Source organism: Dreissena polymorpha, chromosome 4, assembly GCF_020536995.1.
Source record: "Dreissena polymorpha isolate Duluth1 chromosome 4, UMN_Dpol_1.0, whole genome shotgun sequence".
NCBI classification, from domain to species: Eukaryota; Metazoa; Mollusca; class Bivalvia; order Myida; family Dreissenidae; genus Dreissena; species Dreissena polymorpha.
In genome coordinates, this window is record NC_068358.1 from 46,453,339 (window position 1) to 46,513,774 (window position 60,436).

The 60,436-nt window shown below is 34.2% G+C and overlaps 2 protein-coding genes across 5 annotated transcripts; both read left to right on the top strand.

Moving 5' to 3' along the window:
- The first annotated feature begins 3,807 nt into the window (after positions 1-3,807).
- Positions 3,808-34,636, top strand: LOC127879465 (tyrosine-protein kinase JAK1-like). The gene is made up of 20 exons (XM_052426316.1): positions 3,808-4,027; positions 8,619-9,653; positions 10,302-10,406; positions 11,301-11,482; positions 14,264-14,411; positions 15,941-16,085; positions 17,059-17,205; positions 18,603-18,718; positions 20,302-20,526; positions 21,960-22,105; positions 22,505-22,605; positions 22,991-23,064; positions 25,341-25,539; positions 27,125-27,247; positions 28,003-28,178; positions 29,212-29,389; positions 30,956-31,083; positions 31,519-31,700; positions 32,102-32,395; positions 32,926-34,636. The coding sequence occupies exons 3-20, from the start codon at positions 10,362-10,364 to the stop codon at positions 32,945-32,947; spliced, it is 2,631 nt and encodes an 876-aa protein (XP_052282276.1). The 5' UTR covers positions 3,808-4,027; positions 8,619-9,653; positions 10,302-10,361; the 3' UTR covers positions 32,948-34,636.
- A 4,379-nt stretch (positions 34,637-39,015) lies between these two features.
- Positions 39,016-57,736, top strand: LOC127879697 (uncharacterized). Of its 4 annotated transcripts, none has more exons than XM_052426691.1 (6): positions 39,016-44,665; positions 50,303-50,427; positions 51,128-51,286; positions 51,789-51,895; positions 54,397-54,498; positions 54,979-57,736. In XM_052426691.1, exon 1 carries the CDS (start codon positions 42,431-42,433, stop codon positions 44,198-44,200), a length of 1,770 nt encoding a protein of 589 aa, XP_052282651.1. In that variant the 5' UTR covers positions 39,016-42,430; the 3' UTR covers positions 44,201-44,665; positions 50,303-50,427; positions 51,128-51,286; positions 51,789-51,895; positions 54,397-54,498; positions 54,979-57,736. The 4 variants fall into 4 exon arrangements, 3 of the variants coding, with proteins under 3 accessions (XP_052282651.1, XP_052282653.1, XP_052282652.1); XM_052426693.1 differs by having other exon boundaries at positions 54,397-54,441; XM_052426692.1 differs by having other exon boundaries at positions 51,846-51,895.
- Positions 57,737-60,436: the final 2,700 nt, after the last annotated feature.

The window sequence follows — 60,436 nt, forward strand, 5'->3', positions numbered from 1 at the left end:
TGTGTCATCAACGTCATATCCTTGTTTGGTCCACTCGTCAAAATGGCCGTCAACAGGCATGTACATGTAAGCCAAAGCAACATTTGTAAAGACATCAAGAAAAGTTTGATTGATCACTGTCGGCTCGGGTACTACTTAAATGTACCCCGGTTACTTTTAAGTATACTTACATTTACAACGCTTACGAAAAATATACTAAAACGTACCCGGCCAACTAGACTGTACCCGAGTTTTATTACCGCCCAAAATCCGATGTCGTAAAACCCGCTACGGAATACGAAACGAAATTCTGAAAAACCTGCCTCAACATTCTTTTTGTCTATGAGTTTCGATTATATGGATGCCATTTAACAAATATAAACATAGATATTAAAATAATTAATTTGAAAACAAAGGATACAACGATGAATTATTGTTGCCGGGTACGTTTTCCTAACTTGGGGTATATTAAAGTATACTTAAGAGTACCCGGGATACATTTAAGTAGTATCCGAGCCGACAATGACCAATCGAGCTCAAGTATTCAGGGTTAAAATTAACATCTTGCTTTCTTAATCTACTTTTTAAAGATACATAAACAGTGTTTTTTTCTTTCAAATTTTGGCCCAAATTCAGAGCCTATCCCAATTAAACAAGCGAGTTCGTTTAATTAATATCCATCGTCAAATAAATTGTGTTAATGGATCTAATCAGAACTAAAAGAGACAAAGCGCACACATTTTTATTTAAGAAAGTCAATGGTAATGGTTCCTGTGCATAGTACTTCTCCTTAGGAATATTTATTCATCCACTAAGTCTCATCTTCAAATCTTGTATAGGATCTAAGATATAGCCCTAAAAAGTACACTTGGAGACGATTATAACGCAACACTTTCCAACATGAATATCTCAGGTATGAGAAAAAAACTTGATTAAAATGTTTACTTGTGATCATTTGGCTTAATTCTGAAAAAGCTCACGATAAGCTAATTCATATGTAGGTAGCCTGCACTTTGCCAATACGCGCGGTTGCGCTTCTAAATATTCATATGAGCCATACACTTTTTTATTAATTTTATCGTGTGTTCCTGGTGTAAAAATCCACATAAAATGATGAAATTAAAATAAAATTATACTAATATTGCGTTTCATCATTTCCACTTTCAAAAAGATGAACCTATACATACCCAACGTGCTAAAGCGCCCGATCGTCACGATGAATGATTGTATCGTTAGCTTGCGCCGAATGTAGTCAAATGATCACATCTACAATTTCAATGAAAAGCTTTACTTATAAGTGAGATAATTAAAGTTTTAAGAGTGTTTCGTTAGGAAAGTCTCCACTTGGAGGTAGTCTGCACTATGCAAAAATGCGCGGTTGCGCTCCTAAATATTAATATGAGCCATCCCCAATTAGTTTTCTGTTTTCCTGGTGTTAGAACCCACCTGAAGGAATGGAATTGCGCAAGGTATCTTAGGGAAATGTCTGTCTTATTATTTTCCCTGACGGTCTCGAGGAAACAATTCAAAATCTTGCACCCAATACGTCCGAAAATCAAGTTGACTGTTCACTAATGCCAAAGAAATACGTGTATCTGTATATTGTTATTTGAAGTCAAAACAGACTAACGAGAAACCTGAACATTGAAAATGTTAATATACATTAAGTGTCTGAGGACCAACTTCGATCCAATGTTTTTACAGATACAAAATCAGTAAGAAGCAGGTTAGTTCCTTTGCATTTGTAAAACTATAAGCCTACTGCAATACATGTTTTCATCTTAAACGAACTAAGCTTACCAGAAACTTTATTGATTTCCGCAATCGCCTTGACTGGTAAGAACATGATAAATAGAGCCTTCCAGACCAGTAATAAACACCGCTGATTAAAATGGATTTAAAAGCAACTAATTGTACTCATATCCATAACGGTTAACGGGACAGCATCAGCTACCGCGCAACAACAGCTCGCCCCTTGTCAGAAATAGATCGATCTCACATAGTCTGCAAACCACATCCAAGCAAGCCCCGGCACATTAGAGTCAACTTAACGTCGTAAACAGCCAGAAACTGAAAGACACTGGCTAAAAGAACACGTTCGACAATGAGGACCTAGCTTCCAAGAGAAGCTCCCTGTTAGTGCGAGGGCCCGTGTGAAATTCGGTCGCCTACTTGGTGCATTGTCATCCGACTGTAACATTCTAGTCGAGGACTCGAAAATCAAAATTCATTTAGTCAACCATATTGACGACTTAGTCAAACAGACTTTCCTGAATTCGTATAAAAACAAAATAAGAAGGTATCGACGATCTTATATTAGTTAATAAGTGAAGCGCGAGGCCGACTTCCCGAGGCCGCCACCCAGCGCTATGTGCGCGACCTCACAAACAGGAAGTGCCTTCCTAAGTCCTCGAATGATCAATAACACATAAAATACAATACAATAAATGATTTTTATCATGCTGCCTACCGTTTGAATAGAAAACTAAAAAAAATAATCGCGTCGCCACAAAGATGTGCAATGCGATAAACAGGGGACCGTTGCCTCCACGAAGCTTCTTCTTTCAATTACTTCCATCTTCTATTAAGCTGAACCCCTTCACCAATCCTGAAGCTTCCGTCACTCCTTTGTACGAATTCTGTAAACTCAAACCCTGTTCACATGCAACAGGAATGCTGCAGCCCGGGCCGCACCGTTTGAAGTTAACGTAGTTACTCAAAATGCTTTAGAGAACTGTTATTTACAGTACCTTAATATTACATTTTTTTTCAGATGTTTACCCGCTTTAAAACGCACAGGAGAAATAGCCAAATTTACCAATTTGCAATCCTTTATTTACTGGCAATCCGAGCACAATTTAGCCATCAAAGAGGCACAATCCGAAAACAACCCTTCGCGTTTGAGGTAGTTAACCGATTGCCTCCGTATTGTACGGAGTTTATCGCTCATGTAATTCTCCTGCAACGCATCAGAAACGAGCCGAATATGAATGCATGATTTTACTGGACACATTCCTAATATTAAATACTCTAAAAATGCTAACGAAAACATTTTTAACACGAACAATAACTTAATGTATTAATTTATTTACATCTCAATATATATATATATATATATATATATATATATATATATATATATATATATATATATATATATATATATATATATATTGTTGAATTGTAAAACAAGTAAACGAAACTGTAAAACTAAGGGAGGTAATTATAATGTAACTATGAAGAAACGTGAAGCAACTAATTCGAACCCGAAACCTTTTCGTCACAAAATACTATACGTTTTTATTTTAACGGGAATCATGGTCTCTTTGAGTATGATACAGTTTTATATACTATCACAGCAAGTCCTGAATATGTTTATTGGTGTTATTATACTTCTAAACTTCTTCCAAAAGTTTTCTTTTTATTAAAAAGTTCAACTGATGTCATGATAAAATCATGAACAAGTCTGAAGAGGCTGCTTTATATCTTAATTAAATAAGCGATTGAAGTAAACTGGTGCATCGACCCGACGTAATCTTCTCGAAGAATTACTTCACAATTTGTCACTTTAAAATAAACAGGTGCTAAAAGCGTTAAACCCCTGTCAGTTTTTGATTATTTTATCATAATGGATTCTTTAGTATCTACTTTCCAGTAGATTAGTGGCGGGTATGTTTGTAGTTCTTCTTGAAAGCTTGACTCTTGACAATTCGCACACATTTCAGAATTCATACCTTGTGGCTTAACACTGAAATATACCTTCGAAACATATAGAGCCGTTTCGTTCTATTTCTCGCATGCTTCTTTTGATTTATTGTTAAACGATCAGATATGTTCACTTTTATTTTATTTTAAGTGGTTTTATCTAAGTGCTCTTTATTCATTAGCCATACGTTATTTTCAGGGTATTCGTATTCAATACATGTAGTTGCATAATGTACATAAATATACATTTTCGATTTATAATTAACAGTTCACCCATCAATTTACATCATTAATAAAACCGAAACAGGATATCGAAATCGAAACTAGAAAACACAAGTAAGAGGTACGTAGCATTCTGTATTTTTTAATTCAGGGTAATACTTATTAGATATTATAAACGTGGTATAATATGTATATATAAAGCAGATACATAAGTGTTTGATTGTATTTATGTGTATAACAGTGTTTTTTTTACAAGTAAGAGATTGTGTTTATATCGAATTGATTGATTGCTTTATTGGTTAATGTGTAAACAAACGATCTGACACACTTCTCGTTCCGAATAATTATTAACTTGTTAATACACAAATCGTTCAACCGTAATAATCAATGCATGTATTTATACATGTATCAATTCATTGTTTTGGTATTTTCTACAGTGTTATACTTATATTGATTAATGCTCATAGAAATGCGAAATCTTGCTAGTTAATAAGAGCAGTTCTTGATTTTTTCATTTGTCAGATTCTTCATTCTTAAATTGTGAGGTGTCGGCACAATGATTTAAAGGATAATCAATCACTAATTGGTTTTGTTGAGTCACTTTTGAATCCAAAATGCAAGGTTCTAGATACAATCTAATTAAACTTCTATTTTGCTTATGTACAGCAGGAGTGTTCTTGAATACAGTCAATTTACCATTACCGGATCAGTACCCATAGCGGATCACTTGATGTTCAAGACTGCGTATCGCGATAAATAGTTGACATGTTTAGATGATATTTTGCACACAGCATCTTCAAGGCATGTTCTTTAAAACGCAAAGGTTAAGTCGTAATCGGAGCTACTCTTTGTCAAACATTTCGGTATGTTTTGCTGACATGTATATATGACTTTGTTGACTTCCGTCTCGTTTCAAAATCGAGATTGAACATTTTTTCGCGGCCACATGCTGTAACTCTGTTGGGAAGTAAGACGTTTACGCACTTATTTAAAGTCCATTTAGTAGTACAATGTATTTCTTTTTTTTAAAGTCAATTTCAGTTTTGATTCGTATTCAAGATTTTGCAACACCTTAAATGAAATAAAGAATTAGGGCAATAGCGAATCAAGCATGATAATATGCGCATTGATAATATATTATATTTAAATATATGCAAATCTTGTTGATTTTTACAATAAATGCTCTCTATCATAATGTTTTATTTATTTTCCATGCTCAATTTCGATGATTAGATATGATTCAAACACATTACATGGTTTATAATATGCCCATATCTTTGCGATCTATTTTGGATTTTCAACAGATAATTCACACAAGAACACCATGCGTAAAGTGTAGATACAAGATAACATATAGAAAACAAATAATAATAAAAAAATGAATATAATTTATTACTGGCAATGTAACTTGGTCATTGCAAACAGCACAGTTCATGTTTCGACAGTTCAAATAGCTCGTTATATAGATGCCCCCTGAGTGGTTTCGATCACGTGATCCGTTATGGCTACAACTGATCCGTTAATTCACGAATTCTTCGGCGAAAAAAAGGTATCACAAATACATTTTACCTGCGTTTAAAAATAAGACGATGAGCTGAATCAGTAAGCAAAGGTTATATTTAATCAAACTGGTTTAAAAGAAGTCTCAAAACAGTTATTGCTTTTCACCAGAACAACGTTATTATGCTACTGATCCGGTAATGGTAACTTGACTGTATTTGGGGAAAACGGAGTCTGGTCAAATCAGAAATATTCGACCGAATGACCAAATTACCCCATTTCTTTTTTAAACACCAAACATTGTAAACTTCTTTTTTTTAATTTACAAAACATTTGTTTGAAAGTGTATGAAACAATGAACACCAATCAAATTAGTTTATACAATCCAATATGATATGTTTGTTTGTCCTTGAAATCTGAAAAATCAAAGGCTTGATATTACTGACAAGAAATTGCCATCACTTTACTGGATACCTAAATTACATAAGACGCCATATAAAAGTCGTTTTATCGCTAATTCAGTGTCTTGTACCACCAAACAATTATCAGTGTATCTTACATCTGCATTGAGTGCTATTAGATATCATATAGCTAAATTTTGTAATAAAGTTTATGAAAATAGTAATATTAACCTATTTTGGTCAATAAAAAACACCTTAGAAGTTATTGATAAAATTGAAAATAAAAAATATAAGGTGTCACAGGTAAGTACTTATGATTTTTCGACACTATATACAACGCTTCCTCACGCTTTAATAAAATCCAAACTTGTTTCTTTGATTGAAAAAACTTTTGCTAGAGAGAAATGTTTGTATCTAGCTTTAAACACTAAAACAGCTTTTTTTACTAATCAGATATTAGATAATTACATCATATGGACTGGTCTTGACTTTTGTGCAGCACTTACTTTTCTTTTGGATAACTTGTTTGTTGAATTTAATGGTAAAATATTTAAACAAATTATTGGCGTTCCTATGGGTACTAATTGTGCGCCACTTATAGCTGACCTTTTTTTATATTGTTATGAAAGCGAATTTATGTTAGAATTATCTAAAACTAAGCAAGTAGATTTGATTAATTGTTTTAACCTTACTAGTAGGTACATTGATGACATACTTAATTCAGATAATCCATTATTTGAACAATATATTCACAAAATCTACCCAAAAGAACTAGTCTTAAATAGATCGTGTATATCCAATACAGACGCTGCGTATTTAGACTTACATTTAACTATTAATAATAATTTGATCAAAACTAGTTTATACGACAAACGGGACGATTTTAACTTTGAAATTGTGAATTTTCCGTTTCTAGATGGCAACATCCCTAAAGGACCTTCCTATGGTATTTACATTTCGCAGTTGGTACGTTATGCTAGAGCATGTTCGTTTATTAAAGATTTTAATGATCGTAATCTAATATTAACTAAAAAATTGCTAAAACAAGGCTTTTTGTATCATAACCTAAGAAATAAATTTGCTAGATTTTACTCTAAGTATGGTGATTTAATTTCAAAATATAATGTTTCTTTAAAATGGCATTTAAATAATGGAATCTCCCATCCATCATTTTATGGAGATGTTTTGAAGCGTGGCCGCAAATTAAAATATGTTAAACCAAATGTTCATATTAAACTTTTCAATTTAATTAACTTGTTTTTATCAAAAGGATACGATGCTTATGTACTTAAAAACACGTGTTTGATGGTTTTCGATTCACTTTATCTTTATTCCCTTAAAATTTGGAATCATTAGTGATATTATAGGCATTTTTCACTGTTGAATAAAATTTTGTCATTGTGTCGTATGAACAAATCTGCATGAATACTACATTATAGGCATTTTTCACTGTTGAATAAAATTGTGTCATTGTGTCGTATGAACAAATCTGCATGTAAACTACATTTGGACTCAAATCGTACATCAAATCATTTATGTCTTCAGTTGTCAAAACACCTATATACTGTTTGATTCCAATAATGTCGCTTTAATGGAATTACCATTTGTATTCATTTGCTTCTTAATATTTAATCACGTAAACTTGTTTTATTAGTAGCACAGCCCCATTAATATTTTTATTTAGTACTGCCCTTGGAATTTGTTCACGTCATTATGTCATTATGGATTTTTGTGACGTCATACGACCGACTTTCCCAGTTGTAATCTACATGCATAGGTCATTGGGTTTATAATGTTCCATTTTATTTATATTTTCTCTCTGATAGGCGTTTCTTGTTTGATTTAAATATTTTTAATTTGTTTAGCAGTCACATAAACAACCAAGCTATGTAATATGGAATTTTTACACCCATTATTGCTGCTTCTTCCTGTATTTGCGCGATGATTATCTGAGATATTAACTCTATGATTCTACATTCTCAAATCTTTTCTATAAAGAAGGAATGTAGTTGACAATTGTAAATAGTTTTATTTGATCGTTCGTCAAAAAGTTGTAATTCTGTTACTCTTGTATCTTCAATGCAATTGAGTAATTAAATAGTAATTAAATTGAATGCGTTTTAATTCCCTTTTATTATTGTTTAATTTGAGTTACAATGCTATGACGTTAAATTTTATTTACACTTAAATGTATTATGAATATTGCTGGGCCAAGTGTGAGGTTGAGCGCTCTATAACCAGGTTTAAACCCCCAATGCTTTGCATTGACCGTTCCAAGGCGGTGACCCCAGCTTTATTCATATTTTGTGTTTATGTTGGTTTGTATTGTGCTGTATTGTGCTGTTTTGTACTGTTTGGGCAATCGGTCACTTGCCTTAAATAAAGGACCAACTAATTGTTTTTAATGAAAATTCAATACTGCTCCAGCAGCTGGAGTTTCACTTCTTTATATTGATATGAACATAAATACACTTCCAGAGAAGTGTGTGTCGTATAATTGTCGATTTGGAAAAAAATCACGTATGGGACTGGGTCCATTTGCTTTGGGATAGCATGACTGCATGAATGTCCGTGTTGTGGCTTTTAATGAAGAGCTGGAAAGCCTCTGCATAGTTTATGAAAAGATTGTATCATGTTGTAACCGACAGACCCAATATTTTTGCACATTTAAAACCAAGAAAGTTAGTGTGAACTGCTAAAGCATTATCTTTGTTGATGGTTTGTAATTTATTTGCAAAATATGTTGATAGCTTTATTCTTTTAATAAATTTGATTATTCAGTAATACAGCGTATATTGTTGTCTATTTCAGGCCAAAGGAACCAAATTATGTTACAGTTAATTTTAGAAATTTATCGATTTTAACTAACTGCATACACAAGTTAAACTGTTAAGAATCGTGGTTCTAGAGAGTATGGCAGCTTATAAATTGATCAATTATGTTGCGAAGAAGAACAGATAACAAGACCTATGATCCCATGGATAGCGGCTCACAGTCAGGTTCCTCATTTACCAGCATGAGTATTCAAGTGAGTGTGTATGGGCCTGATAGGGAATGCAAGAAGTTTGATGTAAATCCTTCTTACACATATGAAGAAGTATGTGAAGCAGTTGCGGAAATGTTAGAAATCCCACCTGTCATGTTTCTCTGCTGTGGACTGTGTGTCATGGATGTGGTACATAAACGATTCCTTTGGTTGCCTGCAACACAAAATGACATTCATTCACGCAAGGAAGTGTATTTTCGAATAAGATTCCTTCCACATGAAGACTATATTGATGTTTTGGAAAGAAAATATTCACCATGCTTTCAGTATTTGTTCTATCAGCTAAAGTGGGATTTTTTGCATGAATGTTTAAGTTACTACACAGATCCTGACAAAGCTAGTGAAGCCAGAGGGGCAGGTACTTTTTTGTTGACGAACAGTCTGCGAATCTGGGCAAAGGAAAACAATCAAGATGAAAACTTCAAAGAGTTCTACAAAAAATATGATCTAAATATGTTTTTACCTAAATGTCTTCTTAAAAATGTTTTTGATAGATTTCTGGTAAAGTCTCCCATCAAAGATAAGGCTCATCATTTGCTAAAAGACAAACAGTTACAACCTGAAGAAACCTTTAAGAAGTATTTTGTTAAAATATTATATCAAAAAGTAACAAGTACTACGGCATAGAAGAATACAGATGCTGGAAATTGAATTTTGCATACAAGGGAGTGAAAGAAAGTGACTCATCTGGAGAAACCAAAACACTCATTCTTCCCCAGCTTAAAAACTCAGAAAAAGAAGAGGTTATAGTGAAAACAGAGTTAAAAGGATTGTATCCACAGATTACTTGTGGGACTAAGGTAATTTTTTTAAGTTCATTATTGTTTGTCCAATTCATAGGCACTGGTTTTTACAAAACTTATATATTTCAAATTTTACAGTTCATAACAATACATTTTTTTACTCTATTAATTTTTGTTACACTTGCAAATTTTGTCTATACAGAGAAATCTTAGTTTGAAAACTTTCGCAAAACATACATGTAGTCCATGCATTTATAATATGATCTGCATGCACAAACACTATTATTATGGAAGTCAACTATACTTGCATGATAACTTGTGAAAAATCTGTCTGATGACATTTTACATGTAAGTGCAATCATGATTTTCATCATAATATTCACTTAAGTATTGAAGATGATGTTTGGGATGGCTGGAGACATACTTCCTGACACATAACTGTAAATGTAACTTCCCTGTTTGGGATGCTTTTAAATGTTCAGCAATAGCTTTATAGATAAGATTTATTCACAGTAAAACTTGTGTTAAGGCTATTGGAAATGGATATTTGTTAAAACAAACTTAGTTCATAATTTATCTCCTGTTTTAAAGTAACAGAAAACATTGAAACTTAGATGAATTCTAAATTGGTGAAAACATATGCAAATTGCGTAGAATTTGAAATCGTGAAATAAATAAGGTGTATGTATATGTTCTGTATTTCAGATTCCATGCAGGATAGAGTCAGTACACAAAGTAGTGTATGACATATTGGACTTGGAGGGTATGGCATGGCACAAAGTCACAATTTTAGCACAGGGTGATCAAGAGGTAATTTATTTTGTATCTACTATATCATGAATATTGAAGCTGCACAAACTTGACAATTAAAAATAGGATATTGGAGACAGTTTTAATTGTACAACTACACGTGTACTGTGTGTTGCAAACTTGTCAATCGGTCTCATGTCTGGAAACATGAAGCTTTTTACTTATATGTATGTTGTTCATACTTCGTAGAAGTGTAAGATGTTATTTTTGTTTATGTTGTGGTTTTCTTTGAAGAGTTATATGCCCTGGAACCAAGACAATTTTGGATGCTCACGTCATTGTACTTGTGCTGTGTGTGTCACAAACAGTTTTCTGTTTATTATAACAGACCTTTTTAGGATGCTGTGACTACTATGTGTAAGTGCAAAAGTGTATGTTTGTGTTTGTCACACTTTTTTTTACAGAGGTATATGTACTTCAACTAAGGAAATTGATTCCATTAATCAATATGAAGCCTTTTGTCACTGTTCATGATTTATTTCAGTTAACAAATGACCAAATTTTGAGAAACATTTTACTAAGTTACACGTTTTGAACTTGCTTGAAATGAGGGAATTGCGGGGGTATTCATCATCTTCAATGAATCAAAGTCAAATCTATGTCTTTATTAATTTTACAGAATAAAATCGGGACTAATCAAAGACGTTGTTTATTTTCAATAGACTATTGATTTAAAATTGAAACGATACATTTCTATATATAAAATATAATATTGAATGTTAAGTTGTGATAGTTCTATAGAAACCCTGTTGCTGCAGTAAGTTGAAAGACACGGCTCATAATAGTTTAGAGACCGTCCATTATTTTGTTATCATTGTCCTATCATTTTTATAACTACACTATTAAAATACAGAAGTTCGTAACTAACATAGTGTTGTTGTTTGTTTTCTCTAGGAAGTGTTCTTCCAAGACAAGCTGGAGATGTATTCATTCCTGACAGCTGTTGAGAAGTGCTACTGCCTATTCGTTGATTTCTATGGAAATATATGTCATGATGTACGCTCACCGACAACCTCTGATGTACGCTCACCAACAACTTTAAAGTTACATCAACTGAGAGTGCATGGACCTGTTTCGTATGTATAGTTGCAGCACACCCGATTATGATTCCAATCTGTTTGGAAACGTAGAATCTGAAATTTAACAATATCATAACAGTTACAAATAAGATTGACTTGTTCGGTGATTGAACAGTTTTTCAATTAAGCTAAAAATCTAGGTTTTTAGTAAGACGGATGGTTTGAAAACTGGTTAGTAGGTGCGGTCATTCAGATGGGTTTCTTGTTGATTGGTCAGTACTGTAAATAATGAGACTTTGGATAATTAAAGCACGCTTGTATGGAAACCTAGCTTTTGATTGCCTTGGGGACCAATTTAATCAATGTCAAGGGTTCAGTGACTAATAATTAGGGATGTGAAAAATGCTCAAAAAGCGGCAGAATATTTAATTCCAAAATTCTGATATACAAATATGATTTTTATGCAAAGAAATGTTCCAAGTATAAAGTCGCATTTTTGTTTTAATACGGATGTTCTTAGCGAATTAATCTGTAAGTTTGCCACGATTTTAATATATCGTGTTTGATCTATTGTCTAACATAATTGACATGTTATTCACAATTCTGCAACTGATAATTATGACAACAGAGGCAGCCCAACTTGAGATACCTTACAATTGCTTTATCCATTTTTTAAATCCATGATTATCTAATCAAACTTTAGTTACTCAAATAATATCCTTAACTTTGTTTTCAATAAGTATCAATTTATTTAGACTTCAGAACATTCATTTAAAACTTACAACATGGTCTTTATCAATCTTAAATTAAGACTCTAACTTATATTATGTTTAAGCGATTCACATCCCCAACTCTTGTATTTGGAATAATTTCACACACACAAGTGATGAGACATGAAACTTATATTGACGTATTAATCCTAAATATCTTATACTTTATGAAAGTAAAATGTCTTGTGACAAGAAAAAAATTGTTCTCATTTATTGTTTTTCAAAAAGGATCAATCTGTAAGATACAATTTATGTTAAAATATTTGGCAATCCGGAACAGTACTTAATTTAGGACATTATTAAGTTTGAACAATTGAATTTAAGATTTAAACATGTGATATTTGAACAATTGTATTTGAATTATGTTAAACTAATATCTGAATATCATTTCAGTATTCATTCCCGTCCCTGCTAATAACATAACAAGAGTTTCCACTAAAAACTTTTCTTTGAGTTGAGTTTGATTGGAGGAATTGTTATGAACTTTTTTTCTAGTTGATTAGGTACCGTAGTTGTACAGACTTAACTTGGGACTGCATTGGGGTCAAGTAAGGTCAATAATCGGGTTAGTATAACTATAAATAGAAAAATGGTTGGCACTCAATAACTTTGATTATGATGGAGGTATTTAGCTAACAAATTGTGTATAGGTAGCTTTATGAACTCGTGGATTGAGACTACTGTTTTGGGGACAATCCTGTCAAGGTTACTGTAACTTAAAAACATTAAATGAGTTTTTGCTCAATAATGTAAGTTTGGATGGAGGTATTTAGTTGTGTAGGTAGCTTTTATGTACAGATTTAGCTAGACATTTTATTGTGTCATGTTGTGTCAAGGTCAAGGTCATATTAGTTGAACAGTAACACTTTTTCCAATAAGCAACTTGAATTTTATCTAACACGAAGACAAAATTGCACAGTTTATTTTATGCTTTCCGGTGGTTTATAGAGAAATATCAGTGAATTAAAACTGATAATTTCACTGTTTCAAACAGTGAAAATTAACAGTGAAAATTATCGATAATTTTCTCTGTTAATTTTACTGTGAAATGACTTAATATTTTGGACAAAATGACGTCATTATCCCAGCGAAATTCTTTAGTTCAACTCTTTAACAATGTATATAAACTGTTAAAAAAGCATAAAATAAAAAGAAAATTTGTTGGATTCAGTGGAATATCGATTTTAATTCACTCGTGATCATAGAAAATAAATGTTATTTTCTATGATCACTCGTGATTTAAAATCGATAATCCACCGAATCCAACAAATATCCTCTATTTATTACCTTTAAGTAAATTTATTAAGATTAAAACTTCATTAGTTGGAAACCTAGTTTAGTAGCTTTTCTACGTTCCTTTTTGTGATTATGATCGAAAATTATTGACATTGAGATCTATCTATTAAATAAAAGGGGAATAACGTAATGTTTCAATTGTACAATTAAAGATATGTTAAATATGCTTTTTAAGCTATTTAATCATATTTGGGATCAGTGACAATGTTTCTGCCTAAAACTGGAAATACGAGTTAGGATGGTGATATTGTGCTGTTTTTTGCACTTTGTGAATTTCTTTTAAGTAAAAGTACCCGTGATTTTGGTCTAAGTATTTTGTTACAAAGTGATACAGTTATGATACTAGCGTTCTATTATACTGAAGTATTGTACATGAATAATTAAATGTGCATTTGAGCGGTATTTAATTATATTACTGTGGTCAGACGGGCTAGTTAATCTAATGCCCCTAAACCTGGGCATGGATGGCCGCTTGAAACGGCTTACGGATAACAAGAAATATCTTTAAAGATACTCGGCGAATGAAATAACGGTATTAAATAGACGTTTCTAAGTTATTAAATTAAAAACAAAGATTTAAGTAGTGTTGTGTTCTTTTTCCACTTAATAGTCGCATATCCACCGCAGGAAATGTCTGTTATGAAGTGCACGTAAATAACCACAAAATAATGTTCGCAGATAGCCATTTTACTATATGAGATCACAATATATATGTCCTCACATGTTTTTTTTAATGAAATCATAGTAATCATTATATTTTGTTTTAATACAGAGAAGATTTTTTGAAGAAGAAACTGGAGAATTATCTGGATTGTGGGCACAAGTATGCATTGAGGATGAGCTTGGACTCGTATGGTTGCTATGATATGTTTTACATGAAGAATCAAGGAGATAAGCTGTATGGGTGGTCATTTGGCAAGGTATGTAACTTTAATGTTTAAGATGTTGAAGAAAAGTTGATTTATATTTTATTACCTTCATGAACCTATTAACAAGTAAAAAAAGGTTTACCATTGAAAACTATATGTGTCTTTAAAAACGACAATCACAGTTTAGATGATAACATTGAGACTTCTATGGTATTCTTTAAATAAAATGAATTACAAGCGGACCGATATGATTTATGACTTCTTTGACCCTATGATATTCTATTTCCAATACATATTAGTTTTGTAAAAACTAATGATGAACATTGGTATTCAAGCTATACACAAATGGAGTTATGGATACAATTTTGATGCATATTATACTTCTTTAACTTTGTATTACTTAAAGAAAAATTTGGAACACTAATTTTAAATAAAATAGCATCAACGGACAAGTTGAAAGAAATATGTAAGTATAACTAATTCTAAATAAAATGCAAGAGCATTAAATTCCAATATGAATTAAAAATGACAGTTTGGTCATAACATTTAAATTTCCCATTTATTTTCTTTGGTGTATGATTGTTTATTCGCAAATAAATGCTGGTGTTTTAAGAAGTTAGACTTAGACATTTTCTCTATTGTAACCGTTTTCAGGATGTTTTTACGCAAAACTTTTGGATATTTAGCAGATTTTTGGTTTGTGAGTTAGCTGATTGTTGGTGTGTGAGTCTACCTACATGACCTACAGATAAAGTGTGAAATGTGTCATAGTCAATTGATTTTGGCGAATGTATGGGCATTATGCTTAGAAATTTTCGCGATAATCACTGTTTTCCGGAAGTTTATTACGCCACGCTTTCAGATATTAAGCTGATTTTTGGTATGTGAATCTACACGGGTCCATTCATTTTTGGCGAACTTATTGGCTTTGGACTTTTACTCTATTATAACTGTTTTACAGTGTTTTTTATGAAACGCTCGAAGATACTTATTTTCTCTAAACTAGCTGCGGTGCGGCTTCAAAGCGCAGTAGGAGGGGGGGGGCATTGTGTTTCACAAACGCAGGTCTTGTTTGTTTTGGTCGAACACAAAAGTTATTTAACAGAAAGAAGGCGCATACAATTCTTTACGTAAAATGTGGAAAATTGTGCAAGATTATGTTCTGTCCTATAGTACGCGTTATAGATGTGCGTAGTAGTTTTTTTAAGTGCTTAATGAGAACTGTTTAACAATGTCAGTAAGTTTGAATTACTTAAATAAAGAATATTGTGCAATGGGATTTACGTTCAATATTCTCATAATACATTATATCAACAAATCGAGGTCCAATTTAAACAGTTACACCGATTTACTCAGTAGTGCAAGTAATAAATTGTATTCAGATGCTTCATAATGTATGTCAAATTTGGTAATGTTATTCCTTAATTTGTGATTAAATTGAAGTTTTTATTTCAATTAGCTAAATAAAAGATATACATGTATATAATTGAAATTCTCGACCATTCAATTGGGTGATGCTACATGATAGTCAGTACAGATAAGTCATTTTTATTTGTGATGTTATGGTGTGTGTTATTTAGGTTGTTGAGACTAAAGATGGCTACACAATGAAAGACTCAAATACTGAAGCTGTGGCCGATTTGAAAACATTATTAAAGCAGTATATCAGCTCTCTAAAATCTATTCCAAGCAACTGCATACGGATTAAACCACAACAGTTTGAAGGTATTACTATAAAGTGTTTTATATCATATTTGAATAATGCTTGGTTTAAAATGTTCACGTATTTACTTAGAATGTCCTTTAATATTATTTATGATACTCTAATTTATAATACACCTGATTCCATATACTCTTTATGCACCTAAAGGAGGACACGAAGTAATCGCTGTCTGTCCGTGGGTGGGCTTGTGAATGAGTATTTTTTTAGTATTTTTTGGGGGGCGAATTTTTCCATTCAGATTTTGCATCTGCTCTGCAGTAAGGTTTTTAATATAACTTCGGATGATTATTCCCTTGCCTAAACGATTTTGTAAGAAAGAACTCCAATACTTCTCGGTCAAAATTTAAGGTAAAAAACTCAAGGTCCATGGTAATAAATGACTGTTTCTACTCTGTAGCTTTAACCCTCCTGAAAGGATTTTGATAAAACTTGAGATAACTATTCCCTATGACAAGATGATGTGTCACATACAACTCCGATGTACCTCCGTAAAAGGTCAAGGTCACTATTCAAGGTTCATAAATGCTCATTTCTGCTTTGTAACTATTACATGCCTGGGAAAATTTTAATAAAGCTGCAGATAATTATTCCAAATTACTAGACAATGTGTCACATGGAAAACTTTTATATTTTTTGATGAAACGTTGAGGTAACAATTCAATGTCAAAGTTCATAAATAATTTCTGCTCTCAAATGTGTATGCGTATTGAAGGATTTTAAAATAATGTAGGATTATTATTCACCATGATCAGACAATGTGAAGACAAAGGTTAACTTGTCTACCCTTTTGTAAACTGTTAATTGTTTATTAATATGACACCTACATGCATATACTTATCAGATTTCGTATTCAGATAATTTTATCCAACAAATGTCCAATTATTAAATTTTTGTGACACTGAAGTTGTTTCGATTACCAATCATCTTGGAAATAAGAAAGTTTTATGTTTAATATGATTTTCTTCCCCAAATTAGGTTGTGACGAGATTAAGAGATACCTGTTGGGTATGGTGCAGCTTCAGAGCAGTGAGGCAATCGAAGATGATGAGCAGGCTCGTAGGCGACTAGAAAATGCCCCTAAAGTGTACCTGAATAATCAGGTTGTTATAGGAGATGATATAGGTCAGTCAGCATGCTTTTGTCCCCTAATGCCAACTCTTCTATGTAGGAAAGTCATCATGCATTTTCATGTTTTTATACATCTTTTTGAGGCCTATTCCATACTTTTATTCCTCCACCCTGCATCAAAGTTGACCACGTTCGCATGTTCTTTTCCCTTCTGTGATATCTATGCCATGTTCCGTACAAAAATCAAATCTGGAAATATTGAATATATTTATTGAATATTTTAAAAGTTGCCTTTATGGTAAGTGAATTATATTTAATTTGCCTTAAAGGGATCTTTTCACGCTTTGGTAAATTGACAAAATTGAAAAAAGTTGTTTCAGATTCGCACATTTTCGTTTTAGTTATGATATTTGTGAGGAAACAGTAATACTGAACATTTACCATGGTCTAATATAGCCATCATATGCATCTTTTGACGATTTTAAAACCTAAAAATTATAAAGCGTTGCAACGCGAAACGATTGAATAATTTGGAGAGTTCTGTTTTTGTCGTTAAATTTTGTGGAACTACGAAGATTGCTTATATAAGGTATAAAATACGACAAGCATGTGTACTCGGCGGAATAGCTCAGTAGGCTAGAGCGTTTTTACTTCAGGACTCTGGCAGGACGCCAGGGATCACTGGTTCGAAACCTGCTCCGGGCAATGTTCTTTTCCTTTTTTTAATTTTATTCTTGATTTTTTACTGGAGCTTTTACGATCCAATGTTTACATTTATCAATATAAAGCATTTAATGAATAAGTTAAAAAATGCCAAAATCTGTGAAAAGGCCCCTTTAATGGTCAGTGCATAATATTTAATTTGCATTTATGGTCAGTTGATTAAAAAAACTAGGCCTTAATGGTCCATGAATTATATACAGTTGATGCATAGAACCATTTCCTGATTCAACAGTTTTCATCTAATATTCACCAAATCTCGTGATAATGTTTGTAAAATGATTACTACAGAAATTTAAGATATGTGATACCCAAGTAATCTGATTTAAGCTTTTATGATGTTAAACACTGTTTAATTTTAACAGTGGTCATCTTGTCTCACTAAATAAGATGCAAATGTTGGCATAATATCTAGATCCAGTTTAATAATCAGCTCATTCTTCTAGGGTATTGAAGAGTTATTACCCATAGGTTTGATATAATCAGCTTTTATAGACATTTCCAGTTTTATGAGTATTCATCAGATCACTAGCAAATTAGAAGCTTAAAATATCAATGCTTATTGATTAGCTTTAAGCCTATTGATCAAACAAAACATGCTAGAAACGGCAGCATGTTGTCAAAGGTGGCCAATATACAAGACATTCTATCTCGTTATTACCAAAGAGTTCTTTTATCTCATTAGTACATATAACCTGGAGAGTTCATGCATACTTCTCTTGTTTTCGTAGAGTTTGGCTATTTTACTGAGGTGAAGAGGGCTTTACTGAATAAAGAACAGCCAGTGATAGTGAAGATATTAAAACAACATCAAGCCATTAAACAGAATCATCAGGAGTTGCAAGAAGTATGTAGCACTAGCTGTTAACAGCCTCTGTATGCTGGTTCAATGATGGATGATAATCTTCTGCAAATTTCTGGAATTTCCGTGATTTCGAAGCTTCGAGAGTCATTTTTTAGATTGATGTGTATTCGATGAATTGTGCGGGTTTGAGGAGGGATGAATTTTATCTAAAACAATTACACTTTTTTTGCTGTTTAACAGTTAAAATAAGTTAAGTGAGATAAAGCACCAAGAAAAGTATTTTATAAAAAGAGTAATTAACTTTGTCGGTCGGTCTGTCTGTCCCGAAAATTTTATCCGATCTTCAACACACTTGGTCAGAAGTTGTATCCAGATGATTACTAGGTCAAGTTTGAACATGGGTCATGCCGGGTCAAAAAATAGGTCAAGGGTTTTATACCGAAAAATTGTCCGAACCATAACTTTGTCATTTATCGTTAGATTTTCATGCGAAAGAAATACGTCGATATCTGCAACGTAAAGGTCACATTTTGAGTTCAAAGGTCAAAATGTCCATTATAGATCTTGTCCGGGCTATATCTATGTCATTCATTGTGAGGTTTTAAAATTTCTCGGTACATTTGTTCACCATCATTGGACGGTGTGTAATGCCAAAGAATTACGTCGATATCTCCAAGGTCAAGGTCACACTTTGAGTTCAAAGGTCAAAAATGGCCATAAATGACCTTGTTCGACCCATTACTATGTCATTCATCGTGAGATTTGAAAATCATTTGGCACATTTGTTTACCATCATTGGGCGGTGTGTCATGCGAAAAAAGTACGTCTATATCTCCAATGTCAAGGTCACACTTTGAGTTTAAAGGTAAAAAATGGCATTAAATGAGCTTGTCCGGGCCATAACTATGCCGTTCATTGTGAGATTTAAAAATAATGTGGCACATTTGTTAACCAGCATTGGTCGATGTGTCACGCGAAAGCATTACGACGATATCTGCAACGTAAAGGTCACACTTTGAGTTCAAAGGTCAAAAATGGCCATAAATAATCTTGTCCAGGCCATAATTACGTCATTCATTGTGAGTTTTTAAAATTAGTCGGTACATGTGTTCACAATCATTGGACGGTGTGTCATGCGAAAGAATTGCGTCAATATCTCCAAGGTCAAGGTCACACTTGGAGTTCAAAAGTCTAAAATGGCCATAAATGAGCTTGTCTGGGCCATTACTATGTCATTTATTGTGAGATTTTAAAATGACACTGTACCTAAATTTTGTTCACAGTGATTTGACGGCGTGTCGTGCGAAAGAATTCAAGATTTCAAAGGTCAAAATGGCTACAAATGATAATGGGATAATAATTCTTTAAAAATCGCTTTAACTGAGCTTTCTGTTTTGTGAGGACAGCATGCACAATATTATGTGTCAATGCAGCATGTGGGGATTTACGTCACGTCTGTGAACAAGCTCTAGTTACACTTGCTTTACCTGTCACATATCAGTATGTTTATATCTTTAATTTCGCAAACTTGAAGTGAGCAATAAAACAAAAACTAATTCCCATGTATGAACCTCTTTAAATGCTTAAAAGTACATATCACATAACGTGCCCATGTTTTTTCTCAGGCACTGATGGAGAGTGTGAGCAAGCTTATGGAATGGGACTCAGCCAAGTTCTTTGTGGGTTTTCATGGTATTTGCCTTATGCCAGAGACCAGCAGCCTGATGAGTGGAACCAGCTTCTGCGGCCTGAAGCAGTTTCTCTTGTCAGAAAAAACTGACATGCCTCAACTGAAGCTGGACCATTTGATGCAAGTCCCAGTTTTCCTTGTGGATGCACTTCTGTACATGGTATCTTCATTTTTCGTCCTTTCATTCATACGTATGTCCGTAATGCTTTGTGTTTAAAAATGCCTGGTTTGAAAATTATGATGCACTGCAGGAAGGAGTTTGAAGGAGTCCCATTTTTGGTCAGTCTGTCAGCCTGTAAGTTGGATTGTTCTCATAGAATACTATTATTCAAACTTCTTCCACTTTTCTCAAGTTATCAAATTGAAATGTAAAATATGTTACTACCATGAAGTAAACGTGTAAAAGACACTTTTTATGCCAAATGATCAACACATACCAAGTTATGTACTCTTGAAGGTAGTTTTTTTGCAGCACTATAAAATTTTCAAAGTTTGTTTCCTCCTCATTCTCTCAAGTGATTAAATTAAAACTAAAAGTACCTTATCTCCATGAAGTGAGGCTGTTAAACGAACTTGTCATCCTTAGTGACCCACAAATTCTTTATTTTTTGCCTTTGAGCAAAGCTGATAGTTGAGTTTCTAGTTTATTGAAGGAAAACGGCTAGTACTAAGCCTATCTCTTAGTATTAGTACACAATAACACATTTTCTTAACAATTTTCTTTCAGATGCAACACTTTCATATATTTAGCTGATTTGTGGCATGTTAGTCTACCTACATGATCTACAGACGAAGTGTGATATTCGCTCTAGTCCATTGATTTTTGCGAAGTTATGGGCCTTGGACTTATTATTTTTCTCTATAATAACCATTTTCCGGAGGTTTCAACGCAACGCGTTGAGATATTGAGCTGATATTTGGTATGTAAGTCTAGCTAAATGACCTACATATGAAGTGTGAAATTCTTTCCGGTCCATTAATGTTTGGGACATGTATGTGTTCTTGGACTTAAACATTTTTTTTATATAGTAACAGTTTTCCGGAGGTTTTTAACGAAAGGCTTTCAGATATTGAGCTGATTTTTGGTGTGTGTGTTTACCTACATTACCTACAGATGAAGTGTGAAATTAGTTCCAGGCATTGATTTTTGGCAAAGTTATGGTCATTGGACTTAATTTTTGTATATTATTATAACAGTTTTCCGTTTTTTTTTACGCAGTGCTTTCATATATTTAGCTTATATATGGTATGTAAGTCTATTTGCATGACTTACATATGAAGTGTGAAATGCGCTCCAGGCCATTGATTTTTGGAGAAGTAATGGGCCTTAGACTTAGAAATTGTCTGTATTTTAACCGTTTTCTAGAGGTTTGTTATGCAACGTGCTCAGATATTGAGCTGATATTTGGTATGTGAGTCTACCTACATGACTTACAAATAAATTGTTAGTGTCGTTTGGGTCCATTATATTTTGGCGAAGTTTATGGCCTTGTTTTTTCTACAATAGCTACAGTGTGGCTTCAAAGCGCAGTAGGGGGCATTGTGTTTTACAAATGCAGCTCTTGTTTATTTAATTATGACTTTTGTTTACAGGAAAAGAAGAATTGTTACCATGGCAACATCAACTGTGATAACCTTGTTGTGGAGAGATTTGATAACATGGTACTGAAACTTACTGATCCTGGAATGGTTACCATTAGAAACAAGCTGCCATTAGATCATTCCCTAAATGTGGAAAGGTAGTTTGTACGAAAACTAAATGATAACTGGTCAATTACCAGGTTGGCAATATTATATTTATGCCATTGCCATATACCCTTCATGGAATAAATTTTAAAGATAATTCTGACAATTGTTCATATCAGGGACAAGCTGGGTAACTCTTAATTATTCATTTTCATTCCCAAATTTATTAAACTACTAGTATATGGTACTCAACCACTATGAAATAAAGCAGACGTGGTAAGAATCGGTTTGCTGGTCCATACATCAAATTTTACAATAAATGTTTCAAATCATTAATAACATGTTGCTCGTATCAGGAACTTAAGAGTTATGGCTTTTATTTGACCTAAATGTTTCCAAAGACGGAACACAACAGTTTTACAAACAGCTAATGTTTTGTTTTTAATTCCTAGGTTGCCATGGCTGGCTCCAGAGCGAATTAAGCACCTGTCCAATGTCACAGTGAAATCTGAGGTCTGGGCCATCGGTACAACACTGTGGCAGATGTTTTCTGGTCAGTATTGAAAGTAACTATTCACTTATCTATAATTTAATGGCAACTATTTAGCATTAATATTAAAAAAAAACAGATGCTTGTGCATATAACTGTACACGTTTCATGCAATCATCTTTGCAACCACTTAACAAATTTCATGAACCAAATATTGCTGAGTAAGGCTGACTTCATTTATGTCTAAAATTGTCTTGCGAAGTACGGTAAAACTATGCTCATGTCATGTTTGATTTTTTTGCTCTGTTAAACTTTAAAACAAAACACATTTTTATAGAAGTTTCAAGAAATTAAAAACATTCAGAATTGTAATTATCTTTTGTGTATGTATATTCAAAGCTGATGGTACATAGAAAATAATTCAATGCCATCAATATACATCTTACAGGTGCAAGGAACCCGAATGCTGATATTCAGGATAGGCTGGGCAAGACAGGGTCTACTGCTTTGTCCGATTGTGAGGTGGGTACATGAGTAGATCAGGACCATTATTATCAAAGCTTGTAGGGAAAACAACGAAATTTCTAAAATTGATTAAATTCATGAAAACCCTCTGCCAACACTTAACATTTACTGAGCCACTCTCCCAACAAGCACCGAGTAACACTGCCAACACTTTAAAACCCATGTGTCACTCTGCCAACACTGAAAAATCACTGAGCCACACTGCCAAAACTAAACAAATCACTGAGTCACTCTGCAAAAACTAAACAAATCACTGAGTCAAACTGCCAACACTTAAAAATCACTTCGCCACCTTGCACAAACTTTAAAAAAAATCACTGAGCCACACTGCCAACACTGAAAAATCACTGAGTCACTCAGCCAATAATGAAAAATTACTGAGCCACTCTGCCAAAACTAAAAAAAATCACTGTGCCGCAATGCCAACATTTAAAAATCACTGAGTCACTATGACAACATTTAAAAATCACTGAGTCACTCTGCCAAAACTAAAAGAAATCAATGAGCCACACTGCAAACACTTTAATATCACTGAGTCACTCTGCCAACACTTTAAAATCATCACTGAGTCACACTGGCAAAACTGAAAAAATCACTGAGTCACTCTGCAAAAACTAAAAACATCACTGTGCCACACTGCCAACACTTACAAATCACTGAGTCACACTTCCAACACTGAACAATCACTGATTCACACTGCCAACACTGAAATATCACTTAGTCAAACTGCAAACACTTAAAAAATCACTGAGTCACTCTGCCAACACTAAAAATTAACTGAGTCACTCTGCCGACACTGAAAAATCACTGAGTCACTCTGCCAACACTGAAAAATCACTGAGTCACTCTGCCGACACTGAAAAATCACTGAGTCACTCTGCCAACACTGAAAAATCACTGAGCCTTACTGCCAATTCTTAAAACATCACTGAGCCACACTGTCAACACTTACAAATCACTGAGCCTTATCGCCAACTCTGAAAAATCATGGAGTTACATTGCAAGCATTTTTAAATCACTGAGCCACACTGTCAACATTTTTAAATCACTGAGCCTTATTGTCAACATTGAAAAATCATGTAGTTACATTGCAAACAATTTTAAATCACTGAGCCACACTGTCAACACTTACAAATAATAGAGTCACTCTGCCAGCACTTAAAAATCATTGGCATACTGCCAACACCAAAAAACACTTTGTTCTTCTGCCACTCTTTAAGATTACTGAGTGCCACATCCAACACTTGAAAATCAATGAGCCACACTGCAAACACTAAAATATCAATGAGCCACACTGCAAACACTGAAAAATCACTGAACAAAACTGCCAACACTTAAAAATTACTGAGTCACTCTGCTAACACTGACAAATCTCTGAGCCACATTGACAACACTTACAAATCGCTGTGCCGCACTTCCAACCCTGAAAAATCACTGTGCCACACTGCCAACACTGAAAAATGTCCGAGTCAAGTTGCCAACTCTTAAAATTCAATAAGCAAAACTGCCATCCCTGAAAAGTCATTGAGCCTGCCTACACATAATTATTAACATTAGCATAGTTTGTCAGAGATTAGTACTTTAAAGCAGGACTTGGCCTCATTCATTTATGTTTGAACAAAATACTTCAATTGTTTTAAATAGTTGACATAGATATTCATATTAAATGAAAACAATAGCATTTTATTTTATGCTTTCCGGTGGTTATAGAGAAATATCAGTGAATTAAAACTGATAATATCACTGTTTCAAAAATTACGTCATTATCACAGCGAAATTGTTTCGTTAGACTCTTTAAAAATGTATATAAACTGTGAAAAAAAGCATAAAATAAAAATAAAATTTGTTGGATTCGGTAGAATATCGATTTTAATTCACTCGTGATCAAAGTTAATATGTATTTTCACTCGTGGCGCGAAAAAATTATTTTCTATGATCACGAGTGAATTAAAATCGATAATCAACCGAATCCAACAAATATCCTCTATATCTTATATGCAAAGGTTTCATTTAATTTTCTTTTCAAATTTCATATTTATATTTCGAAACCATGTTGTTGTGTCATCAGTATTATAAAATTGTATATGCATTGACATTTCAAGACGATTGTTTATTTTCTATGTTATATACCCACTTGCACTAAAACTTTAAAATTTCACAAAAGTTTACCATTTCCTTTTTATATACCCAAATTAATCTAAAATATTAACTTTCAAAATATTTTACTATTTCCTCAGTTATATACCCAAATTAATAAAAAAGACATCTTGCAGGTGGTGCAGTTTTTTCAAGACAATCAAGGTTTGAGTTGCCCCAAATATTTGAAGCCAGCGCCTAATGATCCAAGTCCGGCTTTGCTTATGAAGGAAAAGTTTTACCAAGCCATTCTTCCTTGCTGGACGATAGATAGTGAGGACAGACCAAACCCTACCATGCTGCTGAAAAGCTTTATTGAAATCTGTCAGAGCTATGGTTAGCTGGAATTGAGACACGAGTTCTGGCTTTCTTAACTTGGATGTAAGGTATTGTTAACCATCTACCCCAAGGTACTTACTTCGTAATACCTTAAAAATATTGTTAAATTGAAGACCTTTCTTACTAGATTCGAGTTTGAAAGGCTTCATATCCAGTTCTAAGATACTGATGAGCAGCAAACAGTATGCAACCTGCCTGAACAGGCTGCGAATTACTCGCAGGCTGTTTTGGTTTAATGCTGTTTGCATATTGCCATTTTCACATGGTATCTCATGGGGGGGATGGTTATACTGTAGGAACACTCTACAATGAACTAAGGTCTGTGTGAGGCACAATAATTAATGTAATTGATAATTTCCAGCAAGGTAAAAAGTTACTTAGACCAAGTTCTATAATAATGCTATGAACAAGAGAACTGAACTGAATGAATAGTGAATTGATGTTTTGCCCACATTGCCAAAGCACTGAATTAATCTTTGAAAGTTGGGGTGTTGCGCCAGATTTCTTGACCTATTTCGCTTTTGTAGATATTATTGATCTATAGATACAAAAAAGAAATACACAAGAAGAATGGAAATGAAATACAAGCATATTAGTCAACGGACCACACACGAATCATCCGTAAATATTTGAAATATTCATACGCGCATTCTTCGAACATACCTGTTTTATTGATTTGTCGGATATTGTTATTTGATTCGATTGTTAATAGTATCGTGAATAATCACGCTCATGCTTAATAAATTGGTCAATATGGGGGAATAATTCTTTTTAAATAATCAAACTACTTATCATGAAATTGTTGAAAGCACAATAAGAATCAATAATTTACATACCATTATAATATCGCGGAAAATCTTCATTTAAGATCTTTCTCTCAAAATAAAATTCAAGTTTACCTAGATAACGCAATAGCGTTTATATAACGATTCTTTAACTGGCTGCAAAATGACCTTGATACCTTACCGGATGGAATGCAATGCATTAAAGTGAGGTAACGTTTCCTCTGCTGGAACGACAGCTTGTGTAAAGCTTTATACTTTTACATGTTTATAGATCGAATTCAACTTAAAAAAATATTTTTGTCAAAACAAATATCAATGGGAACAACAATACTTATAAGATCTAAAATATACTAGTGCACAGAATGCAATACGGTAGTAATTACTAAATATGAGAACACAACATTTAATCAAAATTGCGCTGGCGCTGAAATCTTCTAAATATAAAGTTTGGTGTTAAATATTGTTCTATCTCTCGAGCCTTTTCATTAGAGATAAAATTGTTTCATGCTGAACACACAGTGAAGATAGTTGCAAAACAAACTTTAGTATTTCTTTTCATATCCTATACTTCAAACAAAAAGATAGTCAATTGGATTACCTATTTACGTAAATGTGATAACTGTTTGAAGATTGCACTGTTTATGTTTGAAAAGTTTCTGGTCTTCTAGCGGGAAATTTTATATTCAAATTCACTGGACACTTGCAAAATTCAGCTAAGGTGAAACGCTGGGTTAAACAGCTACACCGAAAAACAGATTTGCTTAATTCCATATACTCGATGACATTTTACACTGCAGGTTCTAATTACCACACATACAGCAGCCTAAACTACTCGGGAGTCATTTTTGAACATAGGGAGTCTAACAGCAGTGGACATGAAACGAGGAATGTACCGGACATTTCTGCTCTTACTGACCATGGTATTATAGGGTTTATCTTAGTCTTTAAAATGTGTGGATACTGTTTCGACCCATTGGGCATCATTTACACATGAACAGGGTCAAAACCTGTGATATGTGAACTGTTCGTCAATAACAAAAACAAAGAAGTTTGTTATGTGATTTATTAAATCATGCTTGTCTCTCTTAACCTGTTTTGGGTTAAATTTGCATTTTCATATATCATAATTTTTGTTATTTTTATTTTCTCCTTATTTCTAAATTTCTTGGAAAAACTTCTGATATGTAACACTGTTGTTTATGAGCACTAAAGCACATTGATCATCTAATTAATAACCTATATGGGAAAGAAGGTACCAATAAACTTGTTTTAACGTTGAGTATTTTATCCCATTTTTTTTGTTTGTACATTTCTGACCCAAGGAAATCTAAACTATTTACAAAACAAGGTATGATTTCAACTAAATTTAAGAAGATAAACTATTATGTTACACAGCAAATATTGATCATTGAGGTTTCAGAGGACAAGTATTATACTTTATGAGTCTTTTTAAATCATGTGACCACTGTGCGGGCGTGGTCAATTTTAAATGATATTTATGCCACGATTTTAACCATTTGTGTTCATTACGTTTATCTGATATAACTTGTCAAATATCAAAGCTTTGGGACTTCAGGTTCAAGAAGAGTTGTACTATATTATTAAATATTAATTATTTCCACTGTGGCAAGGCCAGTTTTGACTCATTGGGCATGCATGATTTGAAATAAATTAGTAGGGGACCAGGGAGTTGGGACAGCAGTTGAGAGGCTGCATGGCCAGTCCAAAGCGTCTGTGACAGCAGTCACCCTTGACCCGTCAACCAGTGATAACATGACCAACACAAACAAATACAGTCTTGTCCTCAGCGAGACATCTTTGCAGATCTTTTGGGACAGTATTATTGGCAAGGTTAGCTCTAAACGTTTTTACGGTTTAAGTTTTACCAAATATTTTGAAAAGGGGGTTGTTAGTCATCATATTACAATAAGAATGAGTACCTGATGTAAATAAGTTAGTGACAATCTCAGCTTGGATTTTTTGAGTTTTGAGGGATTCAATTACTTATACTTGAATAATGCATTTGATTGTGTTTGTTTAATTAACATCTGTAACTATATAGAAAATAGTATGTGGGTTTTGGATAAAGATCAAGTTTATCATGCGAGACTTAGAACCATGGTAGCGCTAGGCTTGCTAAATACTCTATGTATCCTATTATTTCCTCTCCTGATCCATTAATAAATCAAATATCGCATTTTTGGACGAATTTTTTTCCGTAGTTGACAAAAACAGATTCTTCAATTTTTGGAAAAACCCAAATCTTATCTTAAAATAGCAATAGTATTGAGCTCAACTTTATACGATCGTTGTTATACTATCGATTTTCATCTGGTAATAGGATAAAATCTCTCGGCAAGCCTCTCACTACAATGGTTCTAAGCCTCGAATGATAAATGTGATCGTTATCCAAAACTCGCATAATAATCTCCTCAGCTGAATTTCCAAGGGTTTTCTGCACTTTTTCTCATCCTCTATGTATTATCAGCGATGATAAGGATGGCTGCTCTTTGATCACAGCAGGATGTCAGTACACAGGGATACAATACTCAGGATGGGGGGATATGATAGGTTTATTTAACCCTTTACCACTTAGATATGTACGTATTGTGATGCATGTGCAGTCCTTTAGAAAGTTACATTTTATTAAAGACCTTTCTTACTAAATTCAAGTTTTAAAGGCTTCATATTCACCCCTTAGCTATAATGAGCAGTACAGAGCATACAACCTGAACCGACTGCGAGTAACTCTCAGGCTGTTCTGGTTTTATGCTGGTTGCAAAAGCCATTTTCACTTTGCTTCTTATGGGGGAAAGGGTTAAACAAGGCCTTTAAAAATTGGAGAAAGAAAACACTAACCAGAACGATTGTTTTTTAATTGCAGGGTGCATTTGGAGATATCTTCATGGGAAGGTTTGAACACAGAGATGTAGCTGTAAAAAAGTGCCGAAATGCCAGTGAATACCCCAGATTCCAGCGAGAGTTTGAACTACTGCACAAGCTCAAGTGTAAACAACATCATCCAAATATTGTAGAATTCATTGGCTTGTACGACTTAAAAGGTAATTAAAAAACAAATAGGAATGCTTTCTGGTAGCAGAGTGACCAAGCTAAGCTTTTTCCAATTTTCATACGGCTAAATTGAAAAGGTGCAGGGACAAATTTAAGGTCAAAAGTTCAACTAGTTTTATTTGGATGCTGTTTTTTGTTTGATTGTATTCTTTATAGCATCTTTAAAAAAAATGCTCAGGTTGAGCTTTTGGAATCACATTTTTAAAAAATGCTCAGGTTGAGCTTTTGGAATCACATTTTGCCTGTCATGAGTGGTCAGTTGTTCATGAACATTTCATTTTAAAGAGATGGGTTCAATATATATTATATAGGGGTCTTATACTTAATTCTTTCAAATCATGCCCCTGCAGACAAAATTGACCACCTCTCTGGTGAGATCTTACGTGATTTATATAGTGAATAATTTGTCAAATTTCTCAGAAATGATAAGATTTCAATATTTTGTTTCTAACATAGCATTTAGGCTTCTACTAATTTGTTACAATAAAGCCCCATGTGTCAAAGCTGGCCATGCAACCGGCATCCCATGTTTTATATGGCTGATGGACTTAAATAATAAATAACATAAACTCCTGTGGTGGGGAATTTAGTATATGATGAGTAACAAAATATAATGGTAATCTACTAAGTTATATCAAATTATGTCAATGTGGTCAAAACTGGCCACACCACAGTGGACATGATTTATATTGAACTATATAGTAAATAACTCGAACAATCGTCTGGAACCTTAAGTCCCAAAGCTTTGGTATTTGACATGTAGCATCAGATAAATCATGTCATCAAAATCAGTAAAAAAAAATCGCCATGCCCAGTGGTCACATGATTTTAACAGATTCATTAAGTATTTAACTTGTCCTGTGAAACCTCAATGGTCAAAGGGTTGATATTTGCTGTGTAATATCATATTTAATCTTCTAAAATTTAGTTGAAATCATACCCCTGGAGTTAAAAATGACCAGGGCCTAGAGGTCACATGATTTATTTAGACTTTTATAGTTAAATAATATTAAAGGTCTTCTATCAGAAACAAATGGACAAGAAGTGTTATATTTGGTTAGTAGCATTGGACAGTAATCTTCTACTGAATTTGTTGAAATAATACCCCTAGGGGCAAACTGGCCTTTCCTTGAGATGTATGGGTGAAATGTTTTATAGATATTTAATGTCATAGCACTATAATTAAAATACGTTTATGAAACAACACAGCATATAACTTTTATTTTTGCTTTGCGACATCATAATGTGGTCATTTACAGATTGTTCAATTCATGCCCCTATGTCTGAAACTTACCCATCAAACAGTGGAGCATTCTATGGCCATCTTGGTCTTCTTGTTTGGTAAATAGTTTAGATTGTATTTCCCTGAAAATTTAAAACAAGCATGAGCAAGTTAAAAACCAAACAATTGGGATTAAATGCACATGGTTAAAACATGACGTTTATTGGTACCTTCAATGGCTTGAAGGTTATTACTTCGAGGATCAATGTGCTTCAGTGCTCATTAAAAAACCTTGGTACATATTATGTTCATATTAACATATTATATGTTACAGACACAACTATATGCTATGCATATGTGATGGAATATGCCGAGAATCAATCCCAGGTGAAGTACTTGCAGAATCAGCCAGTGCCAGTGACGGTACATCAGAAGCTCAAACTTCTCAAGGATGCTGCCCATGTAAGTATAATAGACAAGTGCCTGCTGACTATATGATCCTCAGTCTGGGAAAATTGGGCTCAAAGCGTATGCTAAAGTGTTGTCAGAGATTAGCCTGTGCAGTCCGCACAGGCTAAACAAGGGCAACACTTTCCGATTTAATAGAATTTTTGGTTTAAAAATACTCCCTTCTAAAAGATTAGTTGAGTTACCTCGAATCTTATAGGATCTGACATGATCGCCATAATAAGTTCAACATGAGACCATGATTTTTATTTTACCTAGCAAGCTTTATGTTCATCTCTTGATTATTGTGATTGTTACAGATTCAGGTGGAACTATTATTTTGTTAATTCTAAATAGAAAACATATGTCTTGGGATTGAGATAAGTTTTTGATTAGTATGTACTTTTAATTGTGACAAATACTTAAACTCTTCATTTACAAAATTTTCAGGGAATGCAGTTCCTCTTTGAGAACAACATCATACACTGTGGTCTGACATCAGAAAACATTCTAGTAAAAGCTGACCTTACTACACTCATATCTGACTTTGGTTGGGCCAAGGAGCTGGACACTGATGTTGAAGACTTCACATACATGTACAGGCGCTCGAACCTCAAGACGAAGATTTTTTGGTAATGTGTTACACTAATTATGAAAAAGGCTATTTTGATGAATTTTTATTAAATCAAACTCATTAAATCATTTGGTAAATGCAGTTTTTAATAACAGAGTTAATGTAAATATTTCATATCATAACTCTTAATTAATTTGTTTAATTTTTTGGAGTAATCCTTTTTTTGGACCTTTTATTATCTGTGTGTTTTTTTTATCTGGCACGTCAATGATGTTATCCATTCATCACAGTCAATACAATTTTGTAAAAAAAATGATACATACAAACTGTCAAACATGTAACAAATTTTAAAGTGTGTAATGAAATATTGGTAAAATCTTAAGTGGTGGGACTATGTGGTAATCCTGGCTATACATGAAACAGTATGATAATAGTAAATTTAATCCTCACCCTTTTTAGGTCAGCCCCAGAGGTCTTGCAATGCAAGTATTCAAAGTTCACAGACAATTGGAGTTACGGTGTTGTGTGCTGCGAAGTATTCCGTGATGGAAAGCAGCCTTGTTTTGATGACTTGGCAGTTGGGAACAAAGATGAAGCTGAGATCTACTGGCAGAAAATCAAAAAAGGAGATAGATTTCCATGCCCAATATTGTGTCCAAAGGAAATTTTTGATAGTGTCGTGTTAAGGTGCTGGGAAAAAGAGTTTATGAAGCGGATTTATTTCCATGATATTGTTACCTACATTGGATCATGGTAAATATTAAATATGCATTGAGTAACACTTTCTTTTTGAACATCTAGACCAATATATTGAAAACAATTGTGCCATAAATAAAAATAGTTTGCAGATGTAACATACTGTAAAACCAATTGTATTCATCATATTCTATTTTTTGTGGATTTATGTGGGTCAGCTCAAATACTCAATGTTAACGTCCAATGTTTTGTACAGACATTGTAAAAATCAACAAACTACAGATCCAACGAATATGCCTGACTTTAAAAATCCATGAAATTTCATTGTGAACGAAATTAAAAGAATCTACAGCATGCAGACACGGTGCTGGTAAACTTGCTTGTTTTAGTTCTATTTAGAGCTCAGTTTTCTCTGATAGTAGTACTATTGCAGCAGTCATCTTGTTTCCTACGATTCAATACAAACATTCTTGTGATAACCAGTCTTAACCATTTAACCAGTCTTGAATAAGATTTGCCATTTTAATCCAATATTGATTATTTGTAATACTTTTAAAAGTTCAGTGTTTTTTTTGCTTTTTTTTCAGGTTGGAAAATCATCCGTCCTAGTTCCTGTTGGATAATGCTCAAGGGGTTATAGCAACAGCCTTTAATCAAGTTTCAGATTTTTAGTTGGTGTTTCCTTTTAAATTGTTTCAAGTTTGTTTGTTATATGTTATTAGATCTGTGTTGCTGGATTCTTATTTCCAGATTTTTTAAAATGAAATTTTCAAGATCATTTGACTCGTTAAAATGGAAAAACTAGAAGTAAAATTTTCGTTGTCATGTCTCAAAAAATGACATACAGCTTTTAGGTGTGTTTGTATATGATTTGATAAGAGACTTATACATGTTATATTGTTTGTACAGTATGAACTGATATCTTCGAGTATTGTTCAAATAACTTAACAGTATACAAGTAAGCTTACTGTATATATTTTTGTTTCATAGCTCAAATATCCAAGTCTTAATGTGATGTTTATTTTGACTCTTATACCTATTCTCTTGCAATATTATGTATGAAGTATGACCGTGGGCAACAGTTTTGACTTCCCAAAGCACACATGTGCTGACTGTGTAATAATATGTAATCGAACGAGTACACATCATGGTACTTAAATACATTTTGACTGTACACAATCTTAAAATATGTTTCATATGTCCTATGTTTGTCGAATACTTCACATTTATGTTTTATATTTACACATACAGGGACTGAAAGCTATGAGAAATAATCACATGTGTTTCATTGACATCTTGTATGAATACATTTTATATGAAGTTTAAATTTAAGAAACAGATTGTTTTGTTGGTGATGTTGTTACATTTTATGTTAAATATTTATATTATTTTGTGAAATATTTATATTATTTGTAAATTAGTGTCAAATCATCCTGTCTCAAATAAGTCTTTAATAAGGTCGCCGTGGCGTAATGGATATGGTGTCCGCCTACCGACCTTGAGGTCAAGGGTTGGATGCCCACTGTGGGAACGTTCTTTTGATCTCCACAAAGACGTCAAGTACTGGTTCTAGGCCCAGGAAACGGACTCGGGAGCGTTTCAAATAAGCCTGAGGCTTTCGATGCAATTGAGCGAAAATAAATAAGTTTAAACTAAATTAGTCTTGTTTATTCAGGTAAATGAATTTCATGAACAATTTTGAGACGTATTAAAATTATGCATTATTTTCTAGGTAGTTGTGCTTAAACTTATGCTATGCTGTAAGTGCCTTAGTGATTTTGGTCAATATATTTTATCTTTGAATGTTTAAATGGATTATTTCTACTGCAATGGAAAGCAAAAACTAGTCTGCGCTTTAAAATGCTATTGATGTGCCCCGCACATTGTTGTTGTTAAACAGTTATCGATTTGTTCATCATATACATGTAACAGGTAGCAGGCTTTTTCGGCCCCAAGCTCTTTCGGCCCAGTCCGAAATTTCAGGCTTTTTCGGCCCCAAGCTTATTCGGCCCCAAATCGACCAGGCTCATTCGGCGCCATATATTATTACACCTATTAACTAGGGTGTATGATTGACTAAAGGTGTTCAAAATGATGTATATTGTGTTGTCGGTTTGTTCCTTTGTATTGCTTTTGATTATTTATGATAAAATGAAATTAATTGAAAACCATTATTGTTTTACAAACTGTTACCAATGTATGTAATTGTTTTAATTGTTAAATTGTGCCGGCTTTTAATTGCATCGATTGTCGGTTTGTTTGTTAAATATTGCGTTTGATAAAAGGTGTAAATGATGAGTATTTGTTTGGTATGTTCCATTGTTGTTGTTTTGTCGGTTATTAAGCAATTCTTAACGAAATTATTGCAAAATCGTATAAAAGTGCTATTATTGTGTTAATTGGTATCATAAGTCATTTTGCTGTCTTTTTTATACTTTGGTTACTAGTTTTATAATTGTGCTGTGAAATTTGGTATGATATTGGATGTTACTTGTGTTAATCGTAAATAAATTTGTAAGTGTTAGTGTTTGTGATTGTGAATTTGTGATGGAGGAGGACAAGTGTTTAGTGTGTAAGAATGCCGTTCGCTCGCTGCAGCATGGCATCACATGTGACGTTTGCGACAAATGGCAGCATCGCACCTGCAATACAGGTAAGTGTTTATTCGAATACTAACAATAAAAGTTAAAATTATCTCGCGATACATTGTAAAAATGCTTTCAAATGAGAACTGAGACATTTAATGCAAACGTGAATTAATCTAATTGCCTTATTACAATTTGTTAACATTAAGATGATGATGCAATACAGGTAAGTGTCAATGCCAACTGACTAGCTAAGATTATCGACAAATAAATTATTTTCCTAAGTTAGACTGAACATGGGTCTAATTCGCAAAATTTTAAATTTATTTTATTGTCATGGTTATAATTTGCATTTTTTTAAATTTATTTTATTGTCAGTTCAAAGTTTACTGATTTATCAACTTAAATCTACATTTTTTGTTACCTGTCAACCCGAATACACACCACACATGTATTTAACAACCTGATAAAGATCATAAAACCGGGTATAGGTGCGAGTGTGCTAGACAATGGCTTCATTCGATAATGATTGACGGGGTCGGAGTAATTAAAGAAAACAACATCTGTTTAATGCATTAATGATGTGTGAACATCGTCCAGTTAGTAATTAATCAATTAGGTTATGTTGTACATTTATGACGAATTTTGCAAACACTTTGTAGGCATATCCGCGACAGAATATTTTAGTGCAAAGAGGGGGGATATTGTTCTTACCTTCATCTGCAATGACTGCCGCAACCGCCCTACAACGCCTGACATCAGCCTAAACTTAGAAAATGTCGCGCAGTCGACTTTGCTTGAGGTACTAGTTACTTCTCCGATATTATTGTTATAAATATGAAGTATATTCAGGTTTTTACAGTTTCACAAGCATAAACAAGTTTAAAGATAGTTTTCATTGGTATTATTAATCATTTTGAAATCATCTTTTAAACGGACTAGCTCTTTATAATGCTGTGCTAAATGATTTTTCTTTGTGTTAATCGTAAATCGTAAGTAAAGTAATAAAAAACAGTGACATTATTTTTGACATTAATACATTTAAGTTGTTTATTCGTTGTATGCTCAGGCATCCGAGGATCCTGCTTTGCTTCCACGGTTCTCGACATTTCGCACGATTTTGGATTGTCCTACGTGTCCGCGTCAGAAGACATAGCGCTCACCCGAACGTCTGAGTTCGAGCCTTTTGATTTGACAAGAGCCGAAGTGCAACCGCCCGTTGTGATCGACGAACGGTATGTAAACTTAAAAATGTTATAATCGTGTAACTTATTAGCAATCAATATAAAATAGTTATTCTATTTAACAGTGGATACTACTGTTATATGTTAAATGCTTAACATTAGAATACTGTTTTACGTTAAATGCTTAACATAATTATAATATTAAACGGTAAATGCTTAACAGTATAAATGCTATGCCCATGTTAAACTGTTCGTTTCAGAAATCTTCAAGAGCCAGCTGTATCCGACAGTGTACTAACTCAGCCCGAAACCATAGAATACACCGTTGTAGACGCAGGAACCAAAAGAGGCAAACCAAAGCTAGTATCCTCCGATGGATATTCATTCACGTTTAAGGTAATTAAGTTTTTACATAAGCCGTAAACACCCATACGTATTATTAAATTTTAACAATGTTAAAAACTACATTATTTGTGTATCTGTGTATGCGTAAATAGTGACTTTAAATAAACTGCTTTAAAATGCAAAACTACTATATCTATACATTTTAGTCGCGCTCTGTAAAAATGGGGTTTAATGCATGTGCGAAAAGTTTTTCTATTTTTTTAAAAACTATTTTACGTAATGAATTAAGTATTTGTATATCAGTTACCGTTATATTTTTCCGTTTACAGAAACAGACAAAGAAGCAAGCTGTGTGGCGATGCAGCGTGCGACGGAAAGCGTTCATGTGTACCACGTCGGTCACGCAAGAGGGTGACATATTTCAAGCGAAAGGGACGCACACTCACGCTGCTGACCCTTTGATGCGGAAGAAAGTGGAATTGAAACGAAATGTAAGTTAGAATGGCGTGTTTATATATGTACGAAGTTTTGATAAAATAGAGAAAATGAAAAGTAATATAAATTATTGATGTAAAAAGTTAGTTAATCATATCTTGTTTAGTTGTATATATAAAATGTACGATGTTTTGAGAAAGTAGAGAATATATGTATGTTGTTATCATGTTAAGTTGAAGACAGAGGCCGTGGTTGATGTGTTCGCGGCCTCCCGTAGATTGGTTGATGACCATATGAAAGTTTTCGAGGCCACAGATTTTAACCTGCCCAAGGCGCAGACATTGACGAGGATCCTCAACCGTGCCCGAGCAACGCATCGGTGAACAGATCCATCATCACTTGACTTTGAAGTAAATTTATGAGATGATTTCCAATATACGTATAATATACAAACATTGTATTTATTTCTAATATACAAAAAATAATGGTTATAACATGCATATTCTCATTATAATAACAACAGGTGGACACAGACAATTATAATGATGATGATGATTATTATTAGAGTGATTCTTTTGATGCCGAAGATTATTATGCTGCTGCAGACTATGGTGTATTTATGCTGATAATTATAATGATGACGATTTAAATGCTGATGTTTCTTATGCTGATTATTATGATGATGATAATTTTGATGATCATTATTATTATGCTGATGATTGTGACTCTTATGATGAATGATGATGATTAATATTTAATTTATATGATGATTATTATGATGATGTAATTGCATTATTAATAAAATAAACAACTTGTGTGCAGTAAATTATGTAGTATGTTATAAGGTTAAATTAATGTATTGTGTTGTTAAGACATATGTATTCCTTATTGTTATAACTTTAAAATTATCCAAATAAATGTAATATAAATTATTTTATAGTTCGTTTTATTTTCAAAGCCGTCTCATATTCTTGTATCTATTCTTCTCATTTCGACGACGATGTACCTGAAGCAAAAGACAATGAGAATCTTTTTTCAAATGCATTAATCCTCAATAAAGATAGTATATTACTGTAATAAACAATATTCCATAGTTTTAAAGAGTTTCGACCCACAGGCAGCAGTATCATAAATTTGCCCCCCCCCCCCCCCCCGGACCCTACCCCCCCCCCCCCCCTCTCAATCTTACCCCAGGGGTTCCAGATTGTTAAATGTACACCTATTGTGTATGGTTTGACTTTTCAACAACGAAAATTGACAAAAATACACAGTATGAAAAATTAACCCTCGGATATGTATTATATATACACAAGGTATGAAACGCACTATATGCCTATTGCTGAAAGATTGTGGAACACTGGACGTGACCTTTTTCATCGAAAACACACATGTTCCCATGCAGTTGCCGACAAAATGCAACTAGATTCGTTAAAGACAGTAAAAGCAACGAGATTACACTTCTAACCGATCTCCTACTCTGCTCATAACTTTAATATTCAATTAAATTCGATTTTCTCGCTACATGTCTGTGTTTTGCTGTCATATTTTGTCGATCGATTGCTCGATTCTAAAACGCCATATCATTGGCCAACACAATGAGAACAACCAACCAGATGACGCGTTATAAAATTAAAATGGTGTACATGTGTAGATGAAACACCGAGTGACATATAGCGAGAAAGTCAAATTTAATTGAATATTAAAGTTATTAGCCTAGAAGGAGATCGGTTAGTTGTGTAATCACGTTGCATTAACTGTCTTTTAACGAATCCAGTTGCATTTTGTCGGCAACTGCATGGGAACATGTGTGTTTTCGGTGAAAGAGGTCACGTCCAGTGTTCCACAATCTTTCAGCAATAGGCATATAGTACGTTTCATACCTTGTGTATATATAATACATATACGAGGGTTATTTTTCATACTGTGTATTTTTGTCAATATTCGTTGTTGAAAAGTCAAACCATACACAATAGGTGTACATTTAACAATCTGGAACCCCTGGGGTAAGCTCTGGGGATAGGGTCCCGGTGGAGGGGGGGCGGGTGGGGGCAAATTTATGATACTGCTGCCTGTGTTTCGACCAACATATTTGCAACGATTAATTCAAATAAAAAATGGGGCCGAAAAAGCCTGGTACCTGGGCCGAAAGAGCCTGAAATTGGGGCCGATAGCGCCTGAAAAAAACGGGTCCGAAAGAGCCGACAACCCATGTAACATTCATTATTTTGTTGTACTAACCTGTTTGCTTTGTTGCCTGAGCTAAACATTGTCCAATTCATCTGAGTGTCCACAACTCCATTATTTTGTTGATAGTAACAACTCACAAATACATTTTTACCTCATGAGCATATTGTATTATCAATCATTTAGGCAAAATGTAGAGTGAATTGTGTTAACTTTTCCAATGATTTTGTCGTTTCATATTTTACACTTGTAGTGTTTTTACCGAAATGACTATGACCGTACTGTCCTGACCTACTTTGGGACCGGTGCGCAGGTAAGTTGTTCCTTTTACTCACTTCATGATTACCTCATTGGCGACGAGGTTCGTTGTTTACTCACTCGGAGTAAGGAGGGTAACTTTTCTACAAGTTTTGTCCTTTTTTAATTTAAAAGTCAGTCTTTTTCAATTCTATAGGGTCCAGACTACATGCTTTAAGGATATTTACGGATTTAATTGAGAATTTAGGCTATTGTGAGCGTTTTAAAAACTTGGAATTTTTTTATCGCACGTGGACATCGCACGTGGACATCGTGGTCTGAGAAAAAACGTGGTCTTTGCTCAAAAATTATTTTTTGGTCCTTTATTGAATTCTTTCATTTATTTATGGTTTTGAATTGCATTCTATTGCATTCATTAACCGGACCCATTGTTTTTTATTCCCAATTGTGACTTTGTATTTTGACTGTTGTGTGTTTGTGATATTATTTTTTTTAAGGTCTTCATTGGTAAGAATACAGTTTGTTTTGTTATAACTTACCCTACCCAAAAATGGCCTTATTGAAAATAAATTTTGCAACGATTGAAGAGTTCCGTTTGCTTCCGGGGATTGGCGCAAAGCGTGCAACCCTCTTGCTTCAGTTGAGGGATAAGTATGGCCAGCTAGATGAGGAACTGTTTTCCATTGTATTTGGTGGCCCTGTCCCTAGAAATGTTTTGGACATGCTTGACTTCACTCCTAATATACACAATGTTGAGGTTCCATTCCAAACAGAGGAAGGGGAGGAGTTGTCTAGCTATGACAATGCCCCTGATTTCCGGAATATTTTGAGTGCTCCCACAAGTGAGAAGCAGTCTCGAGCAGTCTCCAATCCTGACCAGCTTGCAGAATTGTTCTCACAGGTAGAGCATTCATATTCCGCAATAGGGGATATCACACGGCGTCTTAACTCCTTACCGGAGGTACCAAGTTCACATATGGAAAGAAGCAGTCCTCAATACATTAAAAGTGCAAAAAGGCTGAGCTTTAGTTACCCCTCAACTGAAGCACCCATCTTGGGCACTGACAAATATGCGAATAGGATGCATACAGCAAATGCACCCAAAGTTCGCCCAAAGCATGAAGTCAAGAGTGTCCAAAAGGAGTACTCTGGCAGAGATGTTCTTAGTTCTCGCCATCATAAACGATGTCGCAAATCTCTGTCAGGTCCTGTGGATCCCCATGATAAATCCTCTGCTGGGACAGGACCGAAGCAGGGTCCTCAGCATGATGGGCGCGTGTGGGACCCAGGAGGACAAGTATCTGAATGCATGGTCTGGTCAGATCAGCTTAACAATGGCCTGCACGCAGAGGTTTTGCAAAAAGCCTGCAATTGTGATTCCTGTTTTGAAATAGCCATATCACATGACCCATTGAACGTTTGCACTATAAAATCTTAGTTAGAGGCAACTCCTGAGGTTCCAGCAAGTTGGAGTTTTACCAATCAAGAATTGTGCTCTGCTCAGGGGAGAGATACAAATTTACAACTCATTCTTTCTTGGCTGCTGGAGAATAAGGCACCAGATGAAGGTGTGTTATTTTTGTCTAGCCCTGAGGCCAAGTATTTCTGGATAAACAAAGAAATGTTCAGCCTGCTGGACAATGTTTTGTTTAGAAAGAAAGATGACTCTCCTGAATTGGAATTAGTTGTGCCCCAAGAACTTAAAGAGCAAGCAATAAGGTGGCTTCATGATATACCTTCTTCGGGACACCAAGGGGTAGCACGCACAAAGGCAAAATTAAAGGAAAAATTCTTTTGTTCATTTGGCTAGAGATGTCAATTCATATGTTTTGTCATGTGATGTGTGCAGTCGAAACAAGAAAAACAAAGCTTATGGGGTAGTACCCATGACTGAATATCAGGCAGGTGCTCCCATGGAACGGGTACACATTGACTTTTTAGGTCCCTTACCTAAAACTGATAATGGTAATGAGCATTGTTTGGTAATGGTTGACCAATTTACTAAATGGGTTGAATGTGTACCACTTCCATCACAAAAAGCTGATGTTACAGCTAAGGCTGCTATTGACTCATTTTTCTCGAGGTTTGGCTATCCATTTCAATTTTTTTCTGATCAGGGTCGAAACTTTGAAAGTAAGCTGTTTGAAGCACTTTGCAAAGCATTGCAAATTCACAAATCTCGAACAACACCCTATAGACCATCAGCAAATGGTCAGGTTGAGAGATTCAACAGGACTCTGATGGATGCAATAAGATGTTTTCTTGGCAAGTCTCAAAACAGGTGGGACATATATGTGCAGCAAATAGCTGGTGCCATCAGGGCTTCAGTAAATCGCAGTACGGGTTATACACCTAACCGGTTGATGCTTGGCCGTGAGGTGAATACCCCTGCACAACTTATGTTCCCCAATGTACAACAAAAGTCTGAATGTACTGATGACTATGTTCGAGACTTGACTGAAAACATTGAAAAAGCTCATTCTGTAGCAAGAGATACACTAAAAAACACCCTTAAACGTATGAAAAGAAATTACGACATTAAAGTATTGCTGCGGCCATATGCAGTAGGTGACATTGTCTATTTGTTGGATACAGCCATCAAAAAAGGCAAGTGTCGCAAGCTGTGTTCACCTTGGAAAGGGCCCGCTTTAATTTCTAAGAAATTGTCTGCCTATTTGTATCAAGTGCAGCTAAGGAACGCATTCTTTGTTGTAAACCATGACAGGATAATGCCCTGTCACGATCGCAATATCCCTGACTGGATTGTAAGGCTTAAATCTCATATTCCAGATGCAGTCATTGATGCACCTCCTTGTGAGGAAACCGATTTGTACTGTGTCTGTCGAAAACCTTGGGATGGTCGCTTTATGATACAATGTGATTTTTGCGATGAATGGTTCCATGGCTCATGTGTTAATGTAACATCCACTTAAGCACTTGATATCAACAAATACAAATGCCCAACTTGCCGTAACAATTAATGCCTTTATTAACTAGTTTCAGTATATGCTGAACAAGTTTTGTTTCAACTAACATGTTATTAACAAAAACTGATAAATGTAAATAAAGGGTGTCACAGAAATAATGTTGTATGTTACAGAATGGATCTTGAAAATTTAATTGAGATGACGGAGGCAGAGGCTGAGGACCTCCTCCATTCTGATAGTGAGGCCCCGGAAGTTGAGCAGGGATCCAAAGACCCTGAAACTTGTCCCGGTCCAGTAGCGCTGTCTAATATGGGGCAGCCTACCTCAAAACGCCCAAGTCATCGTACGCGTTTTAGGAAACGACAGCGGTCATTAGTTAAAGTAGGCATGCCTTCATCCTATTATCGTGGTGACTGTCTGCCGCACTCGGCTGCGCAGCGATCATGCACAATCACTCATCCAAGTAGCGCTGTAGTAGGAATTCCTATTCCATTGATGAGTGAGGAAGACAATATTGGGAGTGAGCGATCTGAGCTTCCCCCAATTTCGGCTAAGCTCATGAAATTAGCCGATCCATGCACGGCAGTGGCTCGCATGGATGTCCATGTGAGTCAGGTCCGAGAAAAATTGGACAAACAGGAAATGCCCACTAATCAGGGGTGTTGTGTGCCCGGCTGTACTATTGAGGGACAAGATCTTCCTCGGGTACATGCTTTCAGGCATCACATCCCAGGAATATTTGATGATCGTATGCCATGTAATGATGCATCAGTAGTTAAAGGACGAGTAATGGCACTGACCCAGGTGGCGACATGGTTACTCCGCCGTCCTTGCGTATTGTCTGAGCTGGTTGACCTTGTTAACCGACAAAGAGTGCTTGCACCTTTGTCTGGCGTTCGAGTGTCCCCAGATTGTAGGCAAGCGATGGTGGAAGTATGTAACTATTTGGGGGTTTCGGTCCCTCATCAATTTGTCCTGTCACCTGCCAACTCCCCTGCTGTGTTAATTCACTGGCGCGTACTTAGTTTACTAGCTGCAATCCTTCAGCCAGAAGACAGGGATTATTGGAGATCGGTTTTCCCTTGCCCTTCTGACATACAGCTTCAGTCAGTTAAGAGTCTACCGGTGGCCTTCGATTCGCATTTTCATATTGACCGCTTGAGAAATGCGGCTCAGGCCCCTTGCATGCCGGTTGATGAGTTGATGGAGCTGGGTCAGGTGGAGGATCACCAGCTAGTAAGATTGGTTGGTGGCATTGGGATCTTTTGTGATCCCAACACCTTCCCATCCTCCCAAGACATGTCAGGTTTACCATTCAATGTTGGAGTGGTAGTCGGACTGCACCCAAAACACTCTACTATGAGCAATGACCGCATTAACAATGCTCTAGATCGCGTCCGCAATATGCTCAAGTGTGAAATGGTAGTTGGTCTTGGTGAAATTGGTCTGGATCACTCAGTACCTGATAAACAGTGGCCACGCCAGAATGATTTAGTGCGCGCAATGTTGCACTTGATCAATGATCGCCATGTGGTGGTCGTTCACTGTCGTGGGGTATCTGGTGACAGTGGAGTTGAGGCCTATCTTCTGCTTCTGCACCTTCTGAGTCCCATCTCAAGGACACAGAGATTTCATGTCCATTGTTTCACGGGCGACACATATGTCTTAACAAAGTGGCTTGCAGCCTTCCCGAACACTTTCTTCAGTTTTAATAGAAATGTTCAGGGATTCAGTCTGGACCAATCTGAGGCTTTACGCTCTCTTGATGAAAACAAGCTCCTTCTTGAGACAGATGCTCCCTACTTCCGTGCAACTGGCCAGTGGTTTTCAGCACCAAATCAGCTCTTTCAAATTGATGAAGGTGTTGCCAAGTGCCGAAACGTACCGGTAGAGCATGTCCTTGAGGTGAGCTGCAATAATGCAGGATTGTACAGAATGCAGTAGTCATCTCTGTGCTGTAGGTTTCTTGTTATTGGATACTTGAGTGATTCATAAAAATAATTTGTCATTTAAGCAAAGATGATAAATCCATGCATTTAAATTGTGTTACCTACTCAGAGGTAGAGGTTATCTTTAATAATGCATAGGCTTTAATTTGTTATCTTTAAGTAAAGATGATAAATTCATGTATTTAATGTTATATGTGTACCTCCTCAGAAAATACTGAGTAGGGGTCACCTTCAATGTTCCTTTTAGGATCCTGATTAATTTACTTGTTAAATACCTGTAAATTCAGTAAATATAGGAATTACCTGTCTGCACCTGGATGTATAACTTATATCGAAATTAGTCCTTGTTTGTTCTCTCCCATTATTAAGTTCTTTTTAAATAAAGTAGGGGGCAGTGTAGTGTTTTGACCGAAATGACTATGACCGTTCTGTCCTGACCTACTTTGGGACCGGTGCGCAGGTAAGTTGTTCCTTTTACTCACTTCATGATTACTTCACACTTGTTGTTTGATAAAGATTCTTCGTGTGTTTTAAACATAGGACGCTCAATTTTTCCATAAAACTAATAATTATACAGATAACTGCTCAGTGTTTATTGTGAAGCACTGTATTTTACCCTTTAAATCCAATGTTATTGTCCGTAAGTTTACGTTTGCAAACATGTGTTCCACCATTTTGTCTTGAATGCTGGGACGAAGGTTAAATTCTACCTTATTTGCATCGTCTGGCCTATTGTAACTTGCGAAGAAAACATGAAAAGATCATTCTCTATTATGAATTCAGTAGGTTTTACTGTCAAATATTGATTGTTTGAGTAATGTTGATAGACTGTTAACAATTTCCAATATGGAAATATATATTTTAAGTGGGTTTTATTTGGTCTTAGTCCAGTTTGGGGTTTTTGCCCATCCATGGGTATAAAAGGAGCGGTTTTCACTATTCACTTAAAATTTTCATAACATTAAACACTTGTCGCATAACTTCTTAAGCGAAATATTTAAGTAACGGAAACGAATATGTTAAAGTACGTTTTATTGATAAATCTGAATAAGAATAAGAAACATATTTAATTTAATTGTTAATTGTTTTACACTTTTTGCTACTATTTTATATTTAATAAGCCTGTGTCATTGCACTTAATTTATTAGTGGACTGTAACCTTTTTAAAAGACGACGTGGACACTCAAATCGTTAAGACACATTGTTTATTTGTTAACATTTTATGCCAAGAACTGTAACAGTTGAATTTTGACGCTATATAACAAGCCATTAAATGGCAGAGAAATAAAAAGTAAAGCGTCAAACAGACTTTTTTTTAATTTATATTGACGATATGAAATAACAATTACAAGCCCTATAGAGCTGGGCGCTACACTATTTACATTAATGGGTGATAAGTTGGTTCTTTTTTCCTAGTTCCGTATTCCTTTTTCGAATAAGGAGTAAGGAAAGTTCCTTATTCACGCGAATCATATTTGTTATAGGGTTTTAAAGAATAATAATGCAAGCATTTCTGAAGTAAATCAAAACAAAATAACTCGAATACATTTACTTTATGTATTACGTTACATATTCATGTTTCTTCTTCGCGCTTGCATAGGATTTCTTGTTGAAACCGAACCCATATTTTCTAATGCGAATACTAAGTTCACATCAACAAAACCTAAAGCATATACTATTATTGTACATGTATGTGATACAAAAATCAATCTTGTACATTTAAACATGTTTGTTTTTATTTATAATCCAGTTCCTTATTTAAGGCTGAATAAGGAAAAAGGAACCAGTTCCTTATTCCTTATTCGAGCCGAATAAGGAACTGGCATTTTCTTACTTAAACATCAATGAAATTGATCCAAAATTAACCACATATAAACGAACATATTATTTATATATTGGTTGTATATTTAAAATTCTAACTGCAATATATTTCTACTAAGTTTTAAGTGATGAGTATCTAGTTCCTTATTCAGTGTGAATAAGGAATAAGGAACTAGATCCTTATTCCTTATTCAAATTGATAAGGAACTGGAATGTTGTTTCTATAAATTATAAGTAAAAATGAACCAACGAGACGAATAACTCAACGAAAATTATTGTTTATGTATGTCGGGTGTAACAAATATTAATTGCAGTACATTTTCTACTTTGTTTAATTAAATAATAACATAGTCCCATATTCGGTTTGAATAAGGAATAAGGAACTGTTTCCTAAGCAACTGGAAATTTTATACTAAACAAAATATCAAAATGAATCAAAGGGACCAATACATAAATGAAAATCATGTTTAATGTAGGTTGGGTATAAAAACATTATTTGCAGTACATCTCTAATAAGTTTCATTTAATGATAACACAGTTCTTTATTCGTATTGAAAAAGAAATAAGGAACTGGTTGACGCATTGAAATGGCTTTGCATCCTTTATCATATCCCATTGTAATGGTTTTGGTATAAGAACGGAATGGGATAGCTAAATCATGACTGGTATTCAGCTATCGGAAAGTCTTATCTAGAAGTAAGGGTCAGAAAAAACTTCAAGAACTGTATCAGGCATATAAATTAAACAAATCTTTAATTAACAATAGCCAATAATAACAAATATATAGATGTGCTATTCTAGAAAGATCCGAATTTAAATATCCGAAATTATGGCCTCTGAATAAGGAATTGGCGTAAAGTTAGTTCCTTATTCGGAAGCCTGTATTTCGGAAAATCACTTTCGGATATGTTATATTTGAGATGTAGTGTGGGTTGTTTAAGCACGATTATGTTATATGGACATATTCTGTCACATTTCTTGTTATATTCTATGTCACTATACACGCCGAAAACAAGTATTATGAAGAATATAATTAGGAAATGGTATTGCCTTTCTCAACTTTAAATTAAAATTTACCAAATAATATAAAATGTCGATGAAGATCATGGTTTATTTAGGTTCGAAGTTAAAAATATTTATTGCAATATATTTCTACATAATATTATATAATAATAACACAGTTCCTTATTCAGTGCGAAAAAGGAATAAAGAACTGATTCCTTATTCGCGATCGATCCTTATTAAAATCGAATAAGGAACTGGCTTTTTCATACTAAACAAACTATTAAAATGAACCAAAGAGACCAATAAATACTGCAACGGAGGCAGCGGTCTAGGTTCCTCAAGTAGATTTTAAAGTTTAATTGAGATGCCTCAATATTTTATTTTATAATTCAAACGCATGCGCACATACTAGGTGTTAAAGTGTGTTTTCTTCATAAATTTGTTTAAGTGCGAAGACGCGTTTTCTCACTCATTCAGACCAACGATATATCCGGCGACCTTTAACCTCAGAACACGACTATTGACTGTGGGGTCTACAAAACGGTGATGGCTTCTTTGGAAAACAGTCCCTCGCCGATCTTATCGTAACAGTTCCGACTTTATTCGTACCGAATGCTGGTGGAATATTTCGGACAGCGTTCTCGTCAGTGCGACGCCACTGACGTTACCATAAAGGCGAGACTGCACCGGAAGCAGCGACTCACAGGCCTCTGGAAAGTTTCATAGAGATTCCTCCGTATTTTGTTTTTTTAATAATAAAAAAACCCAATGCGTATACCAGCTTTACTTGAGTTCTTATATTAAAATGTATTTTCTATCTCCGAAAACGCGTCTTCTTCATCTTGGATGCCAACGGTACATCCGGCAATCTTCAACATTGCCACCAGATTAAAGGTCGTGATAAACGACAAAATAGCGCTGGTCTTGGTGGTAACTTTTTGTTCCGAAGATAGTGCACCTGGTTACTTTTTTTCCACAAAAAAACTGGATATCATGACGCAAAAAACTATTTAGAAATGTACTACAATACATATTTGTAATACCCAACCTACATTTATAATGATTTTCATTGTTATATTGGTCTCTTTGGTTCATTTTATTTGTATGTGTGTGTAAAAAAACGGCAGTTCTTTATTCGATTTGAATAAGGAATAAGGAACCAGTTCCTCATTCCTTTTTCAATCCGAATAAGGAACTACATGTAGATTATCATTAAATGAAAATTATTAGAGATGTACTGCAATTAATTTGTATTATACCCAACCTACATTAACAATGATTTCCAATGATTTGCTGGTCTCCTTGGTTCATTTTAATAGTTTGTTATGGATCAAAATGCCAGTTCCTTATTCCTTATTCAAATCGAATAAGTAACTATGTTATAATTAAATACAACAACGTAGAAATGCACTGCAATTAATAATTTTATACCCGTCCAACATATTCAATAATTTTCGTCGAGGTATTTGTCTCGTTGGTTTATTTTGATTTATAATTTACAGAAAGAACACTCAGTTCCTTATTCCTTATTCAAACTCAATAAGGAACTGGAAAATCATCACTTAAAACTTACTAGAAATGTATTGCAATTATAAATATACATATACAACCAATATATAAATAGTACGTTCATTTATATGTGATTTATATTGGATCAATTGTATTGATGTTTAAGTTAGAAAATGCCAATTCCTTATTCGATTTGAATAAGGAATAAGGAGCCAGTCCCTTATTCCTTTTTCAATCCGAATAAGAAACTAGGTTATGATTAAATGAAACATAGTAGAGATGTACTGCAATTAATGTTTTGATACCAAACCTAAATTTACAATGATTTTCATTTATTTATTGGTCTCTTTGATTCATTTTAATATTTTATTTAGTCTGAAAACGCCAGTTCCTTATTCGATTTGAATACAATCCGAATAAGGAACCTGGCAATCATTAATGAAACTTAATAGAGATGTGCTGCAATTAATGTTTGTGATAATCAACCTACATTAACAATGCTTTCATTGATTTATTGATCTCTTTGGTTCATTTTAATATTTTGTTAGGTATGAAAATGCCAGTTCCTTATTCGATCTGAATAAGGAATAAGGAACCAGTTCCTCATTCCTTTTTCAATCCTGAAAAAAGTTATTATAAGTTGTATTTTTTTATCTTCTACATATGTAAACTTGTAGACAATAATGAGTAGGGCATCATAATAGTAACTCCCATATTAATTTTGTTTTATGGTTACATTTGTTTTGGAAAACATCTTAATGAATTGACATAAATGAAATGCCACTTTTAAATGGATATTTTTTATTCTTTTAAAAGCATCCTTTGCATTTAACTCAAAGTAAGTGTTTATATCAAGTGCACATGCCATTAGCACAATGATGTTGTAGCCAAACCTACTATTCTTATTAATATGGGTTTCTGAGTAACATTCCAGTCGATTTCTATGTTATAATTTTAAAGATTTATTTTAAATTTCTATGCAATTCAACACATTTTTCAAATAATTGTTGACTGTTTACTTCAAAATAGTTTTTTGATGTGTAATGCTGATTGGATGATTCCTGATGATACTTAAGCTATGTATGTTGCATCTAACCTTTTTTTTAATATGAAATCGCAAGAAATGGGAAAATGAATTAAGAAATATTGCTTTTAATTGAAAAACAACAGCCGACTCTACAACACAGGATAATACTCAGAATAAAGCAGCTGTCTGAACATTTTTAATAATAAATTTAAAGAAAAATTTATCTTATGGAAATCACTACTAATAAGCCCAATGGTACATGTATCTAAAGTTTATGTCTATAATGAAAGGTTAAGACCTTATGCACATACCTTTCAACCTTTCATTTCTCTGACAGTGACAAAGGTTAAAGGTGCGGTTTATTGTCTGCTTTGATAACGCATCTTCTGCAGCCGACTTCGACATTAACACCCCCCCCCCGATCACTGGGATTTAAGTACATTAAAATTGTATATCTTAATCTGTCTTCTATCATGATTATTTTTGCATTATGTAAGTGTACATTTCCTTATGGGTGGTGATCATATTTAATGCACATGTTCTCAAATAAAATAATAAAATATAAATATATAGCAGACATATTCTGAAACATGTGTACCACCCAAACTCACATGCGTGTCAAAGGACAATCATTATCTTCTTGTTGTCTGTCCTAATGACTTGATCATAAGTTGTATACAACATTTGTATACAAGAAAACAATTGCTGACCACATAAATGTTGACTGTTTTTCAGGTGGTATATAGCAACACTTATCTCGGCTGTTGTGGGCCTAAGTTTGGTCAGTGGCCTGGCTGTGGCAGAGTTCGCAGCATACTTCACCAATCACACTGACAGGAACATTCTACAGCCATATCGTGGTCCAACTTTTATTACTTATTAGATTTGTGTACATTCTTTGGTACTTTGTGCATTTTGACATGATTGATCTATCAAATGTTGTAAATTTGCACGATTACATAATTGTCTAGTTCTGGGTACTTCTTGTTAACCTTCCTCAATATTTACACTTTATCTTAATCATAAACCAAATATTCCTTCAAATGTATTGTGCGAGTTTTTCAGAAAATCACTGTATAAGTTTCTTTCATGGAATTCAAATATTATGATATGTTTTATCATAGGAAGGGCCTGTTCACCAGATTTGATATGACTTACTTAATTTGATGATATAAATAAAGAAAGTAAAAAATATGCATAAAATGTATTTTAAACTGGAACTAAATTTCAGCCATGTTGTCCTACATTTGAGCCTTGCTATGGGAAAACAGGGCTTAATGCATGTGCATTAAGTGTAGTCTCAGGTGAGCATGTGCAGTCCGCACAGGCTTGTATGGGAATACACTTACTTCCTTTATGGTATTTTTTGTGTAAAAGAAGTCTCTACGTAACAAAAAGGCGGAGAGTGTTCTCCCTGATTGCAGACTAGACAGAGTAATCTGGAACAACACTTTACGCACAAACATTAAGCCCAGTTTTCACAGAACAAGGTTCATTTATGATGACATTTCATTGAAAGTAATTCCCTCACAAGCCTCCTTCCCTCTTGTATGATTGCAGATTTGAAACCACAGCAAGCATTCAAGGATGCAAACTTTAAAGTCCTCTACCAGACTGTGCCCCACGAAGTGTGGCTCACCGTGGTTGCCTTCACCTTCACACTGGGCTCCCTTGCAGCCCTCGCTGTATTACGACTGCTCTGTATTCACATTTATCTCAGTAAGTGAACAATATTTTTGTCTGGTACACATCAAATTTGGATACAAATTGGGCATATAAAGCTGTCAAATATTCCGATTGGGAAACTTAAGGAATGAAAATTGATAGATTTACAGATGAAACCAGTCCATTTATTTTAAAAAACTTTGGGATCTAATAGCCTTTTCAGATTAGTATATCAAGGGATTTTTTTTCTGTTACTCTAAACAAGTTTGAATGTGATATTTTGTCTATTAACATAATTTCAAATTACAAATGTATTAACAACATACACATATTTTTTCTATGGGTAAAGAATGTTGAAAATTTGTGTTTGACATAATTTTAATGTCAAATGGTTGTTGTCATATTGATAAAAACAATAACTGTTCAATCTGTGTGAGTCTATTAAAATGGTTTACTTCTGCTTTAGATGAAAAATGTCATTTCAAGAACAGTTAGTGACCATATAAATGCAGTCAACAATGTAATATCAGCTTGAAGAATGATCTTTTACCTTCAGTGCGCCACAATACTAGCACCTATACCGATATTGATGAAGAGAGCCTCTCAATTTCAGAAGCATATACGCCGCAAAAGGTTGACAGCTACACGAGCGGCGCTACATTGGTACTTTACAAACTCTATTTAGTGCTTAAATTCTTAACCAATTAATTGAAATCTATTTTGGAACATACATGTGAACATGTGGGAGAATGGGGCTTAATGCATGTGCATAAAGTGTTATGCCAGACTGCACAAGTTAATCTGGAACAACATTTCATTCACATACATTAAGCCACATCCTCCCATTTCTATGTAATTATGTTCAATTGTTTCTTATTTTTGCCCTCATTTTGCTTAGAGTGACCATTGGTGAAAGTAACTTCACATTCTGTCTGGAAAAATGAGAAAGTTTTAATGTCAGTAGTAATTTTAATTCAAGTGCTTTCTAAATTTAGGCATTGTTAAAAAAATCATCACTTTTTTATGCTCCCCAAAAATTATTTGGGGGAGCATATAGTCGCCGCTTCCTCTGTCCGTGCGTGTGTCCGTCCGTGCACAATTTTTGTCCAGGCTATTTCTCAGCAATTAATGACCTGAATTCAATTAAACTTTATGGGAAGCTTCACTACCAAGAGATGTGCATAATATCAGCCAGTTTTGGTCGGATGATTTTTCACAGAGTTATGGCCCTTTGAAATTTTCCATTAACTGTACATATAGTGCAATTCTTGTCCGGGCTATTTCTCAGCAACTAATGACCGGAATTCAATGAAACTTTATGGGAAGCTTCACTTCCAAGAGGACATGTGCAAATTATCAGCGGGTTCTAGTCAGATGATTTTTTCACAGAGTTATGACCCTTTTAAATTTTCCATTAACTGTACATATAGTGCAATTCTTGTCCGGGCTATTTCTCAGCAATTAATGACCGGAATTCAAATAAACTTTATGGGAAGCTTCACTACCAAAAAGAGATGTGCATATTATCAGCCAGTTATGGTCCGATGATTTTTCACAGACTTATGGCCCTTTGAAATTTTCCATTAACTGTACATATAGTGCAATTCTTGTCCGGGCGATTTCTCAGCAACTAATGACTGGAATTCAATTAAACTTTATGGGAAGCTTCTCTACCAAGAGGAGATGTTCATATTATCAGCCGGGTCTCGTCAGATGATTTTTCACAGAGTTATGGCCCTTTGAAATTTTCCATTGTACATATAGTGCAATTCTTGTCCGAGCTATTTCTCAGCAACTTATTATGGGAATTCAATGAAACTTTATGGGAAGCTTCACTACCAAAAAGAGATGTGCATATTATCAGCCGGTTACGGTCGGAGGATTTTTCACAGAGTTATGGTCCTTTGAAATTTTCTATAAACTGTACATATTGTGCAATTCTTGTCAGGGCTATTTCTCCCCAACTACTGACTGGAATTCAATGAAGCTTTATGGGAAGCTTAACTACCTTGAGGAGATGCGCATGTTATTTGTGGGTTCTGGTTAGATGATTTATTATGCTCCCCCAAAATTTATTTTGGGGGGAGCATATAGTCGCCGCTTCGTCTGTCCGTCCGTATTTCCGTCCGTGCACAATTTTTGTCCGGACTATTTCTCAGCAACTAATGACCGGAATTCAATGAAACTTTATGGGAAGCTTCACTTCCAACAGGAGATGTGCATATTATCAGCGGGTTCTGGTCGGATGATTTTTCACAGAATTATGGCCCTTTGAAATTTTCTATAAAAAAATCTTGTCCCCCCAACTACTGTGCCCTCAAGACGTTTTCTTTTATCTGAATATATAGTGCACTATTGTGACAAAAAAACTTTTGGGGAGCATCACCCGTCTCCGATATTTTTGTTTAGAGAGTTATGGCCCTTTGAAGTTTTTAAGTTGCTAAACCATCCATCGTATTATTTTGTCCAAAGTTATGCCCCTCAAGACGTTTCCTTTTATCTGAATATATAGTCCAATATTGTGACAAAAAAAACTTTTGGAAGAATCACCCGTCTCCGAAGGTTTCTTGTTCACAATTTAATGCCTATAATTTTTAAAAATAACAGTATAACAAGCTCTGCACTGAAATAAATAAACTGTGTTCATATTTGATTATCATTGATTTATAAAACAAGAGCAAGCAAAGTAGAATTCATAGGATAGCCATATATATTTTGCGTCTGTTTCATGATCTGATATGGACAGTTTTATTTTTTTGAACGATCAATTCCGCTGTAATTAGTTTGCAAGTCAAAATATCATAGCACAACCAGGACGTAAACGCATCCAGTGATTGCAACTCATGGGAAATTAAGTCACACATCTAAAATGAATATATACCAATGGTATTAAAGTTCCCTGCTATGATGTTCTGCTGGTAAAACATTTAATAATCATTTTGTTTGCAGATGTGTATGGGATGAACAGAAGTGTTTTACATTAACAATTCATCTCATTTTTGTTTAGTTTTGAACCATTCTAGAATTTTTGTGCATGCACTTATTTTGTTGATAGTCATTATTGTATTAACCCTGTATTTACAAATCATACTTTATGTTTATTGTTCACACAATTTCCTTTTTTTTATTATGTTTATATAAAAAAATGTTTTTCTTTTTTGAAGAATTCAGGCTCCTTCACCATCGAGCTCGTCACTGACCTCCCCTGGGTAAGCACAGTACAAACAACACGCTCAGCCAAGAAAAACAACAACCACTGCAAACTGGTATGCAAACAAATGTTGTTTTCATAAGACTTGTTAGTCTTACTATAGTCCTAGCTGTCAGATGTCTAAACACATGTTCAATTAAAAAAATAAGATACAGTCAAACCTAGCGTAGAGGTCACCTTTGTTTAGCAGTCACCTGGTGCAAGCTAGTCTACATAACTCCCTGACAAAAATCAGTCATAATGTTACACATGAGTTTAACAGTAATTTGCCATTAGCTGTCAGCAGCCAGAATTTGTTCACACCAAAAGCCATTGTTTACCAGTAGTTTGCTTTCATGAAGCAGTCATTGCCAGATGCAAAAAGTAAACCTTCTGACATCATAGTCTGATTTGCATCTATATTGCGGTTGAAGACACTGATTGCGTTAACTACCTTTGCTATCAACAGTATCATGAAAATTAAGACAGTGTAGCAAAACAAATTATATTTTGTGCTAAGGAATTCTCATGGATATTTTACATTTATGTTATTCAGGTAGTGGTCAATGAGACATGCCCCTGCTGTGACCAACCTGACAACAGCTCCGGCTGCAGCCTGGAGGTTGTGTCCCTGGCGACATGCTCTGCAGATCTGTAGACAATGAACTTTAGACATGCCAAACAAACACCTTCACCTTTTCTTTTATTTTATTTTTAAATTTGGGGCGAAAAGATTTTTTAAGTCAAATTTTTGTTGGTAAACAAAATAACTGCAAAATATCAAATATATTTTTTTTATAGAAAATAGATATGATTCCTATTTTTTTTCTAAATAAACAAAATGTGTAGGTGTTCCAACGTCTAAAGCTGTGCATATGATTTTTTTTTTACATAAAAAATTAATAAAGTACATACCACAGTTAAATTTACAAAAAAAATAAATAGCAAAACATAATGTTGGGGAAAAAAGAACACATATAAAACCTGAATGCTTTTTTTCATAAAACCATTTAAGAATTTAGATTTTTGTAGTTAATCAAATAAAGTGAGAGGGTTGTCACAGAAATGTTTGGACTTTTCTTATTTACAAGAGTATTTTTTTATTTGTGCAAATGCAGTACATCATGGTGTTTAATTTTTTTCTGTGCATCAGACAAACGTTTCATAATAATGGATTAAAAAGTATTTGTGTTACATATCAAATAAAACAGTCAATTAAAGCGGGTATATACGATTTTTTATATGTGTTTAATTGTAATATATTGATAAAATATGTTACAATAACACAAAATAGGCAAGAAAAATTATACATTAAAGCCGAATTTCATAAAATGCAGCAAAGACAAATTAGCGCCCCGAGCCGATAGTGACGTACATATTTTCCTACAATAACCGAAGCATTCGTCTTTGTATTAGGATCGGAGATAGTGTTCGTGTGTCGTATGAATAGATATCGTTGCAGGAATTCAAATAAACCGTTAAACTAAGTTTAGATGCACATCGTACATGTATGGTATACATGCTGGCGAATTCGGCTGTACAGTCGTTTTCAATTTCAGAATTAAATATCTGGCTTATTTCGCATTTTTCGACATATGTTCTTCTTCACTTTTATTTTAATTTATATTGAAATATATATATAATAAGTTTTTTACACAGTTTATATAAATTCATAAATATTTGACAAAATCGTATATACCCGCTTTAATGCGCTCAGATGTGCAGTAAGTGGGTTGTAATTGGAACATGGAAAACATTAACAATTTTCCATGAAGCAGTTCTCACATAGCATTTCTTATGTCTATCGTACTTCTTGTCAAACATTTATTCTAAACATTTAATTTGACACAGTGTGCTCAGTGGCAGTAAACTGATCATTTGGTTCTTGTTCTGGGAAAACTGGGCTCAATGTATGTGCGTAAAGTGTTATCCCAGATTAGCTTGTGCGGACTGCACTCCAGGGAAACACTTTCCGCTTAGACCAGATTTTGTTCATAAGTCACAAGCAATAAGTCCAGTTTTCTCATAAATAGGATCACTTGGTTCTGAATCAAGGTTTAAAACATCTTGTTGTCTTCATGCAGATTTTTTTAAACTTGGAATGTCAGATTCTGGGATTGGTTTTTAACACAGTTTGACACAGTGTTCTCAGTGGCAGTAAACTGATCATTGGGTTCTTGTTTGTGAAAACTGGGCTTGATGCAAGTGCTTAAAGTGTCTTTCCAGATTAGCCTGTGCGGACTGCACTCGGGGAAACACTTTCTGCTTAGACCAGATTTTGTTTATTAAGTCAAAAGCATTAAGTCCAGTTTTCTCATAACCAGGATCACTTGGTTCTGATTCAAGGTTTAATACACCTTTTTCTTTTAATTCAGATTTAATTTGGAAAGTCAGATTCTGCGCATAATTATTCATGTTTAGTTTGACGCAGTGTTCTCATTGGCAGTAAACTGATCATTTGGTTCTTGAAAACTGGGCTTAATGCAAGTGCGTAAAGTGTCATCCCAGATTAGCCGGTGCGGACTGCACTCAGGGACAACACTTTCTGCCTAGACTGGATTTTGTTTTAAGTCTCAAGCTTAAGCCCAGTTTTATCAAAACAAGGCTCATATAGTTCTCAATCAAGGTAACACCATGTTGTCTGTTTGCAGATTTTTGTTGACTTGCAATGTCAGATTCTGCGATTTACCAAGATTTGTGAAAAACTAAATAATGAAGCTAATTCCACCTCTCTGTTCAATGGTGTGTTTACTTCACATCTAATGACAACCGATGATGTGCTTGCGTAACTCAGCATTGGATGATGGCACACAATAAAAATTAAGACAGAAACGGCTGACAAAAGACTTTCTAGTTGGAAATACAATATATCATTTGTTTTAAACTCTTCTATCCAGCATACCCAGGTTGCTTGCTTCAATTTTTTTATATGTGTTTATACCATTTTTCAAAGCAGTTTCTTGTTAACAAAATAATTCTAATAGCAGAATAAGAGGTATTGATATGTTAACAAACATTCCTATATTGTAAATTGCTTAAGCTATGGGAGAGTGCAAACACTAAAGTGACAACCCTCCTTGTACGTGCATTTTGTGAACAAACATATTGATTATGTATTTTAGTGTGGTGTGTACACAAAAAAAAGTTAAAAATGGAAAAAGTAAAAAAAAGTATAAACGGATCACAAATGGTAAAAAAAGTAAAAAATAAATAAATAAAAGCAAAGAGAACGTTTTTTATCAAATCATAAAAATGTTTAAAATTGTTTGAATTTTTTTTAAAATTCTTATGAAAATACAAAAGGTGTATTGTTTGGCAACTTAAATTGAAACTTGTTCTATGAATGTTTGAAAGTAAATAAATATTGTTTCTGCTTTTAAATTGTGTGTGTGTTTTTCTGGTTTAGTTTTTGTTGTTGCTGGGTTGTATGCCCACTGTGAACAAAGTGCTTGGTGAGCTATTGCAAAGGGGACCTCTATGACATCGTCTGTTGTCCATTTGTTATAACTTGTGACACTTGGGACCGTTATCATCTCATTTTTTATCCGATTGTTAAAATACTTGCATAATTTATGTATTACCATAACAACCTGGTTTGGAGTGTCTTTGAATCTTATCCCAACAGTTCAGAGTTATTTTCATTTTTCACACAACAAAATGCAAAAATGCCCTTTTTGCTCCACATGGACTTTACAGTGTGTGTTTTTTTTCATTCTAAATTTGGTCTTGTTATCGGCCCCATTCCCAATGAAAAAAGTATATATTTATCACAAATTGGAGCTACACATTTGCAAGGGAAGGTTTCCACACAGAAAAATCTCAGAATTTTGTTCATCTCCCATCCATATAAGTTCAACCTAAGTAAATATAATACTGAAAACACATGTATTCTCAATTTTTAGTGAAACAACAACACTTATTTCCCAATTTCAGTCAACACTCAGTGAATTTTCCCACTCTAAAGGGATCCGGCACCAATCCCAAAAACCCAATTTGTCCAAAAACACACACCATGCATTTCAACGTACAGAATTCAAACCTGCGACTTTGTTCCATTTGGTCTGAAATTTTTGTGTACATATTTAAAGATCATTCATTAAAAGTAATGCCCGCTTTCAATTTAGACATTCTGTAGTGTTATCATTAGTAATACACACTATTATTATCCCCGCTGAAAAAAAATTCGGAGGGGATATAGTAATAGTGTCCGTCCGTCCGTCTGTCCGTCTTTCCATCCGAAACTTTGTCCAGAGCATAACTCGAAATCAATTAAATGGATTAGTTTAAACTTAGAATATAAACAGATGGCAAATAGGAAAAGTGCAGTGACAAAGAACCATTACTGTATCTACCTTAGATTTTGAATTATCTCCCTTTATATAATTTCAAAGTAAATTTTTGTCTGTAGCATAACTCTTAATCTACTGAAGGGATTTACTTGAAATATAAACAGATGGCAAGTTGGAGAAGTGCAGTGACTAAGAACCATAACTCTATCTACCTTAGTTTTTGAATTATCTCCCTGTATTTAATTTCAAAGTAATTTTTTGCCCGGAGCATAACTCTAAATCTACTGAAGGGATTTACTTGAAACTTGAAATATAAATAGATGGCAAGTAGGAAAAGTGCAGTGAACTTGAACCATAACTCTTTTAGCCGTTGTTTTTGAATTATCTCCCTTTATTATTTTTTCCCCGCTCAAAAAAATTTGGGAGGGGAAATTGTAATAGTCTCCGTTTGTCCGTCCTTCCGTCCGAAACATTGTCCAGAGCATAACTCCAAATCTATTCAATGGATTTACTTTAAACTTAGAATATAAACAGATGGCAACTACGAGAAGTGCAGTGACCAAGAACCATAACTATCTACCTAAGTTTTTGAATGGTCTCCCTCTATATAATTTCAAAGTAAATTTTTGAAATATAAACAGATTGCAAGTATGAGAAGTGCAGTCAATAAGAACCATAACTCTATCTACTTTAGTTTTTTTAATTATCTCCCTTCATTTAATTTCGTAGTTAATTTTTGTCTGGAGCATAACTCTAAATCTACTGAAGGTATTTACTTAAAACTTGAAATATAAACAGATGGCAAGAAAGAGAAGTGCAGTGACTAAGAACCATAACTCTATCTACCTTAGTTTTTGAATTATTTTCCTTTATTTAATTTCAAAGTAAATATTTGTCTTGAGCATAACTCTTAATCTACTGATGGAATTCACTTGAAACTTGAAATATCAACAGATGGCAAGGAGGAAAAGTGCAGTGACTAAAAACCATAACTATATCTAAGTTAGTTTTTGAATTATCTCCCTTTATTTAATTTCAAAGTAAATTTTTGTCCGGAGCATAACTCTAAATCAACTGAAGGGATTTACTTAAAACTTGAAATATAAACAGGTGGCAAGTAGGAGAAGTGCAGTGACTAAGAACTATAACTCTAACTACCTTAGTTTTTTAATTATCTCCTTTTATTTAATTTCAAAGTAAATTTGTGTCCGAAACATAACTCTAAATCTACTGAAGGGTTTTACTCGAAACTAGAAATATAAACAGATGGCAACTAGGAGAAGTGCAGTGAACATGAACCATAACTCTTTCGGCCGTAGTTTTTTAATTATCTCCCTTTATTTTTTTAATAATTATATTTTATTTATTTATAATTTTAAATTATATTATATTTAATTTCGTAGTTAATATGTTAGCTTTTCAATTTTTAATATCTCCCTTTATCTAATTTTACAATAATAATTTTTATTTGAACTCTGAAGTATTAACTGTAAAATGAATAGATAAGTTTAGGAAAAGAACAGTGATCAAGAAAAGTAACTGTTTATAGTCTTCTTTTTTAATTACCTCCCTTTCTTTCATTTCCATATATTTTATTCTCTACAGCATAACTCCAACACTATATAACTAATTGATACTTGAAGTATAAATAGATGACACAGGTGCCATGTTTTACAAATATATTCTACTCTCTAAAAATCATTGTTGTCATACAAGCAAACACAT

Bases quoted from the DNA above. Each gene is read 5' to 3' on its own strand.
- LOC127879465 (XM_052426316.1), top strand. From the start codon at position 10,362: ATGGCATGGCACAAAGTCACAATTTTAGCACAGGGTGATCAAGAG. The intron at 16,086-17,058 runs GTATTACTATAA...TCCCCAAATTAG, and splicing joins TAAACCACAACAGTTTGAAG to GTTGTGACGAGATTAAGAGA. The intron at 27,248-28,002 runs GTATTATAGGGT...GAAATAAATTAG, and splicing joins TTCTGCTCTTACTGACCATG to TAGGGGACCAGGGAGTTGGG.
- LOC127879697 (XM_052426691.1), top strand. From the start codon at position 42,431: ATGGATCTTGAAAATTTAATTGAGATGACGGAGGCAGAGGCTGAGGAC.